The sequence below is a fragment of the Watersipora subatra genome, chromosome 10, assembly GCF_963576615.1.
Source record: "Watersipora subatra chromosome 10, tzWatSuba1.1, whole genome shotgun sequence".
In the NCBI taxonomy this organism is placed as follows: domain Eukaryota; kingdom Metazoa; phylum Bryozoa; class Gymnolaemata; order Cheilostomatida; family Watersiporidae; genus Watersipora; species Watersipora subatra.
In genome coordinates this window covers 49,340,669-49,412,757 of record NC_088717.1, presented here as the reverse complement: position 1 = coordinate 49,412,757, position 72,089 = coordinate 49,340,669, and the positions used below count along the sequence as shown (strand labels likewise).

At 35.2% G+C, this 72,089-nt stretch overlaps 2 protein-coding genes across 2 annotated transcripts in view; both read left to right on the top strand.

Moving 5' to 3' along the window:
• The window catches only part of LOC137407171 (cadherin-like and PC-esterase domain-containing protein 1), a 26,230-nt gene extending 11,801 nt beyond the window's left edge, over positions 1 to 14,429 (top strand). Inside the window, exons 3-11 of the mRNA XM_068093772.1 lie at positions 1,471 to 1,522; positions 3,024 to 3,195; positions 8,462 to 8,718; positions 10,056 to 10,201; positions 11,262 to 11,476; positions 12,234 to 12,332; positions 12,760 to 12,850; positions 13,295 to 13,441; positions 14,177 to 14,429. Of these exons, the coding sequence (XP_067949873.1) occupies positions 1,471 to 1,522; positions 3,024 to 3,195; positions 8,462 to 8,718; positions 10,056 to 10,201; positions 11,262 to 11,476; positions 12,234 to 12,332; positions 12,760 to 12,850; positions 13,295 to 13,441; positions 14,177 to 14,368 (1,371 nt within the window). The 3' untranslated portion in view covers positions 14,369 to 14,429. The remainder of the gene's footprint in view (positions 1 to 1,470; positions 1,523 to 3,023; positions 3,196 to 8,461; positions 8,719 to 10,055; positions 10,202 to 11,261; positions 11,477 to 12,233; positions 12,333 to 12,759; positions 12,851 to 13,294; positions 13,442 to 14,176) is intronic.
• A 19,687-nt stretch (positions 14,430 to 34,116) lies between these two features.
• On the top strand, positions 34,117 to 63,602 carry LOC137407170 (probable ATP-dependent RNA helicase DDX10). The gene is made up of 16 exons (XM_068093771.1): positions 34,117 to 34,263; positions 35,429 to 35,489; positions 39,673 to 39,803; positions 41,115 to 41,273; positions 43,968 to 44,088; positions 44,641 to 44,755; positions 48,355 to 48,556; positions 51,241 to 51,403; positions 52,014 to 52,200; positions 55,048 to 55,135; positions 56,255 to 56,429; positions 56,661 to 56,893; positions 58,168 to 58,293; positions 59,604 to 59,693; positions 62,393 to 62,470; positions 63,322 to 63,602. The coding sequence occupies exons 1-16, from the start codon at positions 34,117 to 34,119 to the stop codon at positions 63,547 to 63,549; spliced, it is 2,304 nt and encodes a 767-aa protein (XP_067949872.1). The 3' UTR covers positions 63,550 to 63,602.
• The last annotated feature ends 8,487 nt before the right edge of the window (positions 63,603 to 72,089 follow it).

Here is a 72,089-nt window from a genome sequence, read left to right as displayed (position 1 = left end):
AGTTGCTTAATAAAGTCAGCAAGTCCTGTTGAGCTGGATTTCACAAAATGAGATCCAAATACAAGAATTACCCTGTTAACATATTCTCATAACCTGTTAGTTGTTTTTTACTATTGTATGATCACTACGATCACTAATTATTGCATCAGCGTGATAGAGGTTATGTTGATTATCTTAGCTGGTCAACAGTACTAAATGCTATTTACCAGCCATGCTTTAAATCTTGCACATTGTTTGTGTTTACTAAGGGTGTAGATGTGAACACAAGCACAAAGCAATGCTAATTGGCAAACTATTTGTCAAGTATAATGACAAATGGTTATGCACATCTCCTTGTCGAAACCTCAAAAATTTATCCTGCTATACACTAAATGCAAATAGTGTGGTTGTGTTATGATTTGATAGCTACCTGTATAAGTTAAAAGTTGGCATGTTTGTCTAAGCCCTTTATTGCAACCTTCAGATTTATGGCGTGTTATTTGGGACAGTTAAAGCCTGCGGGGAATTGCGACTCTGTTTGTATCACATTACAAGTTAGTGCTCGAAATCAAGGCTAACAAGCTAATGTAGAGCCTATCTAATTGCACATTAAGTTGAACAGTGTTTGTGCAACAAGACTCTCATACTCTGTGCAATTAGTCTAATTAAATCAAAGGTAAAGCACATTAAACTAAGTATTTCACTTAAAAACGCATGAAAAGAAGCTGTGAAATGTAAACATAAATCAAATCTTGAAGATTTTTAACAATTTTTTTATTGACCTCTAACTGTATATCTTCCTAGCATCTATTCGATTTTCTAAAGCAATTGTTATTCCCATTCCTGCCTATAGTTTATGCCTGACTCATAGAGATTCTTTCTTCAAGATGCTGCCTATACTGCTGACCTTGAAAAAGCAGATCAATATTAAACTGAACTATATCGTGTATTTTCAAGCCGTAAGCATTGAAGTTGTAGACTTTTAACCATAAAAAAATTTTGCATCACTTTCTCTGTACATGTGCAGTAACCTTTTTTTACTTTTACAGCACATGTACAGCTACGTGTGCTCTGTACATGTGCAGTAGAATTTTTCAAAATTTAAATTCTAACATATTCGCTGAAGTAAACAGGTTTGCAAGTCAGGAATTATAAAAACTCACACGTGTATCGGAAAGCCACGCTCATTTACGCAAACATATATATTTTTATGGCAGATATGAGTGTATTATACAGCAACCAACCCTGGATATTTGTATATTTACTAGTTGTAGGTTTTTGATTTAGAAATGTGCAGAAGAGATTAGGCATTGTACAAATTTCATGCAGCCTTAATTTTAGTTTATTGTTTGGGCTAAAGGTTATGTATTCAACATATTGGTTTATCAGAAATTATTATTCTATATACACCTTTCACAGCATGAATTGTGGAAAATAAAACACGAGTAGTTATGTTACAATATAATAATATAATGCTGGTGGATTTGGCAGGAATTGAGGAAGATTACAGAATCGATGAGTCGAAGCCCTCGTTCTCACTCAGGTGACTATCTTTTAAAGTAGGGGCATGTATGAAAGCTATCGCTACCTTCCACGGCTTTTGCTAACAATCTCGATTGACTGAAATATGTCACAGTGACTGTCAGAAAATGTGAAAGAATGATTTCTAGATAGAAAAACTTGTTTCTAAACAATATATTTCTGAAATATTGTTCATATAGGAGATTTATAGACAAGCAGTGCTGCTGTCTATTCCATTTTAGGTTATCCTGTGGTTACTAATTGTTGCTAGCTGCTAATACTGTATCAAATCTGGCTCTCCCAGCAAAGAATGTCTCTAAAGACTTAATGCTAAGTAATTATGATTTAGTTTACTTTGTTTTATTATTTGTAGACAATGTTATGTTGTTATGACAACATTAAAACATTAATAAATCTTAAGGTTAGTTTTTCACAACTTTTAAGTATTTTAGCAGTAACAAAAATGGGTAATCTTTTTTGCTCTCACATTTAAAAATATTGAAACAAGCTTAGTGCTTAATTTTTGCACTATTTCAATTTATAACTTTTTCTTACTTTTTCTTGTATAGAAACTAGGGGTGGACGATAAATACTGATATGCTAATATTGTATCTTTAAGAGTTGTCTTTTCGATATATCGAGTTATGGATAACTCCCGGATTTTGGTGGTGCATTCAACTACGTACCGAAATAAGATAACTATCAACCTACCAGTCAATTAAAACATTGAGTTGACAGAGAAGAATTTAAAAAATCTCAATAATTATCAAGGGAACAAGGATTATCATGGCACAATATCTACTGAAATTATAAGATTGTGTGTGCGCAAAAATATTCTTCAAAAGATTCAGTTGGGTGCTTAGGCTTCAGTCAGCATTTATTAAGATAAAGAAAACACCTTTGATTCAGCAACAAAATCACAGCCACAACAATCGTGATATCGTAATCCATGAAGAAAAAGGTTGAACTGCAGAAAAAACAATCTGCAGCAAAAAAAATGACAGACAATATATTGAGGTGTGAACTATCGATGAGAAGAAGAAACTACCGGTAAGATCGATAACACGATAAGGCAGTTTCACTTCTGTATATATGATCGAAAAGACAACTACCGAATATCGCTATTGTTTATCGTTATTTTGTCCACCTCTAATAGAAACTTCACCATCACCAACATTGTGAAATATTGATAAAATTTGACTCTATTACCCCTTTTGAAAACTATATATTATGTCAGCTCGTAAACTAACGTACATTAATTTGCATCATAGTTGTGCTGTTTTTATTGGTAACATAGTTTATTTTCAATTTGTGAGGCTTTTAAAATGAATTAACCTTTTTGTGAAAATATCAATAATTGATTTATTGTTACATGCAAATGAATCTATAAAAATTAAAAAACAATACCAGCAAATAAAGATGAATGAGCGCTGCAGAAATAACAATCTATCTTTAACAATATTGAATAAAAATTAGGTTCTCAGTAAAGTGTAAAACAATTTGTGTTTATCACTATGTTACAGAGAATGCCAGCAACATGCTGAGGTTTCAGCTGAATTCTAAATTTAAAACTGTCCAGTTACCTGGGCAGGGTCCTCTAGTCATAAGCATTCCCTTTGAGTTCTATCAAGCAACCATTTCTGTTTTACCATCTGACCACGTGTCATCAGTCACTATGAACAAGATCGAGACGAGGTAGGCTTTGTTTTTATGAATGGTTCCTTTGTGTTATATTCCTTACCTTATTCATAACCAAAACATTGATAAAATGAGACAATATTGCTGTATCAAATAATGCATAGCTTAAGAATTGTAAACCAATCGATAAAGAGTATACACATGTATGGTTGGTGTAAACTTATCCTACTGACAAGAATGTTGGACAGGAAGTAATTCAATGGACATTAACTGACTCATAGATGAGGTCAATGTTTACATGAGCCACAAGTCATCAGTGTGGTTTCTTGACCTTACTTGAACCCAGGTTAATCTGTTATTGTCAAACTATTGTTTTTACATCCTATGTGTATATATATTCTGGTAGAATTGCAAATAAATCAGTTAGTCAGCATATACCTGAGAAGATATTTCCAACAGGTTATGGGCCCAGTCATAGTGGCTTATTAAATTTACTACTTTACTATTTATTACTGAACTGCATCAAGCATGGCGACTGGTGAAGAAAAGTTAAGTTTGGACAAGCTGACAAGGAACAATTACAGCACATGGAAGTTTAAACTAAGACACCTGCTGATAGCTAAGGAGCTATGGGAATTAGTGGATGGGTCTGCTGAAGAACCGACAGAAGCAACAGCCAAAGCAACCTTTGTGAAAAAGACTAATCAGGCTATGTCGCTGATGGTGCTCTCGGTAAGCGATGATCTGCTATAGTTAATCACTACCTGTGATAAGCCAAAAGAAGTGTGGGACATCCTACAAAAACATTTTGTGCGGGATACTTTAGCAAACAAGCTATTCCTCAAAAAACAATACTTTCGAGCGTTAATGAAAGAGCGCTCCTCTGTGGAGCAGCATTTAAAGTTTATGAAAGAATTAACTGATAAGCTTGCAGCAGTAAATGCTGTAATATCTGAAGAAGATCAGATCGTGACTCTACTGGGAAGTCTTCCAGAAAACTTTTCCACACTAGTGACAGCACTGGAGGCTAGAGTGGATACTGGCTTTTCAATGGGGTATGTACAACAGGCAATACTAAATGAAGCGCAACGTCAGGACGAAAAATCATTTGGAAACTCAAGGTTGTCATTACCAGACTCTGCCAATCTTGCCAACAAGAGAAGGCAACTCAAAAACAAACGGCAAAACCACGACAGGAAGTGCTACAGATGTGGGAGTCTATATCATCTGAGATCGATCTGCCCAGAACTGAAATTGAACGTTGGTGGTTACGCTCATCGACAAAAACACGTTGCAAAGCACGCTGCAGATGATCGAGCTGAGAGCAGCTCTGACTCAGCATTCACCATACAAAACACTAACGCTACTGACAATAAGACATGCAAGTGGCTCATCGACTCTGGAGCCACGAGTCACATGACATTTAACAGGAGTATATTCAAAGAGTTTACCGAGTTCGGAAAGTCTCGGAAGGTAAGCCTTGGAGACGGCCATCAGCTGGATGCAGTCAGCATTGGTAAGGTGGAGGTCTACACCGCGGTAAGTCGTACTAAGTCTAAACCAAATACTATGCATGATGTACTCCTCGTCCCTGCAATGAAGGTGAGCCTGTTCTCCGTGCATTCAGCAGCATCTCATGGTGTTATCGTGCAATTCGGCCACTCTCGCTGTTGGCTGAAGAACAAGAGTGGCAAGGTCAGAGCCACCGGAACTTTGATTGACAAACTCTATTATTTAGACACATGTTTAAATAAAGAACATGCTTCTGTAGTTTCAGAGTTATGGCATCAACGCTTAGGGCATGCAAGTGCATCTGTCATGGCAAATGCTAGGGACTTAGTGACAGGAGCTGATTTGTCTACTGTCAAAATTGATGTGTGTGAACCTGTATTTTGGGAAAAATGTCTAGGAAACCTTTTCCTAAAGATGGTGTTGTTAAGTCTAGTAGGTGACTAGAAATAGTACATACTGATGTGTGTGGCCCGATGAAAACAAAATCCATCGGTGGTAGCCAGTATTTTGTTTCTTTTATTGACGATTATACTAGACATGCTTTCCTCTATTTCATGCGTGAAAAATCTGAGGTACTTTCTAAGTTCAAGGAATTTCAGGCTTTTGCTAGCAATCAGGCTGGCCAGAGTATCAAGATTTTACATAGTGATAATAGTGGCGAATATATTGGAAAAGATTTTGAAAACTATCTCTCGTCTTGTGGCATTCTACATCAGCTTACTGTGCGGTACTCGGCTGAGCAAAATGGGGTAGCAGAGCGCTATAACCGAACCGTGTGCGAATCTGCTAGAGCTATGGTAGCGCAAGCGAGGCTGCCAAAGCGTTTCTGGGCAGAGGCCATCGCTAATGCTGCTTATATTAAAAATAGATTACCCACTAAGGCTACTAGTAAAACTCCTTATGAGCTGTGGTGCAAGCGCAGGCCTGACATTAGTCATCTTAGGGTGTTTGGATGTGCCGCGTTTGCCCATATTCCAAATCAGCTAAGATGCAAACTTGATGTCAAAGCCGAGCGCATGATCTGTATTGGATATAGTGTCAGAAGCAAGGGGTATAGGCTGTACAACCCCACAACTGACACAGTAGTGGTGCGTCGCGACATTGTGTTTGATGAGTCAAAGTTAGGGTTGCCCAGTCAAACTGATCTATCTGATCAACCGCAGTCATGTGATGTCAATGCAAGCCCAGACCCAATTGAAAATGGCGCTGAAAATCTAACGAGCAATCCACGTCGTTCTACTCGTGTTCACAAGCCACCTGTGAGATTTGGTATTGATGAGTACACAAGTGCTTGTGCTGATTATGTAGCTCTGAAAGCATGTGACATAATTGAACCCCGCAGTTATTCCGAAGCTATCTCAGGTTCTCAGTCTAAGGAATGGCAGGCAGCTGCTGATGCTGAGTATAAGTCATTAATTCAAAATGAAACCTGGGATTTGGTGGAGCTACCAAAAGGGCGTAAAGTGATAGACTGTAAATGGGTTTTTAAGATAAAATATGATAGTGAAGGCAGGGTAGACAGGTTTAAGGGTAGAGTAATGGCTAAGGGTTTTGAGCAAAAGTATGGCATCGACTATGAGGAAACCTTTGCCCCGGTGGTCAATTTTCCTTCTCTACGAGCACTGATTTCACATGCTGCCTCCCACAACATGCTCATACACCAAATGGATGTTGTTACCGCTTTCCTTAATAGCAGACTTGAGGAAGAAATATACATGAAGCAACCGGAAGGGTTTAGTCAAAAGGGCTCTGAAAAATTGGTATGTAAGTTACGGAAAAGCATATATGGGTTGAAACAAGCACCTAGGTGCTGGAATGCAGTTTTAGATGGGTTTTTAAAACAGCAAGGTTTCTGTCAGTCAGGTGGAGATCAGTGTGTATACATCAGAGCGCATGATGTTGAGAAAACTATAATTGCAGTGTATGTCGATGACTTGGTTATTGCAAGCAGTTCTGAATCCGAAATGTGTGCAGTCAAAGAGTCCCTAGCTGCTAGATTTAAAATGAAAGACATGGGAAGTCTGCAGTATGTACTAGGTATCAATGTTGTGCAAAATAAAAATGCTGTATGCCTGAATTAAGTAACATACATTGAGCAAATCTTGAAGAGATTTGGGCTGGAAGCTTGTAAACCAGTAGCTACACCAGCAGCAGTAGATGTTAGGCTAGTTAAGGATGATGGGAGCAAGCCAGTGGATCAAACTCTATATCAATCCATGATAGGCAGTTTGTTGTACTTAGCTGTCGCATCCCGGCCTGACATATCATATTCAGTGGGAGCACTTTCAAAGTACAATAGCTGCCCAACAGAGACACACCTCACAGCTACTAAACGTGTATTTCGCTATTTGAAGGGTACAAGCAACTACACGCTTAGGTATTCCAGACTGAGGCCTGAGGTAGTAGGATATTGTGATGCTAGTTGGGGGGACAATGAAGATAGACATTCAACCAGTGGAGTTGTGTTTACCTGCGCAGATAGCCCCATAGTTTGGCTAAGCAAGCGTCAGTCGACTGTTGCGCTATCAACTGCGGAATCAGAATATATTGCGTTGTTTTCAGCAACAAAAGAAGCTGTGTGGCTTAGACAACTGTTTTCTGATTTTGGTGTGAAGCAATCAAATCCCACTACAATCAATATTGATAATGTTGCGGCAGCAGCAATCGCGAAAAACGGTAAAAGCAGTAAAAACATCAAGCACATGGAAATTAAGTACCATTACGTTCGAGAGATGGTAGCAAAGAAAGCTGTTGCAACAGCCTATTGCCCAACAAAGGTTATGTTGGCTGACCTACTAACAAAGCCATTGCCACGGCAACGATTTGAGGCTCTGCGCTCTAAGCTTGGTATCGTGTGCGGTACATCAGCCGTGTAGGATGCCACGAGTTTGGAATTAATAAAAGAGTAATTCTTTCTGTATGCATAAACACTTGATACTTCGACAACCGATTTAATGTAATAAAAGGTGTGAGGAGGAAAATCATGCTAGAAGTAGGGAAAGCATGTACTTAGGTCAAATTTCTGTTTATGTATCATTATATACTTGTATTACTCCTGGAAATCCTTTTCTTTTTTGTGTGATGATTATGTACTGAATATTGTATTAAAATCTGTGCTTGTTTTATCTTTATGACCATATGAATTAAGTGGGAGTGTTGGACAGGAAGTAATTCAATGGACATTAACTGACTCATAGATGAGGTCAATGTTTACATGAGCCACAAGTCATCAATGTGGTTTCTTGACCTTACTTGAACCCAGGTTAATCTGTTATTGTCAAACTATTGTTTTTACATCCTATGTGTATATATATTCTGGTAGAATTGCAAATAGATCAGTTAGTCAGCATATACCTGAGAAGATATTTCCAACAAAGAAGTTCCTTGTTTGCATCTTTGAGCGCAGAAAGGGTACACAATAGCCAAAGAAAGCTTCAATCAAGTGTTTCAACATTGAATTTCAATTTAGTTATAAGCTCAAATCTGCTTAAAATTTGAATAAAATAACACAATTAAATCTTAAAAAACATAATTGCTTATTTAGTATTAGAAAATTAAATTAATTGGTTAAGGGCTCGTAGATTTTAGTCTATTTGTTATTTATATAAAATCTTTAAAATGCTTTCACAGTCACAAGCCCCCTGGTTTTATGGGTGGTGAACTGCGTGATGTGGTCTTTAGTGGTAAATATTATTTTATGCTTTGCTCACAGAAGCCTCGGTCATAAAATCAAATGGTGAATATGTACGTGTGACACTGCAAAGAGATTAAGAAGTCTAGTGATGGTATGTATTTCTGTTGTCATTTTTAGGGAGATGAACTACTCACTTGGTCTCGGGGAAAATTTTCTTGATGTAGGTCTTCATTTCAAACCTTCTCAAGAAAACGCAAGCTCAATCCATAAACATCACACGATTAGCCTCATCAGACAACTTAGAGCTCTTAAAATCAGAAAAGGTCAACATCATGCATGCTATTTAGAACAGGACTGTGACCTGATTGTGTACAACAACAGAAGATGTGGTGTTCAGCCAATGAGCAGGTGGACAGCAACAAATTACACACAAGGTAGTCTTTAACTACAGTTATTCATTAGGTACACTGTACACTTGCTAACTGCTATAAAAAAATTGTATTAAACAGCAATTAAACTCAATGTATTAACGGCGTTCTTGAAATTCCTGAGCCAATACTTTTTTCACGACCTTTCACTACTCTTACATCTTTACCGTGCAAAGTTACGTTCAAATTTAGCTGTTAAAGTGATTATACACAAAATTTATTCTAAAAAGGTTCTAAAATATTAATACTGTTTTAATCACTTTTTTTGCTAAAAAAAAACCTTGGCTTGTCAATTAATAGGTACCTAGGTATGAACCAAAAATATTTACTGTGCTTAGAACCAAGTTCATTAATCCTTCCATCTGTTCAAAGGCATGGTTTGAGGTTGGGATTAAATATCGAAATAAATTCGTAAGACTCCTACTAATGACATCCAGTTTGGTAGATCAACATTCTCAGACTAGCACTAAACAGCAGGGTTCTGGCACTTTTGAATAATTGTACATATACTTATTCTCTGTGCTTTATCAGCAAAATTGATGATCTCGGACAGCATGCTAGACTACTAGGGTACTAGTTTTAAACAGCGGAGAACGATATTCTTATTAGACAAATTATAGCCTGTATTATATAAATAATATAATTGCATAGGTTAGGAATTGAGGAAGTATTTGAGGAAGTATTTTTGAGGAAGTTTTTTTGTGGTAACGAGAAATCTAATTTTTCAATATCGAATACAAATGAAAAATAATGTGCAATCATCATTGAGCCTGTCTTGATATCTAAAGAGAAAAGGCACGCTCGGCTTTTCTCTTTTTGGATAAAGGAGTGAACTAACATTGCATTTACTCTGGCATGTGTCAGATGGTCAGAGCATTTCAAACAGCATTCGAGAAAAAAGTTTTTTCCATATCATGCTCACTGAGGCACCAACCGAGCTTGCCCACTCTTTTTGACAGTAGATAATTGCTCAGCAAAATCCTGGTCCGAAATCTTTATAAATAATTTTATGTATTCAGGTACATAACCAATAGCTCGCCATATAAAAAAAACTCACCCAGTGTATTCTAAATTTGTTTTATTAGATTCACTCGTGAGTCATCTATAGAGTAATTACCTTGTTGTTTGTATTGCTGAAGGCAGTATTTAGAGGACAACTATGTTTATGAGTTTTTGCTGATGGCACTAAAGGCCATTTTTTAAGATTTTGCCATGTGCATTTTTTAAGGCATCAGTGAAAATTTGGAAAGCACACTAATAGTCTTCTATCACAATTTTTAAAAACTGTTTGAACAGCCACTTGCTGTTTTTCGTATTTGTTTAAAGTTATTCTACAACTGCAGGCTACTGGCAGCTGAACTGTACTAAGTGTACAAGAGAAGAAACATGCAACTGGGAAGAAGCGCATTGGGTAGAGTTAAGCCACCAGGAGAATCCCAAGAAGAAGGCTGCAGCTCCTGCCTTACAGACCTCTCTGAAAAACTATCAGGTTAATATACCTCTATGGCTATAGAGGTATATTAACCTTCAGTACTTGATGAAAATCAAAAGAACAACTAACAAAACTAAAAATGCCTTATTTTTAGAATTTTGAGTCTTATGCAGATGACCTTGACATGTTTTTAGCATGTCAATATGGATAGTACACAAAAATATGGATAGTTCACAAAGATATGGTCCTATTATAATTATCTCTAACATGTTTTATTATTGCATGAGGTTCCGACTACGCATTATAAGCTTGATGAAATATCTTTCTGGATAACATTAAGATTATTTAAGTTGGCATTACTTTTGAGAAAACAGTTTTAGTTGGAGTTGTCAACTCTATCTTTTTAGATAATTTACTCTAGATTCTAGAGTCATTCTGGCTAGTGAATATGCTAAAGATGGTAAACTTCTTGATGTAAACTATGCTTGTCTTTTAGTTTATTGTAACAAAATTGACCTATTTTAATAATATAGTAGACTTTTTGTGAAAGAATTTCAGTTTAATCATGCATTTATTTGCACTAGCTACTCCATTTTGACACTTTGTAAAGTTGTATACCACAAAAAACTCTCTTTTAATTTTTTTAAATTAGATGAGTTGCCACTTAAACATCAAGTATACAATTTACTGTAGAAAACAATGATTCTATAGATAGTCATAACTCTATAATTTTATCAAACTATCTCGACCTAATGCAGAGGACATGCTGCTTCGAGTTTTATCAGTACCAGATATGCATGACTCATGCCTTTATAAGAATCTGTGAACTGCCAAATCAGTTAAATTTTTTATCTGAGATGTTAATTAGATGCTAAGTTAACGTTTTATTTTTCTACCATAATAGCATAGTGTACATTGTTATAGGCTTTATGTTGCCAGCATTTTTAATAGAACATCACTAAACTGCTTGATTTAACATTTTGCAGATTACTGGAGTCTGCAATAGTTTCTCAGGCAAACTGCTTGATTCTAAGAATTTTTCAAAATTGGTTTTTTAAAAGGCAATATAAAGCTAATATTATATAAACACATTTAAAGGTTTTTTGTAATGTTGCAGCTTTTGTTTGTTGGAGACTCGACCAACAGAGGAATTATGCAGAGTCTGATGGAAAGGGTGAACGGCAGCCTTTATCACGCTATCAAAAGTCATGGATTTATCAGATATGACAACGTTGGGCTCGCTAACAACTTCAGTTTTACATATTATCCCATATTTTGGAAGAAAGAGCAACCCACATTTGCTGAGAGTTTGCACAGCATAGCGAGCAACTGGTAAGAGAAAAATACAGCCAGAAGTATTTTTATTACAAAGCTAACAGTACTTTACATGGCTGTTATCTCTTGTCACAAGTTAACCCAGCAGCCTGCTTTCTAACTAATTTCCAGTTCAACCAATAGTTTAGAAAAGACCATGAGCCACTATTAAACTGTCAGCTATCAAATAGAGACACACTTACTACATATGAGTGTAGATTAAGCATTTATGTTAACAAGCCATAACTTGTAACCTATGGAGTAGATAGAATGCCTCGGTTTTATGGGTGATAAGAGGTCTACCCATGGTTTGCTAGGCCTTACTCACTTGAGCTTTATGCTTTGCACTATGATAGCATACCATGTAGCAATGCTATGAGTCTAATTTTATAGTAAACAAAGATTAATGAGTCAGCTGGAGCTTTAACCTTTGACCTTTATAGAATTAGGCTTTTGACTGCTGTCTTTATGTTCGAGTTGATGCGTAATGGCGGTTTTTTGATAGTATAGCTTTTTATTTTTGTAGTATAACAGCTTACACCCCTATTTGGAGAATTTAGTCAAAGGCTGATTTGAACTATTTGAAGACTCTTTTGTGGTGGCATGTTTTTAGCAACACAAATCTACTGCCTTGTAGCTTATAATATTATTTTGACTTTTGCATACCATTTAAGTAGTTAATCGAACCAGGCGTTTTGTTAAAGTTATGAAATACTATAAATAAATTACAAAGAAAACTCTAAATAACCACTTTTGTATGGCATCTCTTTAACAGTGGCACAAAAGGAAAAGAAGAGAGGACAATTCTAGTCATTGGAGGAGTACAGTGGCTCACTGAAATGCAGATTACTGAGCTGAATAATTTTATCAAAGGGTATGACAAAGGCTTCATTTGATAGAGACTAACTGATTTGCTAATCGAATTGATTTATTTTGCTATTGATCAGACTTTTTTGAAGTGTGTTTCAGTTTGACAGGAATTTGACACGTCAGCTCACATTTTGTTCTGGGTAGCTATTTACTAAATCCTGATTTTATGAGTTAAACTGCACCTATTTTTAATAAAACTAAAGCATTCATATTCAAGTGACTTCTTTGCTACATATTTAACTCAGTTATAAAACTAAACCTGCTTAGAGCTGAAATGAGAAAACACCATCAAGTGCAAAGTTATAAAATTATAGGCACTCTATTAAGACCAGAATATTAATTTAAATAGTTAAAACCGCACAAACATTAGTTTATTTGTTATTTTAAATGAAAATTTTGAACTGACTTAACATTCACCAAGAATATTTTAGGCGTGGCATACCACCTGGTAATGTTTATATAAAGACCCATGGCTCTGGCTTTCATGTGAATACAAGTTATACAACCATACACCACTCCAAGGTTAGTAGAAAACAGTTATAAAAAAGGGTATTAATTTTCAACATGCAGTTAATTCACTGAATTTCTATTTATTACTATTTATTTATTAATCCTTTAAATTCTTATGACAAGTAAATAGAAGCATTGATTTTTTCATTGCGCTGCCTGACAAGTTGCTGCTTGACAAAATGTTTGTTTCTTACTAAATTTATAGCTATTTAGCACCCATCTAATCTCCTATTACTTTCCTCAGCCCCATTATACAAATATTTTCGCTCTTAGTGATGTGGCATGCAGTATACATGATAGCAGCATTCAACCATGCTGTGTCTTTAGTTCAGTTTATAAAAAATTTGAAATACACAATAACTAGAAAAACTGGCTTAAACCATTTGATCTTTGATGACCCAAATTTATTTCCATTACAAATCTTTACGTGCATATTTTTTGTTTAAACTCTCACAGGAATCGCTGCGAAAGTTGTACGCCCGCAATGAGGCACTAAAAAGGAGGGCACAAGGCTATGGATTCAGAGTGATTGATACGCTTCAAGTAACCCAGAGTAGATACAAGGAATTCCATCAGGGAGCTTGCGCTTGCCACTTCCATAAGGTAAGTTACGCTATATGTTTTGATTATGACGTGTATAACTATAATTTTTTTTTAAGTTTTGCGTGCAATTTCTGTACATTCCACTATTTAGTTTGCCATTATAACATTGACTTGGTAGAAGTCCCCAACTAGGGACACAAAAATAATTCTGTTATATCTTTATGATTTTAACTGTGATAATATTTACTTATATGTATTCAGAGTATGTGTATAGTTATAGACGCATATAGGCAAGCTTTGGTTCAAAGAGATAACATGTGATATGTGATAAGCTCATAAATAAAATGAGTGTCTATTTATAATACCAGTAGCAGTTGTTCTTTTTGTTTAGTGAAATAAAAACCCATTCACTTTACATAGTTTAAACATTCTTATATATGATGTACTATTTTACTAACACCTTTTTTAACAATTATATATACATGTATTTATATAATCATTAATACTACGGCTTTATTTCTCATTAGCATTGCGAAATTGGTTAGTCTTCCACTTTATCAGATGTAAGTCTAAGTAGGTATATAGTGTTATGTAAACATGGTGCTTGCTTTAATTGATTGTAATCATATGTTACTTTTTCTACTCACTTTTTATAGAAAGTTATAATCTTATTAAGTTTATGCAACAGCTCAAAGAACTAGTGGAATTATAAATAGAGGGCATAGGTCAGCCAATTAATAAATGATTCATCAGCATCACATATGCACTATTATTACTATTACCACGCTCTTTCAGGTCATAAGACAGCATGCTGAAAGGGATAACTCCAAAAGGTCAAGTATATATACTGCTCTACAAACGCGCGGTTTAACAGAGGAGTCGTCTTCTCCACTTTACCATATAGCAGGACCTATACACAACGCATACAGCGATATTCTTATACGAGATATGAGCTTACAGCTGTCAAAAAGATTATATTTCTCTTAAATATTCTGGTCATTGTTATATTTTAACAGATTTTACCTAACACACAATTGTTGATGTGTATATGCGCTATCACTTCAGAGAAATACAAAATATGTCAAACACATAATGTGTTGTACAAGTAATAAAGAAGAGGAATTTGCTTGTCTAAATTTAATTAATAGAAGTAGCATTTATGCAAGCCATTTTATTGTGGAATTCAAATGGGATATTAACAAGCACAAGTTTGTTTCTTCAAAAGTTAGTCTAAAGCTGGCAAAAGAGTAGAAATGAGGTATATTGACTGCAATGTTGGTGGGCTTCCTATAAGGTATATTGATGCTGAAGCGTTATAAAAGTTCTCAAGAAAATTCTGTAAAAAGTTACCCTTTATAAAAGAAAGTACAACTCCAACTTTCATGATCATGACCAAGGGTAGGCAACTAACCGTGCTCTCACTAATGGTTGGACTCATTTATATGTGTCTATGAAACTGATTGTTGCGATAGAAAAACTTATTAGCCTTTATGACAATCAGTCAGTACCTAAAATAATCGGCTTACTTTGTTACACTTGTTACACTACTGGTGATGAGCCTGTCCCGTAGCCTAACTGCTTATGTGTATCAACACAATTGTGTCAAATCGGTGAACAATCAACAATAACAATCTGTCTAAAGCAGTCTGTTAGAGCGTTTGGAGTCAAACCCAGTGATCATTCAGTCAAGTGTTACCCTGTCAATCTTAGTGAACCAGCGATGTATGCATTGCTCCACTTCATAGTAGGGTGTATAGTTAGAATCCGCTAAGAGATGAAGGGTATAAATATTCTAATAATGTTACTAGTACTTTTAGTACTAAATTCAAATGGAAGCAGTTATGGGATAGACTTTAATTTTATGGAATCAGGTTTTGAAAATATACTTCCTCAAGAAGATGTTTGTATCAACCAGCAACATATTAACAGGTAAGGCAAAAAGGTGCCTCAAAATTCAACATATTTTTTAACTTTTTAGTTTGCATCAAATTTTACCTGCATATAGAATCCTAAACTCTGGTGCTGTTTTTTCTAGCAATCAGTTTCAAAGTGATTCTTGTGCAGCGACTATAGTAAAAAAGTAAACAGGAATTGATAGATTTAAAAACTTTTATCTTTATGATTGAAGAAATTGTTTGGGGGACGCTGGGACACGAATGTATTTCTGATATTGTATATACTCGCATATAATTACTCTTACAGTATATATATTTGGCATGTTGTGTCTGTCTTTATTACGTGTTTTATTGCTAATACTTTGTTAATTTGGCAGTAACTAAGCCAACGTGTTAGCGACTCTATTAATCATTTATTCTTATATATTGTTTTTCTGCCTGGTTCTATTATCCGAAGCGGGGCAAAATATGTGTATATATAGGAAGAGCTCTCGCTAGGGGAGCAGAGTAGTTGCAGGTCTAAGACATGAAAATTTTTCTGAAATAAAACAAACAAAAAAGCATACTCTATGCTTTTACAATTATGCAACATTTATTGCAATCTAGGATTTGCCTGAGTAGATCCCCGCAAAATCCTTTACACTTGCTTAGCGACTAAAGCAACATAAATAGCGCAAATATTATATCAGACAAAACATTTTGGTTTACACTTACTGCAATAAAAAAAACATTAACTGTAAATAAATGGTTGACAAAGGCCTAAAAATTTAAACAAATTGAATCAATAGTTTTAGAATAACGCCAAATACTCATTTTTTGCAAAGCGTATCAAAGAAATTAGTAGCTAATAATAATTATTGTTACAACAAGTTGTCTGTGATCAGTTAACCATCAAGGTTGACATCAGGTACTAAAAGCAAATGTTCCCTGATGTTTGGCACTTAAGCTATGTATTTCTTAAAGTAGTAAAAGGGAAGTGTACTTCATATCCATTTTAATCACATAGTCAAACAGCAATTCAATTTAAGACTGTTTATTCAATCTTAAATCTTTTCACAAAATTTGGTTTAGGTTTGTTTCAGATGAGAGAAAAAGATGAGCATACATAAGTTGTAACATTTTGTAATCTTATATTGTAAATGAAGCTTCCCGCTTCATAAAATCACTCAGATAGTGATTTTGATAACACCGTAATACCTAACATATTGCTCCTTTGAGAAGAAGCCAAAAGAACAAATGTTCTGTATGAGTTTCTAGGTTCATGTAGCGATTCAAATAAACAATTTATGTTGTGCAAGCATTATTAGGCCCATGAACAAGCTCCTATATATTCTCAGCTAAAGAGCAAATCATCATCATAACTAAAATATTATTTATTGTTAGCTTTTTAACGCTAAACCAAGAATCCTTATTTGTTCTGATCGTTTTTTTATATAAAAATATTTTTTGGAAAGTTCCACTTTATCTTTGGCTGCAAAACTGCAGTAATATACACTGTGAACCACCACACAGATTTGTACAAATTTATACTCAAATATCAATCGCTTATGCAGGCAAAGAAGAAGATACTATAGATTGGTCAACCAATCAGAGACAAGAAGAAGTCGAGCAGAAGAAATGGCAGACATGGTTGGCAAAATAAAGAAAGTATTTCAGAGCCTACAACCACCAAGTTTTTAACATGATATCATATTAACAGTTGTTTAATAATAAAATAGGCTATTCTTAGTTATAAACATTTATGTGACAATAAAAAAATTGGTTGATGCACAATTTGATTTTCTAACACAAACACTAAAAGACACTTGCGTACATACAATTTTTTGTTATTCAGAAATTGCATCTGGCAATTGCTAGCAAGTTAGTAGCTTGCACTTTTAATCTTATGTCAGAATGAAGCTCTAAATTGCTAAAAAAATGTTGCAATGTTATTTTCAGCTACTTTTGAACAGTTTTATATGATTGAAATCACTCTGAGATCAGCAATACAATAAGCTTCTAAAAACAGTTTTACAATTTCTTTATTCATCGATCAACAACAAATCTATGTTTTATATACAATCTGCTACTAAGATAACTAGCAAGGTAAGTTAAAAAATGCCAAATAAATTAGCTTATTGTTTGCCACTCCAAATAGTATTAACTCATAAAGTAAGTAAGTTCGTGCAAAAAATCAGTGTGATTTCTTTGAAGTCTATTATTGGTTTGAAAATACAAATCTGAGTTTAAATAAAATATCCAAGGATTTTTTATGTGTCTACTGCTACATGCAAATTCAAATTCAAAAAAATTCAAATGATATGAATTTATAAAAGATAGAATGGTAAATGTTGTTTGCGTGAAATAAAAATAAATTTTCTGTCCAAAGACTTTTTTATTCCCAGGGCAACGCCGGGCACTCATTTAGTATGCATGTATATATATATATGATTTTGACTATTAAAATAAATGACTACAACATTGATGACTGACACTATAGCTGAATAACATTGCGCATGATTTCCTTTTTTCATTTATGTCATTTTCAATTTTAACAGCAACATCCTACACGTCTACAAAATATTTATTGCCATTCTGATAGTCACTTGGGAAAATATAACTTTTTGGTGGAAGTGAAGCAGTCAACTTAGCCTGGTACTGTTTATAGGTGTAAAACATTGATCAGTTGGAAGGCGGTAACAAATGTAACATCAACTGATTGAATATAACAGAATATATAAATATTACCTAATATTAAGGTAAAATAGAAAGGATGGCGTCAGGTTTTGCTAGGCTGACCATCTTACCAAACAGAACAGTTTTACACGTATTTTTTATGAAAATAGAGCAGCCATAACATATCGCTGCACACAAAATACAGTGATATTCACAACTGGTATATACAATTACAGTGGTATATACAGCTGCTATACCGTAAGTCCTCGTGCTTAAGCCGCACGGCTTGTGCTCAAAACCAGATGACTCCCGAAAGAAAAAATAATCCTCCAACAAGCCGCCTATGCCCACAGACCGCGGCTAATGACTGAGGTTTTTTCGTCCTTGACCCCTTCAGGAACGAAAGTGTTGAGAAGGGTTTAGTTATACCCCGTCCTCTTAAAAAAGAAAACAGGCTGCATCAGTACACGAGAAAAGAATTTTTTTTACTTCCAAGTTTGATTTAAAATTCCTAAACCCTTGCATCAAGAACTTCTTGCCATGTCTCAGCTAGATCTTTATTGTGCTGTTAGAGGGCTTCACGGTTATGGAAAGATGCCGGTCAGGAATGAAACGGTTTTAATGACCTATGACTGTGGTGAGTTAAAATAAAGCAATAAATTCTTCGTTAGTCTAAAGTATTCCATAAACATGACCTTGAAAATAAACGAGTAGGTCGCCAAAATCCCGTACATAAAAGTATCATGACTGCGATTCTTTGGTTATAGCGCTGAACTAAGCAGAGACCGCATTTATCGAGAAGCCGCCCAAAGCCTCATGTAAGTTTTAAAAACTTGGCTTTAGCCGCGGCTTATGACCTTGAACCAGAAGCCGCGCCCAACGAGAAGCCGCGCGGCTTGTGCATAAGGACTTACGGTATACAAGATACAGACACAAACAAGGTCGCCACGCACCGCTCACCACGGCATGTAAGAATAAAACTTGTTTACTGCTATTGTAGCATATCATTGTCTTGGTACACATCTAATACTGCTATTGTAGCATAACATTGCCTTGGTACACATCTAATACCGCTATTGTAGCATACCATTGCCTTGGTACACAACTAATACTGCTATTGTAGCATAACATTGCCTTGGTACACAACTAATACTGCTATTGTAGCATAACATTGCCTTGGTACACATCTAATACTGCTATTGTAGCATACTATTGCCTTGGTACACAACTAATACTGTTATTGTAGCATGCCATTGCCTTGGTATACAACTAATACTGTTATTGTAGCATACCATTGCCTTGGTACACAACTAATCAGTCACAAAATTATGGAGTAATTACATGTAAAAAGAATAATGATTTGTATTGTGCTCTTTGCATTGTTTTTCCACAACTGCGTGGTATTTATTGTTTGTTATTTTTACCAAGTTTTTGAAATTCAGTAGCTAAAGCAATAATAAGCATGACAATGCTATGAAATTTGGATAGAATGCTATGGGAGGTCAACGTTAATAATAGGAATAGCTTTTTATTTTTCACATAGCTCACTTTGACTTTAATAGTGGTCCATATAGAGATTTCCTAGCTAGTGGTTCTGCCAGGTTTCTTACCATCAGCTAACAATTGTATATACATGTATTTAACTGTATGCTGATGGCAGTCACAAGAAATTTAAGAGCACTGCTCTTTTTAAGACTGTTTTCAGGGCATCAAAATGCAATGTTGAAAATTGAATTGTTGAAATGTACACAGTTTGCCAGTTTCTAACCAGTCATTGTTTGCAAGAAACTACCAGCCCGGTGAACGCCTAGGTAAGCAATATTATGATTGACAGAAAAATAAGGATAACACAGATATTCACCTGTATGTAAAAATACTTTGGCATGTTGATTATGGATATTATAGGAACATTGCTCACAATGCTCTAAAAGCTCTTCTTAAAAATGGTAGCAAATGAAGCAGTTAGAAATTGATCGCTGTTGCAGATAATACTGACTATACACTGAGCTATTTTTGAGTAATTTAATCAAATCACCCCTGGATATCATCTGCAAGCTCTAAAGAAAGGCACGAGTCTCTATCAAGTGATAAACTGTTTAAAATCTCATCATGCAGAGCGTAATAATTGATTTATAAGCTGCTAATACTAGAACAGTAACATCTAGGCACTTGAAATTCATCCAACAAATAATTCTGTTAAGTAACTTCTAAAACCAGCTAATATGAAAATCAATATCTCTCGGCATATATATAAAAAGTTAAATTACAACAGGCATGTCTAAAGTCTCTCACAACTATGGCTCGTCTCATCGTATGCCTCTTTGCTGTTGTGTTTCACATCACTTGCAAAGGTGACACTCTGAAAAGAGAAAAGGATAAAATTGGAATCATGCTGGAAATACGCAGTTTTTCAGCAGAGGCTTCTTATTCCAATGACCAGAATCTTCAATCTACTTTGAAAGGAATCAGAAGGTGCTTAGACAAAACTACCTTCAATACATGGTAATGCGTTAACAGAGCAATTGGAGTAAACTTATTATATGCCTCTAGTGCTGATGCTACATGTAAACTAAAATAGGTTGCAAGAAATTAAACAATTAACTATTTGAAGCAGCACTTATTAAAATTTGATGTCTCTCGCATCTCCAGAGTACTAAAGGCTACCATAGGCTACTATGAGCTATTTACGTCATACAACTGAGTTATGATGCTCTTTTCTGTAACTATAATCTGGTTTCAGCCAACAGCAAATAAGTTATAGTAAGGTCAGATATAGGAGTGAAAAAATTGATTTTAAAATATTTGAAAGTTTTTTAGCAATTTTCTACATTTTTGCTGCAGACTTCTTCAAATGCTTCATTCATATCAAGTGGAGCTTAAGTGAAAAGTAAAGAAGCATTTTGTTTTAACTTTGTATAAACCTTTGTCAAGTTTTAGTCAAAACTAAGTCATACAAATAACTTTTGGGTTTTTGAGATGTCGATAAAGTTTGATCTTTTAGCAATGTACAGTAGATGTTGTGCAGCATTGATGACTTGAGTCCTATATGCATGCTTAGTATTACCAAAATAAGAAAGCAAATACTCAGCTTTTAAGAAAAAACTCTATTTTGGGTGCACATATGTATATTTCTAATTTAAATATTTTATTATATTGTTTTGTTAGACCACACACAAAATATATTTTGCTCAGATACTTTTTATACTTTTACATGTTTTGTTGAATTTTATTTTTTTAATTGCTTTTACATAATCTAAGGTTGAAATCTGCTATTTGCAACCTTTACCCATGATAAAAGCTTGGAATCAAAAGCATAGCTTTGAGGGATTTGCCTTTTCTATGCAGTTTTGTATATAGGCATATATTATTTCACGGTGTTCTCTAACATAAATTTGCTGATATGGGGATTCATTGACATATTCTTATGACTATTCACTATTTAATGCGCATTGATACGAAGAGGCCATAAATGTGTTAGCAACAGTAACAGCAAAAGACCAAAGTCACCTCTCAACTTTGTTCCCTAGCCAATCTCAAACTTGTATAAGCAGTAGCTACTGATTTATTGTTTTAGGAAGCATAAGTGCTATTGCAGTCTAAATGAGCATTTGATAGACCTCCAGCAGCAAACAAAGTCTTTCACAGCTATGAAATACTTGCATACCGTAGAGATAGTTGCATTGCTTAAGAAGTTTCTAAAAGGCCTTCCAAAAGTTGGTAAGTACGTAAATTATGTGACTGATAAGGTCAGGTACCATACACTCTCTAAACTTTTAGCTTCATTAAGAAATGCTTTCTTTTAAACAGTGCTATATATGATAATACAATGTGCATCATATAATATATTATAATAGTTTATATTATAAAATATTATATGTTATATTTTAATATATTATAATGTATTTATATATTATATAAATATACTATGATAATACAATATATTGTATACTATAATTATATTAAGATAATTATAATTAATATATATAAATTAGCTATTTATTTATATATTATAATAGGCTTATATTAAAATAGGTTATATATTATTACAATACAGTATAATACAATATAATCGGTTTTTATCGAATTATATTGTATCAACCACCAGTTTTTAATACAAACCAATTTTTTATAGCTTATGGCTGTTTGTAAGCAGCTAGGCAGCAAATGCTCTTTAATATACAAACTAAGCAATTTCAAATACCTATAAAATGTCTAACCATGGCAAGTTTTATAAAATTAGCATAGAACCGTAACTTTCGGTGTGTAATTTTGTTTATGCTTGTTACAATTGCTGCGAAATTGTCAAATGCTTTTATAAAACAACCTTATCCTTCACACCAGTATTTTACTTGCATAGATACACCGGCTTGTAGATTTTTATAAAGTTTTAGTAGTTTATTTTTGTATTTGCATTACATTTTCACATACCGTAGGGAACTTTTTGTTTTTCGGATCTTGCAGCTAAGTTTTGCACTTGTGCGAAGTCTAAGAAATGTTTATAAGACCAATATATGAATTAAAATAAAGTCAATTTATGACAAATTGTTTTTGTCAATTTTGTCATAAAAACAGCCCGGGTATTTTTATGACAAAATTATGGAAGCTGCCACTAGATGAGTAACAGATTGTTCCTCATCAAAAGAGCAAAAAACTTCTCTTTTGCTAAACTTCAAAAATATGGTTGACTGTCGGTGAGCAAAAAGATGTACATAAGCAAGTTTTGCAGGAAGGAAATTTTGCAGTCTGTTAGATCTGTTGTTCACAGATCAGGCTCTATATAATAGAACACTGGCCTACTTCCATTCTTGTAGACTCAAAACAACCTGTTCCTCATCTTTTGTAGAATGCAGTCATCTTTCCAGCATGACAACCACTAGCAGTTTTACAGATAGAAATGACAACTCCTCATCAGCGTCTTATGCCCATAGCTATATAGAAAACAACTCTACCTTCTTACCAAGCCTTCGCAGTCAGGAATCGCAACTACGGAAATCATACGGAGACTCATCACAAAATACGACAACAGCTGGAGAAATTGGTTCCTCAAAATTATTTCACAGCAAATTGTCTGGTTTAAGCAACCACATGTCTACAAATGATTCCACACATAGATCAGACAACTCCACATCACAGAACAGCATTTTCACTGATACGGCAATTAATTTTACATTAGCAACTAAAATCACTCCTAAACAAAGCAGCACTTCAAGTGATAAAGTAAAAATAGGTATTTTGATACTAACGACATCTGGTAGTCTTGCCACAAACAACTCTGATGAGTTGCCGGCTGCTGTCACAAACCAGACTGAGTTGGCCCACATTTAAACTGATGGTATTACCACAGCGAAGTTGATTAGCAGATCAAATGATAACATAAAAAAATGAACTCTGCCATTATCATCCTCTCAACAGCCTTCAACAATACCTTATTGAAAACTTCAATAAAAATCAATTTAATATTGAATCATATTTCATTCTAAAGCCTAAGGTACTGTGTGATAGCTAAATGGAAGCCAAAACTATGAGCATTTTTTAAAGTTTTTTATGTGTTAAAACGTTTTTACATAGCTTCATTTCTTCCACAATGTGACTCTCGAAGGTTGATACTACTTGGGCAATGATTGTTTAGATTATTGTTGCAGAATAAACTGATGACAGTGTTAACCATGCAATAATATATATGGCTATATTTGACTCAATGTGGCACTTCATGCTCTATTAAGTTAGCATAACTAATTTAAATCGTATTAGACACAGTTCAATGGGGTATATTGCAAATTCATACACGCTTTAGCTACAATTCGTATGACATATCGGCAGACACCACATTAAGGTTGTCTTCCGTATGACATGTCAGCAAACACCACATTAAAGCTGTCATCTGTATGACATGTCGGCAAACACCACATTAAGTCTGTCATCCATATGACATGTGGGCACACATTGCATTAAGGCTGTCACCTGTATGACATGTCGGCAGACATTGCATTAAGGCTGTCATTCGTATGACATGCCGGCAGACATCACATTATGACTGTCTTCCATATGATATGTCGGCAGACACAACATTAAGGCTGTCATCCGTGTGACATGTCAGCAAACATCACATTAAGGCTGTCATCCGTATAAAATGTCAGCATTCATCACATTATGGCTGTCATTCATATGACATGTCAGCAGACACCACATTAAGGCTGTCATCCGCATGACATGTCGGCAGGTATTGCATACCGACTCATTCGCACCCGATTAATTTCCAGGCAATTAGCCCCCAAATACCGCTCGTTTTTCAGAAAGTTGCCATAATTCAAATTACTACTACAAGAAACAAAATTGAGATAATTTATTTATTCAAATTGAACAAGAACCAAGGAAGTCTTCTCTTTCAAACGATATTATGTTCATATAGACAACTCATATCTCTTTTATGTAGATCTGTGTCTCCAAGAAGGTAGTTTCAGAAAATTTCCGATTTTGAAAGCATTGTTAATTACTGACACATAGTTAAACTTGCACCATAAAAATTGCAAAATATCCAAAGGTTCACTAAAATTACTTATTCATTACATACAATACACAGTTATAAATATAATTTATACATATACAGTTAGTCATAAACATTAAAATTATCAAAGTTTAATTTCGGACTTTTCTTAGCTAGCATAACCTTTCAAACCAAAATATAGCTAATTTACATGTTAATATAACTCAAATAAACTGTCATAAACATGTTTCAAATAATAACAATATGTTCAATAACTCTGTTATAGATTTTTCAGACTTCATACACAACTCTAAGAATCAATATGATACTATTGAAAGTGAGTGATAACTTTAGGCTGACCACGGCTGACAGCCTGAAAAGTGTATTTGTCTTTGAGCATAGCGATTCCAAATGGCAAAATTAAAAGTTAATAAAAACTTTAAAACATTAAAAATCATGTTTTGATTAGATTTATGCAGTCTTTCACTGTCTTACCACTTTTGAATCTGCATATTTACTTTTGGAGTTGAAGTTGAAAAAATATTGATCGTGAACGATGAAATTTTAAGTCGCCGTGGTGATTTTAGGTTTAGGTAGATGTCTATCTGAGTTTAAATTTTTGGTTATAACTTCTGCCAGAGATACCATTTAAGCATATTTTACTGATTGCCTGATTGGCCAGAATATTTTCTTTCTAATCAATCAAAAACATTATTCTATAAATTGAAAATAGCGATACAATGAGTGGGTAAATTTCAGAGGTGAGATAACTCGCATTGGGTGCGATTGAGCTTTAAGGATGTTTTCCGTATGACATGCCGGCAGACACCACATTAAAGCTGTCATCCGTATGACATGTCAGCAGACACCCCATTAAAGCTGTCATCTGTATGACATGTCGGCAGACATTGCATTAAGACTGTCATTTGTATGACATGTCAGCAGACACCACATTAAAGCTGTCATCCGTATGACATGTAAGCAGACACCAGATTGAAGCTGTCATCTGTATGACATGTCAGCAGACATTGCATTAAGGCTGTCATTCGTATGACATGTCAGCAGACACCACATTAAGGCTGTCTTCCGTATGACATGTCAGCAGACACCACATTAAGGCTGTCTTCCATATGACATGTTGGCAGACACCACATTAAGGCTGTCATCCGTATGACATGTTGGCAGACACCACATTAAGGCTGTCATCCGTATGACATATCAGCAGACACCACATTAAGGCTGTCATCCGTATGACATGTCAGCAGACACCACATTACGGCTTTCATCCGTATGACATGTCAGCAGACACCACATTACGGCTTTCATCCTTATGACATGTTGGCAGACACCACATTAAGGCTGTTATCTGTATGACATGTCAGCAGACACCACATTAAGGCTGTCTTCCGTATGACATGTCAGCAGACACCACATTAAAGCTGTCTTCCGTATGACATGTCAGCAGACACCACATTAAGGCTGTCTTCCGTATGAGATGTTGGCAGACACCACATTAAGGCTGTCTTCTGTATGACATGTTGGCAGACACCACATTAAGGCTGTCTTCTGTATGACATGTCAGCAGAAACCAGATTAAAGCTGTCATCTGTATGACATGTCAGCAGACACCACATTAAAGCTGTCTTCCGTATGACATGTCAGCAGACACCACATTAAGGCTGTCTTCCGTATGAGATGTTGGCAGACACCACATTAAGGCTGTCTTCTGTATGACATGTTGGCAGACACCACATTAAGGCTGTCTTCTGTATGACATGTCAGCATAAACCAGATTAAAGCTGTCATCTGTATGACATGTCAGCAGACACCACATTACGGCTGTCATCCGTATGACATGTCAGCAGACACCACATTACGGCTTTCATCTTTATGACATGTTGGCAGACACCACATTAAGGCTGTCATCTGTATGACATGTCAGCAGACACCACATTAAGGCTGTCTTCCGTATGACATGTCAGCAGACACCACATTAAGGCTGTCTTCCATATGACATGTTGGCAGACACCACATTAAGGCTGTCATCCGTATGACATGTCAGCAGACACCACATTAAGGCTGTCATCCGTATGACATGTTGGCAGACACCACATTAAGGCTGTCATCCGTATGACATGTCAGCAGACACCACATTAAGGCTGTCATCCGTATGACATGTCAGCAGACACCACATTAAGGCTGTCATTTGTATGACATGTCTCACGTTTCAATCTCGATCATGTTTTATCGATTTTAATATTATAACATCTTAGCGATCAAATCACCTCAAACATCAAAAACAATCATAAATGATAGAAAAATACTGATACTTTCTGATAAAATCTATAGAAAATTTTGTGTAAATTTATCTTTAAGTGATGGTTTCTCATTGAACTAGGGAATTCGAATGATCATTGCTGCTTACTAACTCTAGTAGCCAAAGCTGGTACGCAACCCGCTTTGGCTTTCGCTCATTCTCTAGTATGCACTCTGCACAACCATACTTTTATCAGTGGCTGATTTCACATAGTAGAGATGTTGCTTGAGATCTGTGTATGAAGAATGTTGTGGAGTGTTGCCCACCTGGTTACCCTTTTATTACCTCTTACTCTAGTAGGTATATTGTTAAGGACTCCGCCAGCCCTTTGCCTTCCCAAGACCGATCAGGCAAGCCAACACACTAAGTGTTTATGCAAGAGAAAATATTTATTTATTAGACAAATCGCAAACAAGCATGCAGGAACATATGCATACAACCACTAAAAACTTTCAGTCCCATATATATATACTCCTTTCTTCGATAGGCTCCACCCCTTTTATTTGTTTCTCCGTGATCGCTCCTGGTTCTTCCGGCTTATCGGTGGCGAAGCCTCCTGTCCTGATTGGAGGGTTCGACTTGACTGTGCCAGTGCTCATGGAGTTGTCCCGTCCTATTCTACCATAACATTATCACCTGTAGCAATTAAATCAACATTGCAAATCATTAGCTTTCATCACTTTTTCGGCTTGCCAGACAAGTGTATACAGTTTGAATATAGAGTTGTTAGGACCCATGCATTTTGGGAGCCTGAATACATGATCATCTGCTTTTGATCAAGTTTAGAAATGTCTCCCCTTTTAAAAGCAGATTTGCAGCTTTGTTCATCACCTTCTGTTTTGTACATATACTAGGTTACGTGTGAGTATATTGCTGCCCTGGGCCTCAACCATTACTGCATCTTTCGCATCTGCTCCTTGGAGATTGTGTATAGTTTCTATCTTTATGCTGAGTTGAGCTGAAGTTGTAACATTTAAATTTGTCAACAGAAAGGTCTCTGTCAAGTCTAGCTATAATTCTGATATTGCAAGAGACACCAGTTTTGCCCAAAAACCTTTGTTTCCTAATTATTTTTTATTCCTCATTTAAAGAGTTTTTAGAGATTTGAATCAAATAGAAGTTCACTTTTACATTCTGGTTTTAAAACATTTTTGGTGTAGTGAAAAGTGTCATTTTCTTTCAGCAGCAAAGATTCGATTTTCCTTGAACTGTTGAACACAGACTTTTTGATGATGAAAGACTTATCCGTAACACTTTTTAACAGCTTAACTACCACCTTTTTGAAAGTTTTTCCACCTCTCTTTTTCAAACTTCTGTTGTTTCATATCTTACATCTGCGCAGGAACCAGTTAAAACCAGTTCCTGTACTATCACTTTAATAAATGAAAAGTGCTTTAGTAATTTTGTTACATAAGTCTTACTCTCTTTACACTATGCAAGTTTTTCTTAAAAGAGTCTAGCGTATAACCAAACTATTTTAAAACATTTCTACTTTGGCCATTTTTGTATTTAAATGAAAAGAATTGTTTTTATTTTCAACTCTTTGTTTCGAAGGTGGCTTAGCATTGGCATCAGTTTACAATTACGAAAATAACTAAACTACATAAGAATATCAAGCACATCTGGATATTTATACATCCCCTGCTGCGTTAAAGTTCATGACGTTACTAACAGACTTACGTAATGATTCTTTATTGAACATTTAGACAGTACAAGGAATTTGTTGAATTATTAATTATTACTTATGCAGTACATAGTCAAGGTAAATACAGAATACTGTTACTTAATAAACATATTGTTTAAAATATTAGACTGATTTTTATAAAATTGCTGAAAATGAACAACTAGATATTTTATAACTAATTTTACTATATTATTGCCAAAAAGTAATATATATAGTGTAGTAATATATATAGACTAGAAATTCCACTGTCATACAGCCCATGACCAAAGTGATATTAGAAAAAAGAAAGGGTACCGATGGTTGAGAAATGCAATATTAGCAGTCAAATTGCACTGCAGTGCAATAAGATAACAGCAATGGTAGCTGTAATGTACTGGGTTTGGCTATTATTATATACAACAAACAGCAATAATGAAAGGAAAATATTAAACGTTTATATCTCTCCCCCTGCAATAGGAGAAATGCATTATTGGCCAATATTAGAAGTAAAATGCACTGATATTATTAGAATAACCAGTATTATTAATATAGTAATAATATAAAACCAATGCACAATTTTGTTTACATTCCAAAACGTCATAGCTAACAATATCAAGAAGTGATATTTATATAGATTTTTAGAAAATCTATTTAAAAAAGTGTTTGGTCATGACAAACAGCAATAATGAAAGAAAAAAATTATATGTTTATATCTCTCCCCCTGCAATAGGAGAAATGCAATATTAGAAGTAAAATGCACTGATATTATTAGAATAACCAATATTATTAATATAGTAATACAGTAATAATAGAAAACCAATGAACAATTTTGTTTACATTTAAAAGCGTCATAGTTAACAATATCAAAAAGTATCAAAAAGAATATCCAAACTTGGTAATAGTAATACAGTAATAATAGAAAACCAATGCACAATTTTGTTTACTTTTCAAAATGTCATAGCTAACAATATCAAGAAGTATCAAGAAGAATATCTAAACTTATAACTAAATATCGTAATCTCATAAGAATCGTTAGAAAAAAATGCCATCGTCATTTCCTTTACCTACACTGCATTGGACATCAGTTAGAAACCAAAATACTCAAATGTGTCTAAAATGTCAGATACTTTGAAATCGGCAAAAATGAAACGATTTCAGTACTCCTACGTTAATTACAGGAACCTTCGGGAATTTGACAATGCTATAGACTGGTGAAATGTGCACTTTTTTTGTAAAATGCGCACGACTTAATCGTTCTATTCCCTGTCGCTCGGCGTTTCAAATTCGGGTCTTAACTTTGATAAAAGTGAGGCTTAGCAAGTTTTAATAACGATTTTCGTCCAAATAAATCTGTCTATTTGTGTATAATCCGATAGATGGGTAAGTTTTAAAATAATGCCGACGGTTTACATAGACTTGGTAACATATTTAAATAGGTTTGTACGTGTTTTGTATTGTTATTATACTTTAACGACTCTACAAAACGACGATTGAATTTGTTGATGAAATTTTGATACAAGTGTTCGTCTCATTGTTGATGAATAATTTTCGTAAGTTGTGTGCACATGCATTTATCATAAAAACTCCCAAACTTCGCATCCGCTCGTTTGGTCGTGGGATAAATATTTTTAGAATATGTAAGCTCAGTACATAGTGACAAGAGCCAGTGAACTTAATGTTTAAATTATTAGAATAATTTCATGAAGTTGCTGAAAAGTAAACAACTTTATAGAACGTTCTAGAATATGCAAGCTCTATGCACGGTAGGGGAGACAAGAATGGGCATGCTATATATAAGGAATTCACACAAACTAGTGATGTCACAGATTTTGTTGGTATCACTGATTTGTTATCAAAGCTTTTGCAGCTGTCTGCACAAAAAATTGAGTTAATAATTTCTCTCTTGCACCTCACTCACTGTTTCTTCACTCTGACCGCTGTCTAGCTTAATGGTAAGTATTATCATGTTACTCCTTTAAATTAATGTTTAATGTTTCGGGTAATAAACCCTTCAATTTATTAATAAACACATTGACAACAAAGAGTGAACAAAATAAAGCTCAGTAGAGTTTCTTGATGATTTTCATGTAACTTATAATAATTTTTTATTAAATTACAGATCATAATGAGTATCCTGACGAGCTGGCTGGAATCCTGTAACAACAGGCGCTGTGAGAATTTTGGCTACAAAGTTCCAACTAAAGCTTGCAAGACAACACCATTTAATCACCTGAAACTGCACCAATATAGTATTACATTCTTTTGATAGGTTACCTCAAGGAACAGAGACCAAACGCTCACTAACCTTCTAAAAACTGACTGTCAAAGTCCGTAAAACTCCCAGTCTGTAAAAGTCAGTCTGTCTGCAGTCTCATTGTCAGTCATTGTCTTCTTGTCAGTCATATTAGTCTCTGTTTGTGTAAAGTTATCTGTCATTATAGTTGTAGAGTTTGTTTGGGTCATTTCATTCTATAAGTTTAGTTGAGACCGCATGTTGGTATATAACAGCAAAGAAAAATTAATCGTCCTGCAGGAAAGATGCATGTGGTGAAATTGTAATCATTGGTGTAGTCACGGAATATTTTCATTGGACTGGGCTTTGCCGCTAATGCATGTTGTTCTTCTTCTTTTATTACTTTGTTCTTACAATATATTTATTCTCTTCTTTGCAATGACTTAAGTAGCCTTTTTTTAACCTTCATCCTTTTAGAATTTATATCAATGGTAATAACATTTCCCATTTATTCAAAACTAAACAAAACAACCTTAGCAAGTAGTTTGCTTGCAATTAGTTAAAAATATATTGATTTGAGAAAGCGGTTTAAAAATACGATTTAATTTCAAAGGGAAAGCAATCTGTATGAAGAATCTAGCCGATGAAAAACAAATGAAACATTTGCTACAGTTGGATTGCACAGCTGTTGAAGTACTTTTGCAGAAAATGCTCGACGCTATGTATTTTGCTACTTGCGTTACAGCTCATCATCAAAGATTGAACATCATTGGTTGGATGTTCTGAATATTCTTGCAAAAATCTATTTTTGTTGACAAACAATTTTGTTTTGATATGTGTGTAAAAAAATCCGTAAACACGCCATGCTCTTGAATTAGCAAATGAAGTGGAGATAGTTTATTGAATGTGTAGTACAATGCTACAGAAGGACCTTGAATTAGGACTTTGGAGTTTATTATTGAAAGTTAAAGCACAATTGTCTTAGAGCAGCTGTAACTGCCACCGTTTTGTCTTCACTAATTTGTATGTATAATAAATGTCATTTTAACATGAACGTCTTTACAGCTATTAGCATAAGTGCAAGCCTTGAAGAATATTCTCCAAAATATAAGAAGCTGTCAAACTAAAGCAGGTAAGTCTAAAATATTTAAAAGTGGGTTTACTAGTATTCTCTGATTTAAATAACATTTTTCAAAATTTTAAAAATGTTATTTAAATCGGAAAGTCTGATATTTTCTGAGTTGACTTCATAGTCTGAGTTGACTTCAGTGCCTGAAAGGGGCAAGATGTTTATTAAACTGAAAGTTAAGTAAACGGTAGGTATAATCAGGTGAGGAAAATTCTTGTTGAAGACTTTAAAGTTTTACATTTCATTCACAAATACTCTGGATTGAATCGACAGGTGCTTGTTGTAAAAGTATATACATGTAAAACAAACTAAAAGACAAAATTTTTTTAGAGTTTTTCCTTTTATTAAACTAAATTAATTTTTTGCATAATTTTATATTTTCTTGATCGCTGTTGCGTAGAAATTTCACAAAAACGATATACCAACAGGGGGTATGACAGCCACAGACCACAGGATAAGTATATAATATGTTTAAACAGAAAAACTCCCAAAGACAATCAAAAGATTCAACAATTAGAAAAAGTCTAAAGCAAATTAGAAACTTCCAAATTAGAAAAATCAATCATAGAAATTGCGACAACACCATATGGAGAACATGTCAAAGAAATGTTGAAACAATCAAACCTACCAACCACCATCAACAAAAACTCACTAAAGATACATTAAAGATGAATCAAATTAATACACATATACAGATCTACCACTACTGTCAAACATGACCTAGATACCAGGAGTAAGTCACAAGCTCCACCCTACATGTCAACACCACGTGCACCAACTGAAAACTTATGCAAATAAGATATGTTCACACTCTTGACATAAAGCATTGAACCTTAACACTCAACTTACACCCACCCACAGGCTAGTCATCCCACATGCCAGACATCTATAAAAGAAAACAGCTCTAATGACTCAGCATTTCTATCTTGATCCCTCTATCTTCCCGAAGGCCTCCTTGGATGCTCTCTCCTCTGCCTGCTGAGGAAAGAGCATCCAAGGAGGCCCAAAAATGGAGGAATCAATCATAGAAAGTGTGTCAACACCAGATGGAGAACATACCAAAGGAAAGTCAATGCAATTAAACCTACTAACCATTCTTACCAAAAAACCACCAGAGAAACATTAGAGATTAATCAAATGAGTCACAAACAGATCTGTCACTCGTCAAACATGACCTATATACCAGGAGTAAGTCATGAGCTCCACCCTACATGTCAACACCATGTGCACCAACTGAAGACTTACGCAAATAAGACATGTTCACACTCCTGACATAAAGTATTGAACCTTAAAACTCAACTTACACCCACCCACAGGCTAGTCATCCCACATGCCAGACATCTATAATAGAGAACAGCTCCAATGACTCAGCCTCTCTATTTCCTGAGGGCCTCCTTGGGCGCTCTCCCCTATGCCACCTGAGGAGCTTTGTTTTCCTTTATCAGCTGAGCCTCTTCTACACCGCTATCTCAACTCTCTCCCTAAAGAATGTCACGACTCTTGTTTGACTGTCGAGACTCACAGCTGAACAGGACTGAGCAAACAAACATGGATGACCATTTGAGTAAGGACGTAACTTTCATTAGCTATTTTAACATTTATTCATTAAAATTATTGTTTTAGATTTTTGTTAGTTGTGTATTTTAATTGCTGGACTTATAGAATAAACAAGTAACTTTTACAGGTAAATATAAGTATTACTTACAATAGTTTAACAGTTTCACTAAAACCAAGTTAAATCCCACAAGCTAAGCAAAAGTGCACAAACTAAACATAAGTAGTCAAAATAGAATAAAATGACAAAGCACCCACAAATTACCCCAAACCGCTTATAACACCGCAAGTGTTTTATACATCTGCACATTGTTCAAGCTACTTGCTTCATAGTGAGCACTATGCAAAAGCTCATTTACTCATACAAAAACACATGAGCTACCTTAATAAACTACTTATATATACGTACAACCAAGCTAAATTTAAACTAACTAACAAGTCAGAGGGCATACGTAGATACGTACATCCATCACATCTAAAATTTTAGTGCCCCGGTTGTAGATAACTAAGACTGCGATTGTCTTCTTTCGCGTTTTATTGAATCCAGTTAGAGAATCGAATCAATTTGGACGTCAATGGAAAAACGGGTTGGCGATAATAGGTCTTTGCGTAGTATAATTTTGTAATAAACTATAGCAGGCTATTATAAACTGAAACAGTTCATTTATAAAATTACCTGCAAATAAGTCTATTTTACAAATAAATGGTTATAGCTTCGGAACTCGACTTTGCTAATCTCACACTTGGCGTTTCAATGATTGCAATTTCAAATCAGCTGAACCGAAAACTATAACACATTTTCAGCATGGGAGACCAAAATTCCAGACGAGGAGCGTTACATTCGCACACGAAAAGATTAAATCGAATAAAAGCTGATCGTTCAAAATCTGTATCATTACGAGGTAACCGTGTTGATAAAGATATACGTTCGCTAACAGCAAGATATGCTAATGTAAGTGCAAGCTTAAATTTGTGGCTTTTTTAAACATTAACCATGATGATAAGCCTCATTGGGTTATCACAGGAATTATACCTGGACCTTTTTACTCTGATAGTCGTAGCTTAGTCTGCAATCTACGATTTTTTAGAAAACAATATATAATTAAGCTTCATCACATCAGGAAGCAGAAACAAATTGGGTTCCATTCTAGGCAAGAGAGTGTCACTGGTGCGTGCTAATCTTGAAAGATAACTTGTTAATTTAATCTTCAACTTGATCAAAAAAATACAAACTTTTTATTTTGGATGCTAAAATGCACTGTATTTAATTATGCTCATCATGATTTACACAGCTTACTGATGTTTGACATTCAGAAAACAAAGTAGATAATACATGCATGTATCCTATATATTATGATGTATGAACATATTTTTGTATCAGTTGAATTATAGGCTGTATATACCACAGGTGTTCTTTAGCGGGGATATTGCCGAAGCCGAGACCGGGCCGTAGTCTACTGAAGTTAAACCTTCAGTAGCATTGCGCACACAGTGAAATATAATGTCTGTTTTGTGGAACCGGTTTTATCTAGTGCCTTCTAAATATTTCAATTTACGACCTCTCTCTCTCTTCAAGTGTTAACTTCATACTAGTGCACAAGCAGAACGATGTTCTAAATATATGTTATGATGTGTATATATCCTTTTCTACACAGCTCATGAAATTCAATGTTCACATTTGTTTATGTAAAATCATTTTCAATCATTGACAAACAAAGTTTTACAGTTTTGCTACAGCTGTAAAAAAAATGCAAAATTGGTGATAAGTTGAAGCTTATCATAGATCTACAATCATGAACTTTGCTTAAAAACATAAAGCATCTCTAACAATTTATTGACAAAGTTTAATTGATTCACTTGTAAGAAGAGATCTTTAGTTTGCTATTGGAGGAGATCAATTTTTGTCTTCGACGAAAATGCTCTGAAGATGTATTGTTTAAATAATTTTGAACACATTCACATTGTTACCATAACTGTTAAATGTTTTATCGATGTATTTGATATATATATATATATATATATATATATATATATATATATGCCTTCAATCAAGTACTAGTACTACAGTACATGGGCCGCTAGTACTACAGTACATGGTAGTTGTCTCATTCTTGTAGATAAAGACTGAGGCTGTCAATAAATTTTCGGACTTTCCACTGAGTAATCAAACACAACAAGGTATGGTTCTAATGTATGTACTCCATGGATTTATTCATTATACAGAAATCCAGGATGGGTCTGAAACTTAGCTAAATTTGCTTTCATCAAAAGTCGCACTTGCTTAGAAATTATAATCTTGTTTGTATTAAAGTTAATCTATACATTATAGCTAGTACAAACTGCTGAAAGTTATGGTGCAGCATTCAGAACTGTAAATTAACTATAGATATTCCCAATGCACTGTCACTGAAGTGCATTGCAATATTCTATTCCATTGAATAGTTTGGTAAAAATGTATTTTTTGTTACAAAGATGTTTAAATTACATAGTATTTCAACTAATTCTTACTTCCATGCAAAATAATTATAGCAAAAAGCACTTGACCGGTATTTAAATGATTTGTTTTATTTATGAGTCAGGTGAAAAGCCATTGTCCATTCTAATTGTAATTATACATACAATAAAGGTTTAAAATATAAATTATACATGTGCAACCTTTTAAATTTGAGTAATTTTTTCAGCTATTTAAGTTCATTAAATTCGGATAATTTGTTGGCAACATTGTGGTGCTAAGTAGTTTTGTCTTTGATCAAGTGCTATCAAACTATTTCTCTATCAGTATATAACTGCTCAAAAATTGATTTAACGATGGTTGTTTATTCATCACACCAGCATTAGACGAATTTCTTTTTACCATCTGATCATTCATCAGAATGATACTCAATAGAGTTTTATTGGCATTTTTGGATATGTAACCACTTGGTTCTTCAAGTAGTAACAAGGTAGAAAATTTACAGAAAATGCTTTATTATGCTGCAACCTTGCAATATTTGTAGTATACTTTAACTTTTGGCCATAAGATCAAATTTTTTCACTTTGACAAAAAATTGTTTACATTAATTAGTTTCAAGGTAGCAATCAGTGACTTGTGAAAGCATTTTAATAGTGTGGAAAATGTTCACCCAATTATTATGTTATTTTGATTCAAATTTAATCATAACAACATGATATTATCCTAATAATAGTTTCTAAACTGGGAAGGCTCAGAATCACACACACCTTGTTGTTTCCCGACTACCAGAGACTTGTATCAGCTTTTTACAGCATATTTGTCTTTGCACTATTCTATGTAGCTATACTCCGACTTTTTAATCTTACTTACCATACTTTTCGGACTATAAACCGCATATAAGCCCTATATAAGCCGCCTCTGCTATATTTTCCAAGAAATGATAATAAAACAATACATAAGCCGCACCTTTGTATAGGTCGCGAAACTCAGGTGCTTTGTAACGCGGCAGCAAACTTGCTGTTTAAAACGGAGCAGTGCCCAACGACACTGTTTCATATTAACCAACACTTTTTAACCTAGTGCCTAACGGAACAGTGCCGTTAGGCATTGTTTCGTATTTTCTTTCACTGCTAGAGGCGCACTAACTGGAGATTCTGGTTAATGCGCCCTAGCGTTGAAAGAAAAAGCCACAGAATAGCCGCACCTTTACATAAGCCGCATGGCTCAAATCGTCAGAAAAAAGTAGCGGCTAATAGTCCAAAAAGTACAGTAGTAAAAATGCTGTAATAACAATAGTACGGCAATGCTTTTTAGTGAATTCCTCCTATACATTACTACTCCTGACTAATACTGTCAGCAGCTCTGCTTCAACCTTTAACCACTGCTTTAATACAATTCTAAGATATAATTTTTGTACAATAATAGGAATAGAGTGATGTTAACTTTCACCTCGAATTTAAGCTGCCTCTTATTCTCATAGAAACATTTATAAACGATAATTTTTAGAATAATAATGTTATATTAACCCTTTTGCAGGCATAGCAACATTATCATCGTTTCGCGATACTGACGTCAATGGGCAGAGCAACTATTATGTCGCCACACGAACGTTTTTATAAATTGATTTCTGGTTAGCTTATTGCCTTTTTTTGTTTAATTTTTTACTAATACAGTGAAACATGGATAACTCGCCCTCGGATATAGCAAACACATGGTTAACTCGAATGGATTTGCTTGGTCCGTTCCCACGCAATGATAAATGGCTCTATATAACTCGAACTCAACACTGTTAATTCAAACTGTTTTTTGGCCAACGGCTACCGAAACGGTTGCTATCGCTTTAGAAAATCACTTTATTCCAAGCCATAGAGGTAAACCTCAACTTTTCGTAATTCATAAGCGTCGTTATTACCACCATCGGCAAAATATTTTTGTCAACGACTTTTCTAAAGGTTTGGTGAAATTTGATTTATACCAAACATCCTCGTAGCGATCGCCCTTCGGAAGCGAGGTAAAGTGAGGTAATCTTTGCATAAACTTCAAGAAAAATCGGCAAAATTGATCGTGGGTAAAACGCTCAAAAGAAAAAGATGTCTTTTCTTTTGAGCATTTCAACAACGATCAAGTTTTGCCAATGTCAATCTAAAAAAACGTCCTGGCGATAACATCACCTCAAACAACGAACCAATCTCAAGTGATAGAAAAATCTCTATACCTTTTGATAAAAACGTTTTAAACTTTACATTAGAAGCATTTAATTTGAAACAAGCCATTTGTGCTTTTGCTTTATATTATAGTTTGTATATGTACTGATGTCTTTTCTTTTGAGCATTTCAACAACGATCAAGTTTTGCCAATGTCAATCTAAAAACCGTCCTGGCAATAACATCACCACAAACAACGAACCAAGTGATAGAAAAATCTCCATACCTTTTGATAAAAACGTTTTAAACTTTACATCAGAAGCATTTAATCTGAAACAAGCCATTTGTGCTTTTGATTTATATTATAGATTGTATATGTACATGTATCTACTAATAAATAAGTAAATACATGGCCTTGTGACAGTGCTCTGATAACTTGAACGCTCTGATAATTCGAACACTTTTGCTCGGTCCCTTGAAGTTTGAGTTATCCGAGTTTCACTGTAGTTAACTACAATATATCGGTCTCTGTTGACAACCAAAAAATTGGCCATTTTGAGAAAAAAATGAAAATTCCAAAATAAAAACGTATTTGAATAAAATGGAGAATTTTGTTTGTATCTTGTTTATGCTTCTGTTACTGCTTTCTGAATATTTTCCCAGAGGGCAACAACTTTCTTTTACTGTTGTGTCCTCCAGAGGCTATAGGCAAAGCTATAGAGGAACAATAATCAGCATATGATGTCAAGACTGCGGTGTAGGCCTCTGCAAGGGCAAATGCTTCCAAATTTACTATAGCTAGAGAAACACTTATATAAGAATTTGACTTATGTTTATTTGTATATACCTGTATCATAAACACATAATACACGTTTACAATATTATAACTAAAAGTGTATCAAAGATTTTTTTTAATCAATTTGTGAAAATTAATTTGCCCAGATTGTCTCAATAGCCCAAAAAACTTGCCTGCGAAAGGGTTAAAGGTTAATTTACTTAACTGTTGTGAGTTATATTTTCATTTAGTTTGTGGTCTCAGGATAATACTAAGTGCAATTTACAAAAGACCATTCAAGACGGGTCAGAACTATTAGTTTATATCAAAGGCTTAGGTCATCTTGATCATAAGCAATTGATTAGTATAGTTTATAAAGTTATAGTTGTGAAACTTTCGTTTCTGATATACTCTCATTCCAGTTTACAGAGCACATTTGTTTGCATGAAATATGGTTCAATCAAATCGAAAGTCACTATCTCTATTGCTATACTAGTATACGTTGCCAGTCAATCCGGATCGCTTTGTCATAACTGAACTAAACAATAAATATATTTACTGTTTAGTTCATTTATATTTTGTAACTTTACATTCATAGTATTGTTGTCGCAGCCTTTACCCTTTTGGTTAGCCTACAGGTTTTCATTACATCTGGACCAATTGCTGATTAATTTTTTTTTGTAGAGACTATGTAACAGCGAGTCTATGAAGTTATGACCCTGGCATAGCTTAAATTTTGTTTAAAGGAGTTGTTATCATAAGATATTAACCATATTAACTATAGCTTGTTTTAAAGTTCTTATATGAATGCTATTTCTTACCTTCGGCCATATTGGTGTACATATGCTGTGGAATTGCATTGTGTATGTCAAGATAATTCCCAAGTTGTTAAGATATAATTTTCAATTAAATGTAGATTTTTATGCTATTTTTTACTGATAGGGTGGCATTCGTATAGTCAGTCATTTAATCTTGTTATTCGTTCAACAGCATTAGATGATGCCAATTTCACCACACCAACAGACATTCAAAAACAGACCATTGGTTTGGCTCTCCAAGGGCACGATGTCCTTGGTGCTGCGAAGACAGGCTCTGGAAAGACACTGGCCTTTCTTATTCCTGTGAGTGTAGCTATCCTTTGGCTATTGGTGGCTTTAGTTGTACTTGTGCCTGTAAGAGTGGTTGGAGGCTTGGTCATGGACAACTTGTAGTTCTTACCTAAGTATATATTATGGTTATTACAAGAAATAATGTCACCAAGTCACTCAAATATGCATTCACTTTTATAAATGCATCTATTGATGCTCTGCACCTATCGTATCACCGAAAAGTCAGCCTCTTCAGCTAGATTTTTAAAATGCAAGCTTTACCTCAATTATACTAATATTAGCCTTATGAAAGTTAGTTAACCCCCTTGATATCTTGCAGTGGAAGTCAATATATGAAGGTTAATTGGCAAAACCCTTTAAAACTATCATTAGCAGCTTTTGGTCATATATATATAAAATATATTTTTTGGCCAAGACTATCTGCAAAGTATATGGTCAAGTTAATACTATGTACTTGTATGAATGTAAGGTCGTCCCTGTATGTATTGGTAATTCTCATTTGTGACATGAAGTAAGGCGATTTCCATGTATGATCTAAAAAAAGGTAACTTTCATTTTTTTCTGGTTGATTCTCATTTATGCTATTAACTCTTTCACTACCGCATTAAAATCTTACCGAATGAATATTCTGCCCGAATTAATAAAACGGATTTTTCGAAAAGCCGATATACCGCTAGTATTTAAGCAATATCTTGAGAATAAAAACAGATATCGTTTTACTGTAAAATGCATCTTTTTCAAACAAAATTTTCTACAAGATAAGTACAAAGTGAATTCCACTCTCATACAATATCCAACGTTTTATTTGCGCTAAACGAACGCGGTGTGTTTTTCCTTGCCATGACAATAACGATCTGGTTTGACCAGATCGTTATATATCGTTTTATCGTACAGCCGATATATCGTTTTACGGTTGGTATTTTTATCACCGCGAATTGTTGAAAATATTTAGCCAAAATTTTTTTTATTGATAGCAAGTGATTGGTAACAAATTTGCTTCATTGGAGACAAAATTTGATTGGTCTAGCTATTGTATAAGCTTCGTAATTAAAAGAAAAGTGAAACCATATTGAAAAGCCGATATATCGGCTGTACTTGAATTACCACGAAAGCCGATATATCGGCTTACGGTAGCGAAAGAGTTTAGTTCCTATTTATAATATGAATGTATGGTGATTCCCTGTTTGAGATGTAGGTAGATAAAATCCCTTTTTGTTATGAAGGTGAGGTGATTCATATTTGTCCTATGAAGTGATGTATATTAGTACCTGCTAGTTTATGTGTTATTTAGAAGTTTATTCAGTTATTGCCTTTTTGTTTTAGGTACTGGAACTGCTATACAGGAATAAAATAGGGTTCATCGATGGAATGACAGCACTTATTGTCTCTCCCACAAGAGAGCTCGCTTTTCAAACATATGCAGTGCTCAAAAAGGTGGGAGTAAAGCATGACTTTTCTGCAGGACTGATAATTGGTGGAAAGGTATGAAGAACCATTTTTTCTTCCCTCCTATAATCGTCCCTGTTTCTCACTTGCATCTGTCGTATTATGTATGTTATTAATATATAACATGCTAGCTGAATGACCGGCGGTTATCCAGGTAATAAAAAATACTTTGCACTGAAAATTTATTTTTATTGTATGTATAACAACAGTTACCATTCCAGTTTTCAAACTTCATGAAACATGTTTTGTGCAGGTCAAATAAATTAAGGGAACAAATAAAACAACCGTACCACTGTTTAAATGTAAGTTTGAAATAATTAGCAAGTAATGGCTAAATAAAGTCTGTTTTGCTAAGATTACAATAAAAAATTATTTGGTATACAATTATATGATTTTGATTTGTTTAAGTATTTCAACAAAAATATCGTATAAAGTGGTATAGAAACCCAAAGTAATTATCTAATGCAAACATCCCCAGATAAAAATCATCAAAATTGTATTTACGTGCGTACATAATTATTAAAAATTAGTAACAGAACAATATGTTAACTTTGGTAACTATAGTTACCTACAGTAGCTCTAGTGCATTTATTGATTATGATCTGCAAGAAAATGTAACATTGCAATGGACTACTTATGGACTACTTAGGACAATTACATACTACAATGGACATTATGTATCTGTAGAAAGTTACTAGTTAATTAAGATTAGGCTCTCATAGTCTTGTATTCGTTCAAACAGTTAAATACATAGAGAACAGGAAACAGTGTTTATTTAAAGTAAGAAGTTTGCACAGATAAAAAACAGTATTATAGGGAGTTGCCCCTCCATTGGTTAACATGAGGAAACAACTTCAAACTGTGCATGATATGATTTCCATAAGAACTACATAAACAATAGTATCATGGGTCCAGTGCTTACCTTTGAGACAGACATACAATGTGAATGTTTAATTTAATTTGACTGGATTTAGCTTACTAAACACATACTTAAAGCTAAAATTTAGTATGTATTTTACTAAACTTCAACTTTGTTATAGGCTAAAATTTTATCGCTTATCTGTTTCTGAATTCGTGGGAGGGATTTCGGCGTATCAGTATATTGGTTATTTCTTCGTAATCAGTTCATCGACTGCCAAATTTTAATTCCTTTAAAGCTTTTGGTCGATATCGTATGGCAGAAAAAAATCGTCTGCGTATGGGGAGGACGGCAAGAACGCCGTGTCCCATATACAAAGGCGAAAAAATCTTATAACAGGGGCATCGTGACCTGAAGGCGCTGTAGTAATAATTGAGCGTGTGCATTCGCGGAAAGAGTATACACTACAGTATATGGTAAGAACGATGGGAATAGTAAGACTATGTTTAGGCTTGTTGTTGGGTGCGCGTGTTTACAAACTTGCAGTTGCAGTCTTTGCGAGTTCAAATCCTGTACGAAGCGCATTTTTTATTCCTAGATTTCAATTGCTATAGCTGGACAGAGAAATGACGAAAAACTTTGAGATTTCTATATGCAGACTAGGTGTTTGGGTGTATTACAATGCTTCTTTGTTCAAGTTTGTTTGTAACGCCCTCATTCAGCCTGTGGACTAACAATCGCCTCAGGTCCTTGTTTTGAAAATATTTTCCTGGAGTTTGCAATTGTACCCTAAAGCAGATGTGGATGTAGTCAGAGAAGAACTTGTGTAACATAACTCTTTACATAAAAATAATTGCTGCACTGAAGACATAAGGGTTCATGAACCAAGAGATTGCTATAGATATGTTGCACTGTAGATGATTAATACCAACTTTAGCGATCCATCTTTATTATAATATGTACATTTGACCATTCCCATAGTAGTCAGTTTGTGTTTCAACTTGCAATTTGAAATTACTTTGATCATCTTGTTGCCAGATGGAGGCTCCCACCTTTGGCTGCACTGTCACTAAAATTTCAGTTTTATTTATTTTGGACGCATTGGTTTGCTCTATTGACATTCTGGCAAATTGATGTTTTGAATTTATTAAAAATTATGTTGCAGTTTTGTAACAAATTTTTAAATCTTATGAGTTTTCGGTCAAATAGCGCATCAATGATTTTCGTGAAAGTGACATTTTAATATTGCAGTTGATTTATAAAAATGGCTTCAGCATCAATTAGCTACCTAAATCCAATTGAAATTCGTTATAACTATTTATCAGCGGTCTAAAAGCAACTGCATTGCGATTCCAGTCATTATTTACAGTTGTGATTTCTGGTGTTAACACAGCTGGAGTGTTAAAATGTGTTAACTTATAATAATGTTTTGATAAAAAAGAGCTAACCTCATTTAACACGCTAGTTATGCATATCGCATATATGTGTATGTTTATAGAGCACATTACAAGGTCTAGAAGCATGACATCTGGGTCCTTGTAATTGGCTTTATTATAAAAGATTTTTGCAATAAGGTCATTTTTATTCAAAATTATCATCGCATAATGAAGCTCTTTTAGGTCACGAGCGCACTGATTAAAAGTTGTACTTGAAACAACACCCGTGTTTCTACAGCTTTGGTTCAAAGGTCTATAATAGTTTTAAAAAACTTGCTGATACTAATGTTATTTTTGCCTGCAAGAACGTAAAGGCACCGGCAGAATAATAAGCTGTTAATCAGGAAAACCAGGTGTCTGTAGACTAATGCCAGCTAGACCAACCATATGCTTAGTGCTATAACATTATTTTTGGCACGTGTTTTCTTGTTGAAGGACCTGAAAGAGGAAAGAGAACGAATAAGCAATACCCACGTAGTGGTCGCAACTCCTGGTAGGCTGCAACAGCACATGGAGCAAACTTGGGGATTCAATGCTGATGGTCTTCAAATACTCGGTACACTTGCTCTCAGCCTCTAGGCTTTCTCTAAACTCTTTGTTTGTTAAACAATCGTAGTTAGAGCTTATTAATTTAGGAGTTTGTTGACAGTTTCCTTAACTGAGTGAAACTGACTAGCAGGTAGCCTGAAACATGTGAAAAGTTGTAATTGTCTACTCTAAATTCCTCCATTTATCTTCTAAATATTGTCACCTATATATAGAATGTGATGGATTGGGTATGCAGAGGAATGCTAATAAACAAGAGTCATCTACTCTTTAGTATACCTCTCTAGAGGTTTATCACACCTGTTTAGTCATTACATAAATCTAGTTTATATAAAAGCTTGCAGTGCAAAACTTCAAGCAGGCCAAAGTTGTATCAATAAATACTTTTATAGACATAATATGGTTGTGCAGGCTATAAATAACATCCATGTATCTTATTTGAGCTGACATCAACAGTGCAACCTTTAGTTCACAGGATTGTAGAATAGTCCTGATTGATTTGTGATGTCGGTTGGAAGTCTAATTTAATATGAATGTGTAAGGTAGTCTCATCTATTGACAGTGTTGGACGAGTGTGACAGAATACTAGATATGGGATTTGCTGATACTATGAATGCTATATTGGAGTACCTGCCACCTGATAGACAGACTCTCATGTTCTCTGCTACTCAGACCAAGTAGGTCTCTTAACAATAGTAAGAGAATAAGGCACAAGTCTTTACTCCAGGAAGTAGGATGGCCATAGGTAACTTTGGGGCAAAAGGTTTCTTCGTTCCATTAAAGTTCTTTCACATGGCGTTATAGCTCGTTCACATGGCATTATAATTTATTCACATGGCGTTATAGGTCTTTCACATGGCGTTATTGCTCTTTCACATGGCATTATAATTCTTTCACATAACCCAAACAAATGTTTTTTGTCATTAGGTCTCAGATTTGTTATGGTCGCCAGTCATGCATGCCACTTCCTGTGTTACTCTCCTCAACTGTTACTTGACTCAACTGAACTCTTGTTGAGTATTTTATGTAATCCGTAGCTCCAATGGTATACTCTTTGTTTCTTTGCAGCATCGACTTTGCTGTTAACCCTTTGACCAGGTATAAGCCCCCCAAAAACAACCGAGACTCGTGTAATTTATTTTCGAAAATTCAATAAAATCGATATTTTATGAACATGCATAGCTCAAATCTTAAATTTGGTTCAATGAACAAAATTTTTTGTACATATACATTTATTCACATATCTACTACTCAAAAAAATTACAACCATGTGCAATTGTCCCTGTATGAAATGCTTGGAAGCATTTTTTTCGGTAGAGTCAAACGCTATAACGTAGCCGTGCGAGCCACCATAACGATCGTTTTCTCTGCATATTCCAAGTATATTAAAAGTCCAAAAAAGTTTACATCACTTCTATCATTTGAATTAATTTTATTCTGATCAGACAAAAAATCACTAACGATCGCAGGATAAAATAATCTTTTATTTTACCGTTTTGAAAGTCGAGCCGATGTTGACTGGTTTTTCCAACTTTTAATCTTTTCCAAGGAATCGCGATTTGTTTAGCTTTTAGCACAAAGCAACGCCTCTCAGATAATCGTTTCATATTGTAAATCATCGACTGATATCTTGTTGATGATATTTAAAACTTACTAGTGTTCATATCCTTTGTTTAACGTTACTAGACGGCAGCTTTATAAACGTCTACCGGAATAGACATAAATGTCATTTCCCCACGCAACCGGTAAACGACATTCTGGTCGTTTCCCCTGTCAAAGGGTTAAGAAAAAAGTTCAAACAGCTGTTTAAGCTGACATTGCAGGTGTGCCCATTAAAATTGCCCTTAACTCAATGTGAAGTTCTCATCATCATGAAGACTAAACCAAATAAAAATGATAAAAAAGGAGAAAAGTTGTTGATACAAACCAATATCACTGGTAATATACAGTCGTCATTAAATTAAAACATTATCGTAAATCCCTGCATATAAGCTTTTCTTGCATATAAGCCGACCCTTGAAAAACAGCCTTGTAATCAGGGAATTTTTAAGAACTCGCATGTAATGCACCCTCATGATATGATTACCCTGATACATTATTTTTTTCACCTTATGAAGTGGAACATGATAATTTTTTCACCTCACTATACTAGTCTTATTTCACGATACAAATTCAACAAAATTTTCGCCGAAGTTCAATTTTGGGAGTCGGTGTGCCACATCAAATCAACAAAGGCACCGCAATGCTGTTCGTAGAAAATCTTTTCGCAACGCCTGAAAGAGACACGATGACCGATTTCTCAGCTCAGCAATTCTCGTTTGTAAAACAATAATATTTCCCCTTCAAAACCGGTAGCAAAATTGGAGTTGTGATCCCTTATAAAAGAAGGATTCAATGGTCAGATAACTTCTCTTAACCTGTTAACAAAATTCCACTTCATTACGAAAATTGTCGAATCAAATTGAAAAAGCTCTTAATGCCACGGCTGAAATTATATTATAAAACGAAGGCGGAAACTAACAGGTGATAAAAATTTTGGTGATATTAAGTTGAAATTCAGTAAAATATATAAAAATACATATGAAAATACATATGAAAACTTAGCTTTAAGTTTGTATTTAGTAAGATAAACTTATTTAAAGTTTATGTTATGCCGGACTTTTGTCTTGGAAGGTAAGAACTCTTTTCGATACACTCTACGCAGCACATTGCAACGTCACATTTTAATGACGGCCATAACCTATACGTAAATGCACTAAATACAATAAAGTTACTGTAGCTAACCATAGTTACTAAAGTTAACATACTATTTTGTTACTAATTTTTAATATGTACAGCACTTATATAAAGTTTTGACGATTTTTACCAGGGGATGTTTACATTATATAATATCCCTAATACCCCTGCATTTCTATACCCCTACATATGATTTTCTCACTATACGATGACAACCCTGGAACGGATCAAAATCGCATCTTGAGGGTGCACTGGATAAGCCCATTTCATACATCATAACATGCCGTACATACCTATCAAAGCAAAAGATTGCGGAAGTAGAGCGGCTTTTGAAGGTTTAGTACAAGACTCAAAGACAAGTCTCTGATTGGCGGGTAGTTAGTTGTATAATTAGCCTATCGTGTCTCCGCTTCATTGAAAGGAAGCAATCATCGGTTTTCGTAGAGCCAATGGAAAACATTAGTTTCGCTTTGCAAGAACATTTTAGCTATTTTTTCGTGATGATCAGACGCATTACAGCTACATAGGTTTCACAAATTGTAGATCAGTGGACTCATGTTGATTATTTATTAGGCAATAGTAGTAGGGACGGTGAGTATTTATATTTAACAGTAATAATAATGCCATAAGCTATACATGTAGTGATAACTCATCTGACTTGGAAGTTGCTTAACTTGTCAACCATAATACCCTAGGACACATGTATTCGCCTCATCTAACTTTCGTGTTTTCGCGGAGTCATCTTCTCGCGAAAATTTTATGTGCAAAACTAAACTATCATAACAAACGAGCGAAAACGCGAAATTAAATAGTTTTGTTCATTGATAGTCCAAGAAACAAATGGCAGCAAGCGATCAAATTGCATTATCGACCTCGCCCACACCATTCTACCTGCGGTTCGCAATTACAAACTAGTCCCAAAATGGAAATTTTTTCTTATCGGTGAACCAGGCATGTATTCTTTGGGGCGGCTGGCCGGCTGAGCCGTCCCAACTTTTTAGGAACTTTCCGCGGCTAAGTACAGTCAAACTAGGATAACCCCCCTTCGGATAAAATGTAACATTTCATCTCAAACACAAGGTTAACTCGAACGGATTTGTTTAGTCAGAAGCCATTTAGTTAGGAAGCCATTGTTACTGTATACAACAAACTAAGTAAAAGGCTACCAGCTGCACGCTTAGCACTTTTAGAGATATAGTTGTTGAAATTAAGTTAGCATAATGTATATTCGTTTGCTTTCAATCAGAGTTTCACACGCATAAGTCAGACCCCTTAGTTTGGGAACTTTTTTGTGTTCTAGAATCGGCTTATATAAAGGGATATATATACAATAAGTTTAGCCTTTTTGTTACTTGGAAAGCCAAAAAAAGTGAATTTGAGAGGATTTCGGAACGGATTAGGCCATTTACATGTATTCCACTGTTCATATAACATAAAATCCCTATTCATTTAAACATGCTTGTCTTGTGAATTCCATGAAGCATGCTCTAGTCTCTTCCACAGACGGAGTTCACCAAGATGTTTTACTCATCTATTGCAGATCGGTAAAAGATCTGGCCCGGGTAGGTCTCAAGTCACCACACTTCATTTCTGTTCATGGAAATTCTGAACACAGCACTCCAGCCGCCCTCGAGCAGTCCTATCTGGTCTGTGACCTCAGTCAAAAGCTCAACCTTCTCTGGTTCTTCATCAAAAACCACCTCAAGTCTAAGATTCTCGTATTTGTACAGACAGCTAAGCAGGTTAGCTGTCTTTGTTCATGAATAGGAAGGAATGTAGTGTCCAAGGCCTGATTATTTCAGTTGATGCAATAGAATTAATGAAATCACTTCTTATATGTTTGTCAGCTGCAAAAGTAGCTTGAAATTAAAACCAGTGGTCCTGCATGAAATGGTGGCTTCTCACATTAACGATGAACTCACACACAAATTTTTCTATATTGTATCAGAAAGTATCGGTATCTTTTATCATTGACGATTGTTTTAGATGTTTGAAGTAGTCTGACTGCCAGGATGTTGCAAGATTAAAATCGATAAAATTTGATCATGGTTAAACTTCTCCGATCAAGCAAAAGTGCGAATACAACATTTATAGTTTCAAACAGGCTGGATATAGAATATAGAATATTGAATGTAATAGCCAGTATCAATTGCCGCAATGATCACAGCTAGTGACATCATTTCCCACATATTTTTCTTCTGAACATTTTAATTGTGAAGTTATGTTGATTTTCATCTTAAAATAACTGGCAGTTAGATCACCTCAAGCATCAAACAGTCTCAAATAATTGAAAAAATATCGGTGCTTTCTGATAAAATCTACCAAAATCTTGTGCAAGTTCATTTTTAACACCTTGAACAATGAGAAAAATTATTTTTGTGGCTTATTTCCATTTTATACGCGTGTGCTAATGGCGGATATTTCTATTCAGTCACTTACCTTTTACAATAATTAAAATGTAAACCTTGAGCACTATTTAGTAAAGGCATTTATTTAAAACAGTGTTTGGGTTTCAAGTGCTGGTGGTTGTCTTTGTCAGAATCATTACAGCTGTTCCAGTTAAGTCATTAACTGATTTTTCATAGACAGTTCACCTCCAAAATACCAGACAAACATGATTGTAACATTGGGTACTTACAGTATATATCAGTGAAATGGAGTATTTACAGTATATCAGTTACATGGAGAACTTACAGTATATCAGTCATATGGAGTACTTATATTATATCCGCTCTATTGAGTACTTACAGTGTGTCAGTTATATTGAGTACTTACAGTATATCAAGTGAGAATAAAAAGCTGCCATCTTTCTCATACTCAATGAAAACAAACTGATGCAAAACCGCGTGCAGCACCCTCCCTGTAGAAAGGGCTGCGGTACCTTTGCTCTTTAGTTAAAAGGTACTTTTTTCTAAGCTGCATGCCGTTTTCCCATGGACTCATAGCTAAAAGTGTGGTTTATGATGTCTTAAAAACAGTTATGAATTGTGAAAATAGTGATCTACATAAACACAAACCATTAACACAATTTATGGTGTGCCGACTCACGAGAGTCCATGTTTGCCTTGAGAATAGCTCCATATCATTAGTTGGTCATGCAAAGCTTTAATAATGGCATAGTATGAATGTTGCTTTATTGACAGCATGCAGTTCAAACCTAAATCGTGGTGGCATCAGTGTTGTTCTGTTCTTCATCGCATCTGTCATATGACTGGCGATATTTTACACATACTAGCCATAAAAGTGTTTAAATGTGAAATATTTAGCAAGTAATGCCCACATAAGTCGATTTTGCTACAATTACAATGAAAAATGATTTGGTAATGATATGATTAGTACAAACGGAGAAAACAAATTAAAAATCATTGAAGCCTGGTTTCCATATGACAGCGCGAGGTGCGCAACAAGGCGCACGACGTCGTGCGTAGGTCGGCTGTGATGTGGAAACGTCAACGCGCGACGTGCGTATACTGATCGCAAGGATCCAACAGAATGGATCCTTGCGACGGGTGTGCGTGATGATGTATCCCACAATACACCGCTCAACCTTTTCAACCTATCCCACAATTCAAACTGAAGGCTGTTTTCCGAAAAAATTGATCTCCCGTACGAAAAAGGAAGGAAATTACCCACCCTGTCCAATGCAAGCAGTGTTTCCATAGCGCCTACGCACGCTATAGAAACACTGCATCGCAGCCCAAGCAAAGCATTGCGCACGATCAATGGGCTACGCATGATCATTGCGATGTCATATGGAAACCAGGCCTAATATGTTGAATTAATAATAACAATGAGCGCATATAAGCGTGTGTATAAAAAAGGTTTTTGTAGCAGCAAAAGCTGCCATCAAAACTTTGAATACAACGGTACTCGTACAAACATAAAAATGAGATAATGGATTGTCTTTGTCTGATATTTTGTCTGACCGAATGGAGAGAGAATGTATAGGCATTTCCTACTCAAGATAATACAATTTTTCATGTGAAAAGTATTTAGCCTTTACAGATTTGGCGATCGAACCTTAAGAAAAACTGAAAATACGAGCATAACGGCACATTTGAAATTGAAACGGCACATTTTTAAAATTCAAAATTGAAAAATGTGTAATGGTAAAAAATTACTTTTTAAAAAAGTAAAAAAGGCACAAGGTAATATGAATTAATAGTAAACAATGCACGTTTAGCGTGTGCAATCACGAAAAGGATATACAGTATATGGTAAAAGCGATGGAAATGATAAGAGAAGCTTAGCCTTGTGTTTTCTGGGTTTATTAGTAGACTTGTGATTTGAATGTCACGAGTTCAAATCTAGTACAAAGGTGGTTTGTCGCTGCTATAATTGGACAGACAAATGACAGAGAGACAAACACTGATATCTATGTATATATATACTAGTACTTGTATTACCTTCATCTTTTATTTTCCAGGTACGTTATATGCATCAAGCATTTGAGAAGATGAGGTCAGGAACGACCTTGCTGTCCCTTTACGGGGCTATGAAACAGACCAAGAGAATCAAGACTTATGAAAGTTTCTGTAGAAAACAGAATGTGGTGTTGTTTGCTACAGACCTCGCTGCCAGGGGTTTAGGTAGGCTTGTTATATGAAAGGTGATACACTTGATTTTTCTCTCTTCAAGACTACTAAGTGACAGTGTTGTTCTTGTGTAAAAGCACGACATTCACACTGATGAGTTGCCATTCCGGTTGCTGAAGTGCTTTGCAGTAACTAGACAGACACTTCAACATTGGTCAATCATGGTAGCACACAAAGTTTGGTGATTGTGGTGTATTAGCTAGCGTCTTGTAAAAGACAATACTGCATGACAGCGAGAGCTCTTGCTATTTCGCAATGCACTCGGTGACCTTTGTTTCTGGTTATCAACTGAGCAGCTGACCCTTTGCTATTTAGTTAGTCAGATATCGGCTGTGCAGAGTGTCTGTCAGCCATTGTTTTTTTCACAATTTTACTCCTTTTGAGTTTTTATCTAGCAGCCACTGCAGTTTCTGCCAGCAAATTTGAGTTGGGTAGTTTAATTAAGTAGCTAGAGCATTCTAATAATAGATTTTTAAAGTTTGTTAATAGTAGTTTACTTATTAAGTTATGGTATATTGCTAGGTACATAGGGTGTTTACATACCGCGTAGGCAAAGCTATTTTTCTGTACACTGTGGTCCCTGATTACTGATTATTGGTTGCAGACTTTCCGGCTGTGAACTGGGTCATACAGTTTGATACACCAGATGATGCAGACACGTATATCCACCGAGTAGGCAGGACTGCCCGATATGAGAATGATGGTGAAGCGCTCCTCTTCCTCCTTCCCTCTGAAAAACAGGAAATGCTCCGACTGCTTTCTGCCCAAAAGATACCAATAGAGGAAATAGAGTGAGCTGCTACCATAGCATTCATGTACAGGCTGCAATATATACAGTATTTTAATGTCCTTTAGGTTAAAGGCACTAGCAGCTCTTCAAGCTTCTTGCTGCCAGTCTGATGGCACCCCTTTTGGCAATTTTCATTGGAAATTTGTTTTTTTTTATGGCTTAGCGTCAGTTTGTTTGTTGGAGAGCTAGCAATTTACTGCTTTAATTTGCTTAAAATCGGTTTTAGATTCCTAAAGTATTTCTAAATCATCTAACATTCTAATACCACAGTAGTAAAGTATGATAATGCAAAGTATTATAATGGTTTCAACATAAAAAAGCTTCTTACCTCTCATGACTCTCTAAAATTGTTTATAAATAGTTTGTTAACTGTTAAAATATTGTGATTGCAGATGTCATAAATAAGTTTAGGGACCAAAAAAGTCGTAACAATATTTTAAATGGCTCTCAGTGCCGCAACTGGTCTCATCATCCTAATGCTTAATACAAATGCAAGGGAAGCAGCTTGAAACTGTCCCCATTGTCTTATTCTATACATATTCAAAACATTTGATCAAACTGTCTCTCGACTTGAGAATGATTTTAGTTGAACCTGAATTATTGACATAATAATCAAAGCTTTGTTTTCCCTTGACTTTCAAGACTGGTAGAAAAAATATCTAGCCTGAAACCCACCGCATTAGATGAATGAAAATACACACCTCAAACATCTCTCGTTTCATCAAGGTCCCTTCTGTAGTAGCTTGATGAAGTTCTTTTCTGTCGTGGTTTCAGGAAGAATTCTACCTTCTTAATTTTAAATTCGGCCCCCTTTAGTAAAACCTTAAAAAAAGAGTCATCTGTCAAAATACTGTTAGAACTCTGCTAATGTAGTGTTTGTGTTTTAAAATTAACTTTTGAAATGTTCATAAACATTTATCACTGGTTGTGCTGACTTCCAATACGTCATGACTAAATCATCATGACTTTATATCGCACAGTATTTATGGATAGCGCTGATGGCATACATGTATCTAGTTCACGACCTTGAAGGGCTGGTCAGACTTTCTGGCAACTGATGAGACTTGTGAACTAATTTATTAACAAACAAGGCAAGTTTCAAAAAATTGTTAATAAATCAATTTTATGTCAGCTTCGATTTTATAAGTCTGTGTCTAATTTTTCTTCCTTGCTGCCAAAGCAAGGTCGGTAGCTATTGTGTAATAGTACATTGCTATGTAAAAATGAATAGCAGATATATTCCTGTTGTTAAAGAATTAAATATGTTACATCCTGTTACCAGATTTAGTAACAAATATGTAAATATATTTATATGTGTAAATATGATTTACTACTAGATAAGGAAGACAACGGTATCATTTTATTAAAAACACTCAGAGGTGCACTGACTAGCATATCTGTCGAGGCTTTAATAATTTATGCAAACTTACTTGGCATTGACCAATATTAAATTTTAAGCGTGATATGTGATTGACACAGCTATTCCTATAAGGTCCAGCATAATAGATCAATAGATCAATACTCCGCATCCTGGTTTCTATCGCAGTAAACTAACATTTATTTTTACTGTCTTTCTACTAATGGATATTTTGTCTGATGAATTGTGATCGCAAATGAAAACTGGCATGCAATGGTTTTTAAAAAGATAAATAAGACGGCTCAAACTCACGAGGTGATATGTAGCACCATGTCGCGTGGCGCCAATCTGCGCTGGAACTTCCCCAGCTAGTTGATGCTGGGCGATAATGCTAGACTTTCTCTATCAGAACTTTATCGCGTGTGAGATGCGATTCGATTGGTTTTTTTTTCCAAAATGCAATGCTATGGCTGCTGATTTTTTCGTGTCAATGTTTACCAATGTGCAGCAACAACATTTTGCTATTTTGTTTCAATTGAAACATCAAAATGAACACTGAATTGTTCATAGATTTAACAAGAGCACACCCAACCCTGTACGACACAACACACAAAAATTACAATGAAACTCAGTTGAAAACCAACATTTGGGAGTCAATTATTGTGCAGGTTGACCATCTTGAGAATGGTAAATATCTATTATATTAAAATTAAAAACTACTATAAAGTACACTATTCATAAAAATCGTAAAATATTAAGGTTAAAATAAAAGAATCGTCTTTTTTCTTCTATTGTACAATTCGTGAAAGTGAAATAGGCCTAATAACAAAACCTGAGGTTGTTTATGTCATTGTCTAGAAGGCGCCATATTGACTTAATGTTAATAACAACTCTGAAGAAACTGATGATATGGAATTTTATTGACAGTTTGTGGGTGTAGCCGCATTATCGTTTGTTGGTGGATCGCTCAAGTATGTTAAGGCACACGCCAGCGATATTTCGGCGCACCTCATGACGCCCGCAATAAAATTGCCTAGCGTGTTTACCCCTAAGAGCTGTGATGCACATCCCTCTTCTTTGCTCACAGCTGATTGCCCCACTTGTGCTATGCTCATTCTGGCTCACTCCAAAAATATTCTGAAAACCTTTCTTCTCACAGCGACGCTCTTCAATCTGTCTCATTCCTCCTCACTCTCCTTGAGCATTTCATATAGGCTAATCACAATAATGTTAAACTGACAACATAGTTATAAAATGTCTATCGCTTTTATGAACAGTTCGTTCACATTGTTAAATCTTAATTGAGGTAGTAATGTAATAACTTTGCCTATGACTTTTATTGTTCACAACATACAGTTATACTTGGTGATTTTACTTTGACACTAATTCATGCGCAGTGTTGAGTTGGAGATAGTAATTACACTTGCCTGGTTAGTAGCTTATGAATCTGTCTGTGTCGAGCCATGCTAATAAACTCGTGTCTCTTTGCAGAGTCAATCCAAAGAAAATTGGAGACATTAAGAGAAAGTTAGCCTCTCAGCTTGTGGAAGATCCTGAGTTGAAGGAGTTTGCAAAGGCGGTAAGCTCTTTCGACACGTCTGCTCAGTCCTATGCCAACCCACTCTATTTTGTCAACCTTTGAAAATATGTCTACCTATGGGTTTGGTTATTGGATTTGGATTTTCTTATAATTTTAATCTATTCCCTACTGAAAATTATCCACTGTACCGGGCCTGCCAGTTAGCATTTTTATCATTTGACATGTTTACAAGAAGGATGATCTAACTTACGCCCAACTGGTCGTAGATCTCTAAATAAATATGCGTTGGGAAGATAAGAAATACATCTACAATGAGATATTTATTGCTTGCAATTAACCTCTGAAAATCTTAGACCACAGTGCAAAAAGTTGGAGCTTACAATTCTTTTTAAATTTTTTTGAAAACTTATTGTACTCATTGATATGTTTGTTACAGTTTGCAGCTATACTGGCTTTTTATATGTGATAAGATTTATGAGCGTCAATCCATTTTAATTCGTGTTAAGACAGCCGCAAGGATGCTATCAAATAATATGCTATAAATCTGCAAATTTATAAGTTATAGAATAATCTATCAAATGCATTTAAAACAAGTGACATAAACAAACAATATTTATAATACATGCAGAAACAAAAACTAACATTTTTCCCCCAAATATTTGCATCATTTGTTCTGCCAGTTGCGTTGTGGTTGTTGCTTTCGTACAGACTCGTTTCATCATCTTCTGAGTATTCAATACCTTCCACAAAATTTTCGGATTTCAACTCTTATTCTGCACTGCTCAACTAGTCGATACTAGTGTCAAAACAATTTCTTTACTGGAGCAAAACTTTTACGAGTTGTCATTTAGAATACAAACTTTTCGCATAAATGAAGTAAAACTTAATTGTGAACAGCTCCAAATAGTAGTACAAATTGTTCCGCAAATATTCAAACAAAAAATTAATTGTTATCATGCATATTTATTATAAAATGAAAGGACTTTAAAATGGTCTATCAAAGACTGAATCATTACGGGTTTACATGGGTTTGGTACGCTGGAACAAGTCTCTTACTACGATATAGTCTGTTTTAGTACGAAAAGGGTTAATCATAAATCCTTAATGAATGCATAAATGCATGTATTTAATTTCCAAAGTGTTATGATCTTTTGGCAGTGTTTCGTCGCCTACCTGAAGGGGTACTTTATGATGAAGAACAAGGCTATGTTTGACATCAATGTGGTTAAGCCTGATGAATTTGCTCAGTCCCTCGGGCTCGCTATTACCCCTCGCATCAGATTCCTTCAGAAGCACGAAAAAGTACAAAGGGAAAAAGAAAGGAGGCAGAGAGGTATTACACTAATTTCACTCGCTTGTATTTTTTGTATTTGCTGTCAGTTAAAGAACAAGTCCATCTAATGCATTGACTGACCGATGTATTATGATGAAATCCACTCTTCATCCAACACATCTTCTGCAGTAGATATATTTATAAAACTACTTGTCTCACAAAATATCAACTGATAAATAGCTAACTCAAACTGATTATAAGCATTTCCTAGTTGTATATCGATTTTAATAGAGATGTGGGATAAAAAGCTAAAACAGCAACAAGAGCTGGCGGACTCGGATACAAGCAGCGATTCAGGAAGTGATGATGGTGACATAGACCAGTTCAAAAATGAAGACTCAAGTAGTGCATCTGAAAAGGAAAGTTCTGCTAGTGAAGACGAGGAGGAAGATGGGGTCGAAGGGCTACTGACCTTGAAACCTGTTCAAAAAGATATAACATCGCATCCGTCTAGAGACCTCACGGTGAGGTTTATGGGTTTTCTCTCTGTCATATTAATTAATGTTATACTTTTCAATCATATACATGTACATACATTTTATCATCATATACATACCTTCTATCTCATACAGTCACATGTAACTTTATAGGGTACTTTTAAATTTCCTACACCTTTTGGGTACTCGGTTGACTAGATGTCAGATGTCACACGTACTCTTTATTATGTTAGTTACATAACGTAAGTTAGTTTATACAGTTGTTTATCTTAATAAGAAAACATGATATTACAAACATGTAATAACTGAGGTACATGTAGATAGGTTCTGTTGAAAGTGAACAAGTGCTTGCATAGAGATGTGACGGGCATAGTTATGTACCAAGTTCTTCATAAAATTTGTTTTGATTTAATTTACTTAGTCTTCAACATTCGATTGCGTTGCTTCTTTAGGTAAAGGTGTCACTCACTACCTTGCTGTTTTGCATGTTGTATGATTATTCGACATGCTAATGATGGCTTAGATGTGTAATATACTGATATGACTAACCCCAACTAACACTAACTGCTGTAAATAACCTGTGGTATTTACAGCAGTTGGTGTTGACACTGGGTCTTTTTGTAATAATTGCGCTAACAGGTTGCGAGTTACATCAAATTGTTACCCAAAACTGTCATGCAATATAATTAAACTAGCTGCGCTACCCAGGGTTGCCCGGGTATTAAAAATCAGCTTATAAACAATGAGAAGTAATGAGAGTTGCCTGCCACTTGCTATTAGCCTGGCACACTGCCAATGGAAAATTTGAGCAAGCTAACTTACTCATCTGATACATGGAACAGAAGAGGTTGAGCGTACTACACCACCTTTTGATATTATACATCTGCAGGTTCTGTTGTCAAGCAGTGTGTTTGTACTAGCCTATAGCATATTTCATGTACATGATGGGAAGAGATAAGATCATCATAAACGCCTTTGCTCTCTTGTGTTAAAAAACCTTCACTTTACTAATTTCATGTGACACTGCAGCAATAATACCCATTCCTTCCAATCAAAGTATTTGCTTTATCGGCTCCGCTAGCGATAAATGGATATTACCAATGTAGGTTGTGTCCTTAGGCATCGCTCATCTAAACACCCTTTTTATCATAATCAAATCCAGCTTCATGGCTATTGTTCTCTTTCAAGCATTCCACTTGTGTTCACATGTCAACTTTGTGTGGCAATGTTTTACATTGTCATCTGAGTTACTCTATTTGGTATGTATGGGTTAAGTTATAAACAGTTGTCTCCTCTCTTAGCTGCAAGAGGAGCTCGAGAACAAAGCTAAATTAAAAAAGCGAGCTATTTCGAAGAGAGATATGGCTAAAGCTATGAAGAAGAAGGGTATTGGTGCTAAACACACCACTTTCTCTGACGATGAAAAGGTGCGTTTCTGCTTAAAATCTAGTTGATTTATAGTAACAATAGGTGAGTGGTGGTCTTATGATATTTACATGTAGGTGTAGTCTATAGGTGGTGTTATAATATTTATTTGTGTGTAGTGGAGGTTGGGGTATGTATGTGTAGGTAGTCTCTGGCAGTCTTGTGTGTGCACGCCGGTGTGTATGTACGCGTAAACAAATGTGCCCGCGCGTACATGTGTGTGTACTCGTGTGTGTGCGCACATGTGTGGGTGTACTAGTGCTGAGCACAAGTACTTCTTGGCCAATGGGTTTTTCAGGTATCGGGTTTGTTGATACTTATTTTAGGTGTAAAATTTCCAACTATCAGACATATTCTAAAATTTACAATGCAATTATAATTCTATTTATTTATTTTTTACTATTTTCTAACGACCAATATTCGTGCTCGCAGCTTTAACCCTTTGAAGTTTGAACCCCTACTGTCGGTTTTCATTCATTGCGTAGGTGTGTTAGAATCTCTATCGGCCAGAATTCCAGTATTCACATGGCTTTGTTTACAAAAGCAGTTTCTAAGTAGCAGCGTAAACCAACCAAATTAATTTTTGCACAAGATATTAGACCAGAAGTCTCACTTCCATTTGTAAGTTTTTAAATGTCTTTAACTACTTGCGTTTTGATAACACATTTTATTTGAACAATATCACGAAAAATTTGACACGAATCGTTACAAATGCACATTGACATAAGGGCCAGGGTTCAAAGGGTTTAAAGGCGGGATTATCAAACAGTGTTCAGAGCGCAGGGCGCAAGAGATCGAGTTTTTGTTCACTCTACTCGACGGGTCTGTGTACCCAAACCCGAACTCGCAAGTTAAAACCCAAACCCGCAAGATTGAAATACTCAAAATCTCTATTACTCAAGAGAAGATAAACTCGCGGGCTCAACGAGTTTTATTACCCGTGCCCAGCACTAGGGTGTACCGTATTGGTGCACGCGTGTGGGTGCTTGTGTGTATGGAGTTCCTAGCTGTTTCATGATATTTATGTTTTTACGTTCAGATGGTCTCTGTAGGTACTATTCTATTCTGTAGGTGATATTCTACTCTGTAGGTGCTATTCTACTCTGTATGTGTTATTCTACTCTGTAGGTGATATTCTACTCTGTAGGTGATATTATACTCTGTAGGTACTATTCTACCCTGTAGGTGTTGTTCTACAAGTATAGGTCAGTCTCCTCTCCAATCTGCTTAGCTTTAAAAATTGGGGTTTCATTGTTAAAGCTTGCTCTTTGTTTTGTTTTTATCTTGCCAAACCTTCGCCTTACGTTTTCAGACGTCAGAAGAAATGGAGGAAGAAGACCGGGTGCTTGATATTGAAGCAGCCAAGAAACGGCTCGCTGAGGCTGATGAGGCAGACAAAGAGGTATAAAATGGTCTTAAGTTCCTATTATAGGAACGTAAATAATACCATCAACTATAATAGTTAAGCATGCTTTGTTTCATGCGCTTGTGAATAATCCTACTTTTTGGAACCCTTCTGCATATGTCTTTGCTGGCGTTTCCCCCTATTTTGTGTTTGTGAATAGGGCTTTCTGTTTACTATTTTATGAACAGAATGGTTGTACAAGCATACAACATTATGCGCCAAAAATTTTGTAGGGTCATGAACTTTGTTACTATAATATTTGCTTGTTTTCAACTTTTGTGTGTAAACCAGTATCTAGTCAGGATATCAATAGATGACTAATATATATTGTCTGTTTATCAGCTCATTTTTAATTGTACGCCTATAGTAGTTTTATTTTTGTAAATTTTTTCCTAAAGTCTGGTAATTTATGCTACACAAATGGCATGGTGACCAAAATTCGACACCCGGATATGTTGATACATAATTTCTGAAAACTAAAAATACCTGATCGGTCATATTAAAACTATGAAAACATGGTTAAGTTCTGAAATATATAGTTGGGCAGACTTGTCAGGAATCGCATCACAGGCTGTTGTTTTGCAAGAAGGCAGTTTGAAAAGATTTAGGTGAAAACAACTCATGTAATGCAAGTAGGTATGTCGCGTGTGAACAGGCTACCACAAGCCCTTGAAGAAGGGTGTTGTTTGATGCATAAAGGGTTGTGGAGGCGAGTGTCTCTAGTTTCCGGTTCATATCGTAGTCCACCTCTAGATGGAGTGGATAGCTCCCTCCCCCTTATTGGTTTAGCGTAAAGGCTGACATCATATCCTCATGTATGAGTTTTGTACTCAACTAGTTGTCAGTGTAGTGTTAGAGAAGCCAGGCAGTCACAAGTGTCCTGTTCACCTCAGAATCAGTTTTTGACTTCCTGTTAGTACGTCAAGTGAAGTCGGTTGAAGACGTTATTGATTGATGTATATTCACTGCACTGTCTTTAGAAAATCATCTTAGCGTCTATGGAGAGCTTTGACACAAACTGTTGCTCAAAACTTTCAATTGGTTTACTTTGCTCTATCAGTCATTTTATAGTAATGGTGCGTTTACACTGGCCGATTTTGTCACCGATTTTGTCGTGCACAGACAAATTTGATGAGTCGGTGTTGGTAGGTGTGAACAGAAAAATCGGTGTCGGCACCGATCTGAAAGTCGGTGTCGGAGCTACCCAGCAGTGCCCGGTTGCACCGACAAGTCGGACGCTCATCAGCCAATCAGAAGCTAGGAGCCTCTGGTTAAATGAGCCTAGGCTTTAATGACAGTGCGAAGTTTATGAAACGAAAGGGCTAGGTTTAATGAGAGGCTAGAAGACTGTCATTAAACTTTCCCTCGTTCTCTTTTTAATAGTGAACCAGCATGGCTAGCAACGATGTGAACGCGAGAGTACCAAAAAATCAAGTTTTTTTCTTTAATTTAAATTAATTAAAAGTGAATAGCCAGTTGTACGACTACTACTAGTTCTACTACTAGTACTACTGTAAATACAACTGTAAAGAAATTTGCCGGCCCTTACTTGGCACGATTTAGATTGTCATACAGAAATAAATTGCGTGTGATTTCATTCAATGTTTTATTAGCGAAGGAAATTCACTAGCTGAGGAGCGTACGGCCATTTGATCTGTCTACTAAGTGAGCGTTGCTCCCTTATATACAATAAAATTGCCCGTTCCGGCTAACGGGACCGAGTGAGAACACCTGCTAGCAATGTTTAAATGGCCAATAATTAGGCCCGCTAGTGCGTTGATATGACAACATAAACGACGACAATTGATAGCATAACGAGTAACAAGGCCAACAATAAAAAGGCAATAAAGAGAGAATAAAAAGGACAACTCATATAATAAAATATTTACAGACATATAAAATATATACAAATAAATAATTACAAGAAGTGTAAAGTGTTGGCCCGGCGTCCATCACACTACTACTACCACAAATATACATTCACCATTCAATCTTCTTCATTATTCATTTTATTTATTGTAATTACTCGGACGAAAGAACTGTACGTACAGTTCTTTGCTTGGATTTTCATTGCCTCATCATTCATTCATTGCTTGGCATTCAGTAGTTGCTTCTAGCAGTAGTAGTAGTGTAGTACTAGTATATAATTTTCCACATCAAGCGCGTTGATTTTTATGTGTACTCGTCTTCGCGTGGTCGGGTGAAGGTCAGAACGGCGAAACGCTGTGATTGGCTGTTGGTACCGACAAAAATCGTTTGATCGTTGCAATGTAAAGTGGGAGTCGGTGTCGGCACCCATACGTGAAATGTCGGAGGTACCTGTCTGAGTCGGGGTATTGGCACCTAATCGGAGTCGGTGTCGGCCAGTGTAAACGCACCATAAGTCCTTTTTATTTGGACTGTTCTACCGATGCTTATTGTCTGAACCGCAACCACACTTGAATAAATATTTCCATTTGGAGATTCAACGCATCATCACATGACCCCTTTGTCGACATAATGTTTGCCTTATCAAAAGCCAGAGATTTCCATTATCAATGGGCAGTCTCCATAGTTCACTTACGCTGCAAGCCGACCACCATGTACGAATTATAAACTGAACTAGAGATTTGTCCTTCCTGAGAAGTTTTGCTAGTAAGCTCTTCCGAAATCTCAGGCTAGCAGTGAATTGAAAGGGTCATATTCTTGTGTTGCAGGTAGATCGAGCTCGAGTTAAAAGGAAACATCAGGAAAGGAGGTGGAAAGCTAAGATGGCAAAGAGAGAAGCTACAGAGGCATGTCACATACATATTAATCTATTTGCTAAAAGGAACACCATTGCTAAGGTTTTAGGGTCCATTCAAAAGTGTTTCCTTTATACCGGAATTTTCTTTAGCTTATTCCTTACTTTTGCTTTCCTGTTCATTGTACATCCGAATTTATCATAACTTACCGTAGACCGTAGATATCAATAGATGGGAGTTCTGCCCTTTGAGATCAGATTTGGATACACCTCAGTTTTCTTTTGATATTCTCTCAACTGGTGTTTATCACCAATACATTTTTAGCCCTGCAAACGATATGTAGCACTGCAACTTTGTCTGCTGTTCTCTATATATATGTTAGCTTGGCACGAAACTGTGATTGTATGTGTGTCTAATAAACTATCAGTAAAGGCCCGTTCATACTATATCGCCATATTTCGGCGGTGATACTACAATACTTTGGTGATCGTTGATGATAACCATGTTCACACTATCACATACCCATCCGTGTTCACAGCAGGAAGTACTCTGTGATGTAGTGCTTTCATTTATTTTTTTAATTTTTCACAAAGAAACATTTTTTGCGTACTATCGCCAAAATGGTTCACATTTGAAAGGTGGTCGTCGATACTTGGCAAAGTATCGGAAAGTTTGACAGCTGCATGTTTTCCCGACATTTCCACAATGCTTCGTCGATACCATCAATTTACGGTTCACATAAGCGATGATGAACGTCAAAAGGGAAACGCTCACGACCGGCGATATAGTGTAAACCGGCCTTAAGAGACACTTTTACTAGTTTGATACATACTGTCTTCATTCATTTGTAATTCCTTTCCTGTGTTCTATCTAGCGGTTGTTAATTATTGATTCTGCTTTAGTTGAGTGACGAGGAAGCAGTACTTGCTAGTCCTCCAGGGAGTGACTCTGATGCTGACCAATCAGAAGATGCTGTCCAATCAGATGCTGAGAACGCCTTTAGCCAATCAGATGCTGAGGATTCTGCTTTGAGCCAATCCGATGATGATACCGAGTCTGACTCTAAGCAATTCAAACCCACTTTGGAAGATGATGAGGCTTTTGCTTTGCAATTGTTACAATCATCCTGATTAGAATATTTATTGTTTTATATATAAAATAATAAATACGATTATTCAATGGATGCTGTGAGAGAATCTGTCTATTCTGTACCTTTATGATGTGGTTCGAAATTATGAACAGTATATGGCTTGTTCACTATTATGACTAGTATTTTCATGTGTTTTTGATACAGGTTATTAGGCACTGTTCCGATGTCTTAAGTTTACAGTAAAACTTATACCAGTCCAGATTGGTTTGTATGTGCAAAGCAATTTCCTGTTTGATTATTACCGGATGGATATAGTGGGCTCATGGAGTCTAACCAGCCTTCCCTTTTTCACCAGCACGAATTAAATCATTTGAATCAATCGAATAGGAAAGTATACACTATATGAGAAATTATTTTCGGTTTATATTCCAAAATAATTTTGCTATTAAACATAATTATGATAAAGTAAAACGCAAAGCTACAAAACGTCTACACAATTAGTAAGTGAAGCAATTGTTCTAACAAAACTTACTAGAAAAGTTGAATTGTTTTCACTACCAATCTGTTTGTTTCGCGGGTCGCTTAACAGGTGTCTTGTTTGAAGTGAATTTTTGGCCTGTTTCTGGTTGTAACTGCGAGTTTCATACAAATTCCTTTTTGTGATGTATTCCCAGAAGATAATTATGTGTATGCCTATACAACATAGAAAGTGCCTGCCTTATATTCGGTTTTACTATTCGTGCTTGCAGATTGTTAATGCGTTTTTAAAGAGGTGCCAGTTGCATGCTTTTGTTCTACTGATGTAAGGCTTTTCATGTGCGATCCTGTTCTAACTGATGCTGTATTCTTTATTGCCATTTTTTTAAACCGTACTTATTAGCCAAGCTTTGTACTGTTTTGTTTCCATTTATGGTGCTGAATGTGGCTTTGTGATTGTTATATATTTTTTTGGAATTCCACTGAGCATTGTTTCTACTTTTTTAGTTTTTCATTTTTGAAAAGCCATACACTTCAAGTTTATAATAGTCATACTACATGCAAAGTAATCAACATTGTATTGTAATGATAAACCCCATACCACAAAATAATTTACATTTGACGCAACCATATGCAATTACGACGGTACTGAGGCTTGCTAACTTGTAGTTTAAAAAGTTTCTACACCAAAAAATTCATTTTAAACAAAGACACTTGATGAGCAGTGACCCACCAAAACAGGCTTGTAGCTAAGAAAATGTCAATCTTTTTAATAAGCTTTAGTCCAAATGTAGATATATATACAATATATTACCTTGTCATGCATTGATTAATTGATTTGAAAACGAATTATAAAAAATTTGGTCTGTCCTTTTAATTTTAGCTACAGCTGATTGTGGGAATTTTTCTTGATTGTTTTTAAAATACCTGAGTTTGATAAAAATAAACCAATACTCAACTAATATTAAACTTTGTTGAATTTTACGCTAACTCAACAGCAATAATTATGTTACCCATATTGATACACGACACCTGGCAGTAGACCTCTATCGATGGCTTACCTAAAGGATTATAAGAGTTACAGTGCACTTATAATAATATGAGTGGAAATAATGTTAATAATATATAAAAGTGTTCAGAAACCTTTGGCAACCGGAAATGATGTGGTAATAGATTATTTTATAAAGTATAATATATTTTTATTTAGTAAAGTAAATAACTAAATAACTATAATGACAAGGCTAGCATTTGCGATTGAGTTTTCCCCGTACACAAATGTTCCAAGTGATTATAAATCTCATGAGAAACTTGCTCTTGATATAGTTGAAGTTGTCTGCACTTTAACTGCTTTCATAAAATGCTGCACAACCTAATTTCCTTTAAATATATCTATTTTCTATATTAAGTAGAGGGTGTATTGATGATCATCATGGCTACCGAATCCTATTAAAATATGTTATAAACTAAAATCCTAAATTGTACAATACTTAATATGGTTTAACTAAAAATGGTTTAAATTGACTTGGTTACAAGACTCACCACTTTGACCCATATAACACAATCAATCTTGTCAAGAAGGCTCATGCACCGGACATCTTTGGACCTCATTCTTATTGCTCCGTTATAAAACCCCCACCTTCTGTTTTTATTGACTTCTTGTAATTTTACCCATGAAATATCTGTATATTTTACGCACTACAATATGTTTTTAGGAGATACTTTTTAAGTACATATAGGTATAGTTAGTGGAATATTGCATTTCATTAACTTGTAAATAATTACAGACTGTATCAATTAGAAGCTGATATAAATTTGGGTGTTGAACATTTCCTCAAAAGGTATTTAGTTTAATGTTTGTGCGAACCAACTGCGGCGAATTTTGTTTCATTTGTTTTTTCTATATGCTATATTTGCACATAAATAGCTTTCGTTTTTGAAATGAGGTCAAAATTTCAAAGCATTTTCTCAAACTATTTTATTTTGGTTGTTAGCAAACCGATGTGAACCAATGTGAACTGTTCTATTTGGATTTGATGAAATATGGTGCATTATTAGCATTGATATGAATTCTAAAAAAAGGAAGGATAGAACCAAGATTACTCATGTCGGTGTGGAGAAAGGAATAAATATATTTGTAAGAACAATGAAATAAAAGAAGAACAACATGCACTAGCGGCAAAGCCCAGTCCAATGAAAATATTCCGTGACTACATCAATGATTACAATTTTACCACATGCATCTTTCCTGCAGGACGATTAATTTTTCTTTGCTGTTATACCAACATGCGGTCTCAACTAGACTTATGGAATGAAACGACCCAAACAAACTCTACAACTACAATGACAGATAATTTTACACAAACAGAGACTAATATGACTGACAAGAAGACAATGACTGACAATGAGACTGCAGACAGACCAACTTTTACACACTGGAGTTTTACAGACTTTGACAGTCAGTTTTTTGAAGGTTAGTGAGCACTTGGTCTCTGTTCCTTGAGGTAACCTATCGGAAGAATGTAATGGTGTATTGGTGCAGTTTCAGGTGATTAAATGGCATTGTCTGGCAAGCTTTAGTTGGAACTTTATAGTCACAAGTCTCACACCAAGTGTCATTACAGGATTCCATACAGTTTGTCAGGATACTCATTGTGATCTGTAATTTAAAAACAATATTATCACAACTTGAGTAGAAATCGTAAAGAAACATAACTGAACTCTAAATTTGTTCACTCGTTCTTTTCAGTGTTTTTATTAAAACAGTCAAGAGTGTGTTATCCAAGACATTTTAAACAGATATTCCAAAGGTGCCCTGATAATACTTACAATGCGGTTAAGCAGCAATCTGAATGAACAAACTGAAGATAAAGCTGTCAAAATAGAGCGTGTAAATTCACATCTTAGCACAGACAGCAGCAAAAAAAAGTAAACTGATCAGCAATCTCAACAAAAGCTGTGACATCACTAGTTTGAGTGGAATTCCTAAAATACAGTCTTTACATTCTTGTCAATCTTACATAGAGTTTGTATATTCTAGAAGGTTCTATCAAGATGCTTACTTTTCAGCAATTTTATCAAATTAATCCAATAATTTAAACACTGATTTGATTGGCTCATTTTATTCTGTATATAGCTTGAGCTTGTATAAATGATAATTAACAGTTCAACAGCTTCCTAATATTGTATTAAGGTTGCGGTAGACCTACAGTAAAGGAACACTTGGTAAATCTGCTAGTAATCTCATGAGCATTAACACAGCAGCAGACAGAGCTGCGGAAGTAAACAACATATTTACATATAATCAGTTATGTTTGATATTTTTAATTAGTTTAAAATATCACTAGTCTAATTAATATATTAATGAGGTTAGTGATTTTCAGTAGTCGTAAATTAATGTTCATGCTAAACCCTCTCAGAATCATATACTGTAATTAAAAACTACAAACATGTCTTCTTAGCCTACCATAGAGAGAATCAGGTTGAGAATAAGATGTAGTCTTTTAACACCACCATTTATTAGGTCAGATAAGATGCTTGCTGTCGATGAAAATATTTATTGTTTATATATTAGTTGTGGTAGCAACAACATCACAGAATGTTTGAAGTACTCAAGAAGTCAGATAGGATGCTTGCTGTCGAGTTTGAAGAAATTGAGTTTTCTCCACACAAGTGTTTCAGGTGATTATAAATCTCCTGAGAAACTTGCTCTGGACATAGTTGGAGTTGTCTGCGCTTTAACTACTTTCACAAAATGCATAATTTTTTGTGATCATACCCATGAAACATCTGTATATTTTATTTTAATTGCAGTGTAATATGTTTTAGTAGATACTTTTTAGGATGGTATAACTAGTGGAATATTGAATTATATTAACTTGTAAACAATTACAGGCTGTATCAACTAAAAACTGATATAAATTTGGGTGTTGAACATTTCCTCAAAAGGTATTTATTTCAATGTTTGTGCGAATCAACTGCAGCAAGTTTTGTTTCATTTGTTTTTTCTATATGCTATATTTGCACATAAATAGCTTTAGCTTTTGAAATGAGGTCATAAATTCTAGGCATTTTCTCAAACCATTCTATTTTTGATTGTTAGCAAACCATGAACCAATGTGAACTGTTCTATTTGGTTTTGATAAAACATCGTGCAAAGGAGAGAATAAATATATTTGTAAGAACAATAAAATAAAAAGAAGAACAACATGCACTAGCAGCAAAGCCCAGTCCAATGAAAATATTCCGTGACTACACCAATAATTACAATTTTACCACATGCATCTTTCCTGCAGGACGATTAATTTTTCTTCGCTGTTATACCAACATGCGGTCTCAACTAGACTTATGGAATGAAACTACCCAAACAAACTCTACAACTAGAATGACAGATAATTTTACACAAACAGAGACTAATATGACTGACAAGAAGACAATGACTGACAATGAGACTACAGACAGACCAACTTTTACAGACTGGAGTTTTACGGAATTTTGCACCCAGTTTTTTTAAGGTTAGTGAGCGTTTGGTCTCTGTTCCTTGAGGTAACTTATCGGAAGAATGTAATGGTGTATTGATGCAGTTTCAGGTGATTAAATGGCTCTGTCCAAGTGTTTTACAAGCTTTAGTTGAAAATTTGAAGTCAAAAATCTCACACCACCTGTTGTTACAGGATTCCAGACAGCCTGTCAGGATACTCATTGTGATCTGTAATTTAAAAACAAAAATATCACAACTTAAGTAGAAATCATGAAGAAACATAACTGAACTCTAAATTTGTTCACTCGTTCTTGTCAGCGTTTTTATTAAAACAGTCAAGAGTGGGTTATCCAAGGCATTTTAAACAGATATTCAGAAGGGTGACCTGATAATACTTACAATTAGGTTAGGCAGCAATCTGAATGAAAAAACTGTAGATAAAGCTGCCAAAATAGAGAGTATAAATTCACATTTTAGCGCAGACAGCAGCAAAGATGTTGCAAAGTGATCAGCAATCTCAACAAAATCTGTGTCATCACCAGTTTAAGTGGAATTCCTAAAATATATTCTGTGCATTCTTGTCAATCTTATATAGGGTTTATTTATTCTAGAAAGTTCGATCAAGTTGTTTATTTTTCAGCAATTTTATCAAATTAATTTAATAATTAAAACACTGAATTGATTGGCTCATTTTATTCTGTATTTAATTTGAGCTTGTATAAATAATAATTAACAGTTTAAAAAGTTCCTAATACTGTCCAAAGATTGCAGTAGACCTACAGTAAAGGAACACTTGGTAAATCTGCTAGTAATCTCATGAGCATTAACACAGCAGCAGACAGAGTAGCGGAAGCAAACAACCAATTTACATATAATCAGTTGTGTTTAATATTTTTATTAGTTTAAAATATCACTAAGCTTATTAATCCCACGAGCAAACGAGCGGAGCGATGTGTGCGAGTCTTTATGATAAATGCATGTGCACACAACTTACGAAAATTATTCATCAACAATGAGACGAACCCTTGGCTAGAAATTTCATCAAGAAATTTAAGCATCGGAATGTAAAGTCGTTAAAATATAATAACGATACAAAACACATTTAAACTTATTTAAATATGTTACCAAGTCTTTGTAAATTGTCGGTATTATCTTTAAACTTGCCCATCTGATCGGATTATACACAAATAGACAGATTTATTTGAACGAAAATTGCCACAAAAAGCTTGAAAAGCTCGGTTTAATAAAAGTTAAGACCGAAAATTGAAACGCCAATAAAGCCGTGCGAACGATTGTAGAACTATTTAGTAGTGCGTATTTTACGAGAAAACCGTGTTAATTTTACCAGTCTATGGTGCTGTTTACTTGTAATCGAATTTATTCGAAGGTTTTTGTAATAAACGTAGACCGTTTGAGGCGTAGACCGATTTGCAGGTACGAAATTGTGTTACACCGTTTATCAGCCTATGTTTTTTGTCCAATCACCGAAGGTTTTATTATTTAAAACGTTAACCGAAATTCTTTACAACTTACGTACAAGCTAGGGCCGAACTACAACGCCCCTTCATGACGAGAACATTTTTTATTTTGCTACATTTTTATACGAGTGAATGCTCCTACCCGCTTTCTGTTAAAGATCGCTTATCAAAACCATTCTACATTCAAGCAACCAACTTTCAAACTGTGTATAGTACACAGTAGCTTGCCATTTTACTTCTAATTTTGCATTTCAGAGTTATAATAAACATATTTCTTCATCGTTGTTGAATTACATACATTACAGTAAATTAGGCCTGCAGCTTTATAACACTTGTATAACAGCCTTTATTTTGCTGCAGTTTGCAGAAATCTTCGAGACGCATTAACGCTCATAGGTTTTCTATTATTGCTGTATTACTATATTAACAATATTGGTTATTTTAACAATATCAGTGCATTTTACTTATAATATTGGCCAACATTGCATTTCTCCTATTGCAAGGGAGAGATATAAACGTAATATTTTCCTTTCATTGTTGTTGTTTGTCATGACCAAACACTTTTTAAATAAATTTTCTAAAAACCTATATAAATACCACAACTTCTCGATATTACTACCTATGACGTTTTGAAATGTAAACAAAATTGTGTATTGGTTTTCTATTATTACTATATTAATAAAATTGATTATTCTAAGAATATCAGTGCATTTTACTTCTAATATTGGCCAATATTGCATTTCTCCTGTTGCAGGGGGAAAATATAAACATCTTTTCCATTCATTATTGCTTATTGTTGTATATAATAACACCCACACCCAGTACATTACAGCTACCATTGCAGTTATCCTATTGCACTGCAGAGCCATTTGATTGCTAATATTGCATTTCTCAACCATTAGTACCCTTTATTTTTTTGCCAATATCTCTGGCCATCTCTTTGGTCGTGGGCTGTATGACAGTGGAATTTCTAGTATATTAATAAGGTTAGTGATTTTCAGTAGTCGTAAATTAATGTGAGTGCTAAACCCTCTCAGAATCATATACTGTAATTAAAAACTACAAACATGTCTTCTTAGCCTACCGTAGAGAGAATCAGGTTGAGAATAAGATGTAGTCTTTTAACACCACCATTTATTAGGTCAGATAAGATGCTTGCTGTCGATGAAAATATTTATTGTCCCACGACCACACGAGCGGAGCGGAAGTGTGGGAGTTTTATGATAAATGCATGCGCACACCAGTGTCGTATAGTTTCACAGTCCCGTGACCAAAAGCCGGAAACAAAAACGTCCGATTCCAAACAAACCCGATCGACATACTGATCTCTAATGGAATATTCTTACCTCGCTCTCAACATCTCACTCTTTTGCATTTACTTTACTTTATTACAAAAAATCATTAGACGTTTCTTGTAGAGAATTTTGTCCTTTTTCAAATGGTGTATAATACAATAATCAATTTCAAAGGGACTGCCAATGGTAGTAATTTTTGTTGGTTAGTGTTGCGGCATCTCCATTATAACTTATATAAAACAATAGTGGGCGCGGCTTGTTTGCTTGGAGCCGTGCGAGCTTCGATATGCGCATCCGTTAGCAGCAAACTCTGTGAAGTTATTCAGCTCTGTACTGTCAGAGTCATATGTAGTATTATTGCGTTTGGCTAAAGGTAGAATTGTAGAGTTGCGGTTTTATTCGTAGTTTATTGCGTTAACTTGCGCCCCGTATGATCACCGATGTCAAGGTCAAAAACTACGTAACATTACATAAGCAAGGAAAGACAACACTTAGAGTATAGCCAGCCTAGTTCCACTACATCTCCCCTTCTGGGATTAGAAACAAGCACCAAATGCAACTAAAAGTGTGTACAGCAAAAGATAGGGTATACAACAAAAATGATTATCAGTAGGATTTATCTCAGTACAAAAAAGTACATCATAGGATATATATGTCATAATTATCCGAGGGATGTTTGGTAGTTTTTTACAAGATATGGCGGTGGCTTGCGATCACGTCGCGGTCTACTGTTGATGTTCGGAGACTGAATGTCTTGCCCCTTTTCCGGTATATCCACTGGTCTACACTGTAGCTTAGCTGGTGTGATCACCTGAGTATCTGAGGGGACTGTCATTGGAACGAGGGCTGATCT

Bases quoted from the DNA above. Each gene is read 5' to 3' on its own strand.
- LOC137407170 (XM_068093771.1), top strand. From the start codon at position 34,117: ATGGGAGACCAAAATTCCAGACGAGGAGCGTTACATTCGCACACGAAA. The intron at 44,756-48,354 runs GTAGGTCTCTTA...CATCTATTGCAG, and splicing joins TTCTCTGCTACTCAGACCAA to ATCGGTAAAAGATCTGGCCC. The intron at 52,201-55,047 runs GTGAGCTGCTAC...GTCTCTTTGCAG, and splicing joins ATACCAATAGAGGAAATAGA to AGTCAATCCAAAGAAAATTG.